Source organism: Spinacia oleracea, chromosome 6 (genome assembly GCF_020520425.1).
Source record: "Spinacia oleracea cultivar Varoflay chromosome 6, BTI_SOV_V1, whole genome shotgun sequence".
Lineage (NCBI taxonomy): Eukaryota > Viridiplantae > Streptophyta > Magnoliopsida > Caryophyllales > Amaranthaceae > Spinacia > Spinacia oleracea.
Genome location: NC_079492.1, coordinates 123,830,739 through 123,902,827, shown reverse-complemented (window position 1 = coordinate 123,902,827; position 72,089 = coordinate 123,830,739). Strand labels below are relative to the sequence as shown.

The following is a 72,089-nucleotide window of genomic DNA, read 5'->3' as shown; positions in this document are numbered from 1 at the left end:
TCGAATCCAAAACTGAATAGGATCGTTTTCTAAATTCAATCGATTTTTGTAATTCAAATTCTTTTCAACTTAAAATTCTAAAATTATTTTTGATTTCGTAAATCATTGAAAAAATTAAAAATGTAATAAATAAATATACGTTAATTATAAATTTATTTCTAAAATTCATAAATTCTTATTTAAATATATTAAATATACGTGAAAATATATAAATAAAATGTATAAAATTACGGGGGATTACAATCTACCCCTCTTAAAAGAAGTTTCGTCCCGAAATTTGACACGAAATTCACATATCTTTCCAAACTTTTCAACTTATTCTTACTCGAGAAGTACTTTATGCCACTCTTGTGCACTCTTTTGCCAACTAAAAGTTACTTGTAATATTCACGAACATATTTCCTTACGCGGAGAATCTATTTACTTGCATCAATATGTATAAAAAAGCATAAAATTCATAAAAATACCATAAAAGTAGGTAAAAAGCGCGAATTTCTATCGCATTCTACCCCCCTTAAAGAAAACGAGTTACGCCCTCGTAACTCTCCTCAGAAAATAACTCTGGATACTTGATCTTCATTTCAGCTTCGGCTTCCCACGTCGCCTCTTCGTACTCGTGGTTCGACCAAAGCACTTTCACTATGCTGACGCCTTTATTGAGTGTACTAAGCACCTTCCTATCAAGGATTTTCACAGGCCTTTCCTCGTATGTGAGGCTACTATCAATCTGGATTCTCTCAGGCTCTAAGATATGACGCTCATCGGGGATATAGCGCTTTAGTTGGGAAATGTGAAACACGTCGCGCATCTTTTCGAACTCCATTGGCAAGGCTAACTTGTATGCTACTTTCCCTATTCGTTGCATAATCTCATATGGGCCTACATACTTGGCACTTAGCTTGCCTTTTTTCCCAAATCTCATCACACCCTTGGTTGGTGATACTTTCAAGAACACTTTATCACCTACTGCAAACTCATCATCTCTTCTTTTCAAATCAGCATAACTCTTTTGCCTATCCTAGGCAGCCTGAATTCTAGCCTGAATCATTTTTACATTCCTGACAGTCTCCTCAATGAATTCTGTTCCCAAGACTATATTTTCACTGAAATCATTCCAGCAGGTGGGACTTCTACACTTTCTCCCATATAGTGCCTCAAAAGGTGCCATCTTAATGCTTGCATGGTAACTATTGTTGTATGAAAATTCAATCAAGTCTAGATGGTCTTCCCAACTACCCTTAAAGTCAATAGCACAAGCCCTCAACATATCTTCCATAGTCTGGTTGGTTCTCTCAGTCTGACCATCGGTTTTAGGGTGGAAAGCAGTGCTCATTTTCAATGTTGTCACAAGGTTCAACTGGACCTTTTGCCATAATTTCGAGAGGAATCTTGAATCACGTTCTGAAATCATATCGGTTGGGACCCCATGCAACCTCACTACATGCTTAATGTAAGTCTTTGCAAGCTGTTTCTTTTTCCATGTCTCTTTAATCGGAATAAACACGGCTGATTTTGTTAGACGATCCACAATCACCCAAATAGTATCATTTATGTTCTTTGATCTAGGCAAGGCAGTAACTGATATGTGCGTTTTATATAGTGTTTTCACCCCCGTCCCTTAGTACTTTTATGCGTCAAATGATCTCTTAGGAGCCGTTTTTAGTACTAATCTGTGTATTTGAGTGTGCCTTGAGTTTCAGGACTACTTAGTGAGAAATTGATCTTTTTAGACCCGTTTCATGATGATTTAGGCCACTACACGATCTCGAGGGGATTCGGGACGACTATTGTCGACTTACGGGAGCCCTAGATGTTCATGATCGAGCCCCGGAAGTTAGACTCGGTGTTGCGGACGAAGGGCGGAGCACTTAGCCCTCCGCCCGGTGGATTTCCCCTCGCCCACCGGGCGAGCAAGCAGAAAGGAGCAGCAGGCAGCAGGCGCCCGACGGGCGGATCTTCGCCCGGTGCCCATCGGGCGCCCATCAAAAGCAGCAGCAACAAGTTCTCCCTCCGCCCGTCGGGCGAGTGGCGCCCGACCGGGCGAGTGGCGCCCGACCGGGCGCGTGCAGATGTTTCAGAAGTTTCTCCCTCCGCCCGGCGGGCAGCCCTGCGCCCGTCGGGCGGATTTCGAGCTGGTCGCCCGTCGGGCGGTTGGCCGCCCGACCGGGCGACGACAACCCTGGGGCTACTTGTGCGCGCGTTTTGCCTTAGTTTTTCCGGTTTTCCTTAATGTTTTTGGGCAAAACTATAAATATAGCCCTTAGTTAATTGAGTTGAATATCTTATTATCTCATATTCTAGTATTAAACACTTAGTTTTATTTCCCTAAGCTTAGTGTTTTCTCTCTAATTTGTTCTAAACACTTAGTTTATTTTCAATCCAAAATTCAAGCTTTCCTTTACCATTGTTCTTCAATTAGGTTTTGCTCTTTATTTCAATCTTTTGTTTTACCTTAATTATGTTTTCAATCATGCTAATTGTTTTGTTTATGGTTAATATGCTTGAGTAGTCTAATTTCTAGGGTTTGGGGATCCATGATTAATATGAAGGGATATTGAATAATTGTGATTGTTGGCACTGTAATTAATTCCTATTGATTGGTTTATTTCACTATACAATTAGATTTGCGCAGGTTTAATTGTGGTAGTTATGCAATATCAAATTAAGATTCGAGAGATGCAATTTGATGTTTAGGCTTGTGTCAATAGGTGGAATTAGAGTTAATACGTAGCGAGAGCCCGTTAATTCTAAGTCTATGATTAGTATCGATTCGAGAGAGCATGCTAGTCTAATTAATTACTTTGTTGATTATCGTGATTGTTCATTGTCCTGGATTGTTATTTGTTGGTGAACCTATTCCCTAGATTCCTTAATATATTGATTCATACTCGTTTAATTATCGTTCGTAGTCTTAGTATACAAATCACCAACCAACTCTTGTTCCCAATAGTCTAGATTAATTAATTGATAGTAGAAAGAACGCCTGTTTCCCTGTGGATTCGATCCTGACTTCCCTTGCTACCTAGCTAGTGGACTTAGGTTATTTTTTATTAGGTGATACGACTTTAGCCTGTCAAAATTTGGCGCCGTTGCCGGGGAAACGGTTTTATTTTCTGTTGTTGATTGCTTATCCTAGATTATTGTTTGTTACTACTCAAGGAACTCACGTTCCTTGAGACCGGATCTCACATTGTTTTGTAGTCTTTGTCTATGCCCAGGACCGTAGGTACTAGTAATCTTACTTCATTCGATCCTGAGCCCGAAAGAACCTTTCGTAGACGAAGAACTTTCATTGCACAGTGTGGGAATTACTCTGATTCTGATCATAATATTGGCGATCTTTTTCCTTCAGATACAGATTCAGTTTCAGAGATAGAGATGGGTGACGAAACTCTACTACCGCCACCTACCCCACGGCTTACAGACTATTCTAAGCCAAGTCTGTCCGTGCTACCAAAGGCAATCATGCCTTCTATTGTAGCTGAGACCTTCAAGATTGAGCCTACATTGATTAACATGATTGAGAGACGCCGGTACGGTGGGGAACCAGGTGAAGATCCGAATCTTCACATACAATCCTTCATCCAATATTGTTCCACCATCAAGAAAAAGGGATTGACTCCGGAGCAGACTATGGAGATACTTTTCCCGTTCTCTTTGAGTGGGAAAGCTAAATTGTGGATTAATGGGTTGAATCAGGCGGCTTTGAAAATCACTAATTGGGAGTCCTTGGCTCTTTCTTTTTATGTTAAATATTTTCCACCTGAGAAAACAGCTCGTCTAAGGGGTCAGATATTGGGTATCTCACAACAAGCAGATGAGAGTTTGTTCGAGGTCTGGGAGAGATTCAAGGATTTGCAGAGAGAGTGCCCGCACCATGGTTTGGAAGATTGGTTCTTGATTCAGCAGTTTTATAATGGTCTGGGCAATGAGTCTAGATGTTTGTTGGATTCAGCTGCCAGTGGGAGATTCATGCAACTTGAGGTGCCTAGAGCTATGGAGGTGATTGAGGAGATAGCCATTCACAATGCCCAGTATGGGAATCCTAGAGGTTTATCTAATAGGGGTGGTAATCATGATTTAAATTCTATTGAACAATTAACTGCCCAATTGACTGCTTTACACTATAAGTTTGATAATATGCAAGCAGCCAATGCTCAATCTGCCCAACCTGTTAGCGTAGCTGCTATGAGTGCCCAACCTGCTACTGTTTGTGAAAGTTGTGGAATGTCTGGTCATTATGCACAGGAATGTAGGAGCTCTGTTGAACAATGTAACGCATTTCAATCCTACAAACAAAATAACCCATTCTCCAACTCTTACAATGAGGGCTACAAAAACAACCCTCTGTTATCCTACAGGAGCAATAATATCCAGAACCCTCACCAAGTCCAACATCCACCACAACAACCATACCAACCCCCACATCAACAACCCTACCAACCACGGAACAACTACAACCAACAGTCTAGTGGACCACCTGGGTTTCCTAGACAACACACATCACCTCCACCACCACAACCTCAAGCCACACAGCCTGACCCTATGCTAGTAGAGATGAGAAACATGATGCTACAAATGCAAAAATCTCTAAGTGAAAAGGATGCAAAGATCGATGCTCTTACTACTCACAACAAGATCATTGATACACAGTTGGCACAGATGGCTACAACTATTGCAGGGAGGCCACCAGGCCAATTTCCTTCACAGCCCGAAAATAGGGAAACTGCTAATGCAATTACATTGAGGAGTGGTAGGGATTATGATGGTCCTCCTATGCCGGTTGAGGTTGATTCTGGGGTGTCTGCTAGTGGTCTGGTCGGTGAGGAAATCCCAAAGATAGTTATGGATGGTAAGGAAACTGAAAAGGTAGTCAATGAGAATGCGGCTACAACTGAGGTTAAGAAGGGGACAGATATTCAAGTACCACCTATTGCACTCCCCTTCCCAAATCGGCAACTCAAGAATAAGCTAGACAAGCAGTTTGGCAGATTCTTGGAAGTGGTCAAAAATCTGCAGGTAATGGTTCCTTTTACAGAATTAATTTTACAGGTTCCTTCTTATGCTAAATTCATGAAAGATATTTTGACCAGGAAACATGCTTTTTGTGAGGTAGAGACTGTAGCTTTCACTGAGGAATGTAGTGCTTATTTGCAAAACAAGTCTCCACACTTAGACTTTGTTTTGACTTCGGTTGTTGTCCCTTGTTCTTTCTTTGTAGATATCCAATTTTAGAGGACTTAAATTCTATGTGCCAGCCTATATGTTAGGGTAATGTTCCCGCTCGATTGTATTGTAGTCATCGCCGGACCGGAATTCTTTATTAAGGGGAATGGAATTTGAAAAGGCGGGGGAGTTTTTCCATCCCATGTAACATTGGCACCGTATTTATTGATAAAGCTTTATGTGACTTAGGTGCTAGTGTGTCTGTCATGCCTTTGTCTGTCTGTACTAAACTGAATATGGGTGAGCTTAAGGTTACCAATATCACTCTACAAATGGCCGACCGTTCTGTCAAATACCCCTTAGGTGTTTTAGAGGATGTCCCTGTTAGAGTAGGTAAATTCTATATACCTGTAGACTTTGTGGTACTAGACATGCAAGAGGACTCTCAAATTCCCATAATCTTAGGTAGACCCTTCATTCACACGGCAGGGGCGGTAACTGATGTTAAAAGTGGGAAATTGACTTTGTCTGTTGGGGATGATAAGGTGACTTTTAATCTGAATAGTGCCTTAAAAAGTCCCATGCTAGAGGAAGAACAATTCTATCGTATTGATGTAGTTGATTTTATTACTCGTGATAACGTCTCCCAAGTTCTCGAAAGAGATCCTTTGGAGGCAGTGCTTTGTTGTGAATCTTCTGCAGGTGATAGCAGTTTTTGGAGTGCTGAAGCAGATGCTCTAGAGTTGGCTCTTAATGATGGAGAATCTGAGACGGAGAGCACCAAATTGAAGAGATTAGTCCGGTTGGTTTGTCCTGTTAAAGAGGTAAAGAAACCCGAACTTAAACCTCTTCCTGCTAACCTTAAATATGCGTTTCTAGATGATGAACAACTTTTCCCTATGATCGTCAGTACTGCACTTGATGCAGACCAGTTATCCCAACTTCTTATTGTGTTGAAAAAGCACAAAAGGGCTATTGGGTACAGTATTGATGATTTAAAGGGTATTAGCCCTGACTTTTGTATGCATAGGATACATCTAGATGAAAATCATAAACCATGCATCCACCCCCAGCGTCATTTGAACCCTGTCATGCAAGATGTTGTAAAAGCTGAAGTTATGAAATTGCTTGATGCGGGTATTGTATATGTTGTGTCTGATTCTAAGTGGGTGAGTCCTGTTCAGGTAGTGCCTAATTAAAGGGGGGACAATTGTGGTGAGAAATGAAAAAAATGAGTTGATACCAACTAGGGTAGTCACAGGTTGGCGCATGTGCATTGATTATAGGCGTCTTAATGTTGCTACTAAAAAGGACCACTTTCCCCTTCCCTTCATTGATCAAATGTTAGAAAGGCTAGCCTGTCACAAGTTTTTCTGTTATCTGGATGGTTATTCTGGTTTCTTTCAAATTCCCATACATCCAGACGACCAGGAAAAGACCACCTTCACCTGTCCCTATGGTACCTTTGCATATCGTAGGATGCCTTTTGGTCTGTGTAATGCACCCGCTACTTTCCAGCGTTGCATGATGAGTATCTTTTCTGATTTTATTGAGTCTATCATGGAAGTGTTTATGGATGATTTTAGTGTCTACGGTACTTCTTTTGATTCTTGCTTGCTAAATCTGACTAAAGTTCTGAAAAGATGTGAAGAGTGTAATTTAGTCTTAAACTGGGAAAAGTGTCATTTCATGGTTACTGAAAGGGTGGTCTTGGGACATTTGATATCTTATAAGGGCATTCAGGTGGATCGAGCTAAGGTCCAAGTGATTGAACAATTGCCCCCTCCAGTTAATGTGAAGGGTGTTAGAAGTTTTCTTGGTCATGCGGGGTTTTATCGCCGCTTTATCAAGGATTTTTCTAAAATTGTTAAACCACTTACCCAGCTCCTCCTCAAGGATGCCCCGTTTGTGTTTACTGATGCTTGTCTCGAGGCCTTTGACAGGATTAAACAGGCACTGATTTCGGCTCCCATCATTCGTTCTCCCGGATGGGATCTTCCGTTCGAGATAATGTGTGATGCAAGTGATTACGCAGTTGGGGCAGTTTTGGGTCAGAGAAAGGAAAAGGTTTTGCATGCCATCTACTATGCAAGTAAGACCTTAGATGAAGCTCAAGTTAATTATGCTACTACTGAGAAGGAGCTTCTAGCCATAGTCTATGCCTTGGACAAGTTTCGCACCTATCTGATTGGGTCCAAGGTGATAGTCTATACTGACCATGCGGCTCTTAAGTATCTGCTCTCAAAGAAAGAAGCCAAGCCCAGGCTTATTCGATGGATATTGCTGCTACAGGAGTTTGATCTGGAGATTTGCGATAAAAAAGGGGCTGAGAATGTTGTTGCATCACCTGTCTTGATTGAGATATGATGATGGTAAAGTGCCTACACTGATCGATGATTCATTTCCGGATGATCACTTACTTGCACTTGCCAGTCAGTCACCATGGTTCGCTGATTTTGCTAACTACATCATAGGGGGTATTCTTCCGGCCGATCTTACATATCAACAGAAGAAGAAATTCCTACATGACGTTCGGTTCTATTTTTGGGATGACCCTTATTTGTTTCGTGAGACTGCTGAAGGGTTGTACAAGCGTTGTGTTCCGGAGTGGGAAGTCCAAGGTATTATCAGTAGGTGTCATTCTTCACCTTATGGTGGTCACCATGGACCGGCAAAGACTAACGCTAAGTTGTCACAATGTGGTTTTTACTGGCCTACTATGTTCAAGGATGCACAAGCTTTTATTATGGCTTGTGATGCGTGCCAGAGGGCCGGCACTATTTCGAGGAGGTATGAGATGCCACAGAACGGGATCCTTGAGGTTGAGGTTTTCGATGTGTGGGGGATTGATTACATGGGACCATTCCCATCATTCAAGGGTAACTTGTATATCCTTGTAGTTGTAGATTATGTGTCTAAGTGGGTGGAAGCCGTTGCCTCACCTACTAACGATGCTAAGACAGTCATTTCCCTATTCAAGAAGGTCATCTTTCCTAGATTTGGGGTTCCGCGCGCTTTGATTAGTGATGGAGGGTCACACTTCCATGAGAAGCATCTGGATGCGCTCCTGCGCAAGTATGGGGTATATCACCGCACCGGGATAGCCTACCACCCTCAGACGAGTGGTCAAGTTGAGGTCTCCAACCGGGAGATCAAATCTATCCTTGAGAAGGTGGTGGCGAAGTCTAGGAAGGATTGGAGCGATAAGCTAGATGATACTCTATGGGCATACAGAACCGCCTTTAAGACACCTATTGGTACCTCCCCGTATCGGTTGGTGTATGGCAAGGCGTGTCACTTACCAGTAGAAATAGAGTACAAGGCTTATTGGGCAATCAAACAACTCAACATGAATGCAAAGCTAGCCGGTGAGAAGCGGTTACTTCAATTGAGTGAGCTCGATGAATTCCGACTACAAGCTTATGATAGTGCCCGGATTTATAAGGAAAAGACCAAGAATGAAGTGGCACGACAATCACATTTTGCATAGACAGTTCGCGGTGGGCGACAAGGTTCTACTCTTTAACTCTAGGCTTAAGTTATTTCCTGGAAAACTTAAGTCTAGGTGGTATGGGCCGTTCACCGTGACTATGGTAAGCAAGTTTGGGTCTGTTGAAGTAGAGAATGATAATGGTGAACGATTCAAGGTCAACGGGCAACGTCTGAAGTTGTACCATGATGGGGCTACTGTAGGAGTGGTTGAGGTCCATCACCTCAATCCCTCCGCCTCATAGACTGCATATTCAAGGTAACAAGGTCGAGCGGGACCTAGAAATAAACCAGCGCTTTGCGGGAGGCAACCCGTATTTCATTGCTTTCAATAGTTTAGTTTTATTTTTTTTATTTGTGTTTTGTAGCTTTTTCTTTGCTTTTGAGTGGTGAGGAGAGAGTATTTTTACGGCTTTTTGGTGTTTGATGATGTACAGGTTTAGCTCCTAAGTGCGAAAAAGATAGAAAAATTCGGAAGGAGAAAAATCGCTCTTGGCCCGCCAGGCGAAGGCTGCCCGACCGGGCGCGCGGAGAACCAGAGGAAATTGTCGCTCTCCGCCCCCGGGCAGACCTGCGCCCGACGGGCGGTCGGATACGGAAGGTGAAGAAAACAATTGCCAACCGCCCGACGGGCGAGGAGCGCCCGACCGGGCGCGCGCTGAAACTTTCTCCAACTTCGCCCTTCGCCCGACGGGCGGACATGTGCCCGTCGGGCGGCTTACGAGCCGCAGGCCCGTCGAGCGGGCGTTGGCCCGGCGGGCGAGGGGAGACTTAGGCTGAATAAACACGGGATTCCCCTTTCTTTTCACTTCATCTTTCACTCATCTTCTTCAATCCTCTCACATACTCCATTAAACCTCAAACCCTAAGAACTTCAAATCCCCATCTCTCCCTCATTTCTCACTCAAATTCATCAATCCACATATCAAAATCATCCTCATCACATGCTCTTCAACCTCCACCAAACAAATTTCACCCTTTCTCACTCCCCACAAAAACCCCAATTTTCACCAAAATCTCAAAAACTCAAAACTCTTCAACAATGGGTTCAAGACCAAAGAGGACTTGCACCGGAGCAACAAGGACACAAGAGGAGGCTTCCACAAGCCGTCCACCACCACGACCTCAGTTTGCACCGGACTCGGCTTTCCCGAACATGATTCTTACTAGCGAGGAGCAACAAACTCTCCTTGCACACCTCAAGCTACGGAAGGTAGTCCCTACTCGATTTATTTGTCAGAAAACTTTGCATGATATGGGTATCGAGAAGGATGTTAGGAGATTATTTCATGGGGTGGGCATGAAACATATGTTTTCCATGGTTAGGTTGACATTTAGGGATCTTACTCTTGAATTCCTTAGCTCGTTTAATGTTAGAAAGAATGGATACAAGGATGTCACTAGAGTTTCTTTTCGATTGTTGAATAATGATTATGATATGCCTATAAAGGATTTTGGTGCTATTTTTGGTTTGAATGTGGAGTATAATAGGTTCCCCGGAGAGGGACATCTCAATAGCTCTGTGTGGGGGAAGTTGACTGGGGATTTCAACCCTAGTAGCATGCAACATTTGCACGCCTCTAGCGTGCAACACCCCGTCCCTTTTGTTTGGTTCCGTTTTATGGCTTTTACTATTTTTGGGAGGGACCAAAAGGAGAATGTGAGGAGCACAGAGTTGGAGGTGCTCGGGGGGTATTTGTTGGATAACAATGATGGTTACAGGATGAATTTGGCCCATCACTTGGCCATGCAGTTGCTTACCACTGCCACCCACCGCTACTCGACCGATATTGCTTTAGGGGGATTGGTCACCCACATTGCCATAGCGGTGGCGAACTTTGCTAAGAGGGACCATGTTGCGGTCCGGGGTAATAATCTGTTAAATTTAGAGTATTTTGGGAGCCTTTACAGGGTGCACTCTGAGTACGGGGAACTTCTTCCCGGTCAGATGTCATGGATGTTCCAGAGGAACGCTCTCTTTACTCTACCGGACACTACCGGGCTCACCAGTTTTATGAGGGGTAAGTCCCATTATATATATGTAGGTGAGCAGGCACCACCCTTAGCCCAGCCCCAGCCCCAGCCACAGCCCGAGGCCGCGCCTCGCACCTACTTCCGGAGGGGAGGGCGTAGAGAGAGGGGGTCGGGACAGAGAGGTAGTCCGGCTCCACAGGAGGAACAAGGGTCTTCAGAGGAGTTGGGGGTCATTCATGAGAGGCTGGGAAGACTTGGGCTTGGTTTCCATGAGTTCGCCGCGGATCACCAGAGGACTATGTTCCCTTTCTACGATCAGTACGCCAGGCAAGGCTACATAGCCCCAGATCATCAGCACCCTTCCTGGTTTACTTACCCCGCGGAGGGGTACGGAGCCCCCGGTTCCATGGGCATCTTCACGCCTACCCACTACGGGGGGTTTGGAGCGGGCACTAGCGGCTATGGTGGCCAAGGTGGCAATGGTGATGATGGTGATGATGGCCAAGGCCATCAGTGATGTTGTTGATGATGATGATGGATCGGTACCCCTTGAGCCAATGAGGACATTGTCTGATTTGGTTTGGGGGGGGGGGTTTCACATTACCTGTACATATTAGGTATGTTTTCCTTTTATTTCAGCATTTACTTATTGTTGTGTGTTTATTTTGGTGTGTTTATTGCTTTCTAGGGTAGTTTATTGCTTTGAAAAAAAAAATACAAAAATACGTTCCGATGAATACAATATCATGCTTCCTTGTGCCCCTTGATCGAAAATTGTTTTGATTCTTGGTATTTGATGATGGGCAATGTAGATGTGTTGGCCATGATTTGATATTCGATTGCTTTGATGCCTTAGCATGAGTCAACTCTGACTAACTATTTGCGGACTTGGTGCTTGACTAGTTGACTTGGTTAGGATGTGTGATAGCTTCCTGGTGTTTCATTGATTTTGAGTATTGTTTTGCGACTGTTAGTAGTGTTTTATGACTCATATACATGCACATTGTAGAGGACGAAGGCATTCATGAAATGCCCCTGAGGTTTGTAAGAATGCACCAAATACCCTCGCGTCTTTTGAATCACATATTATACCCCTATCTTTGCCTAAGTTTGCACCAAATACCACTAATCCGACCTTCCGTTAGTCCTCCGTTAAGTCATGTTTATAATTCATCACATGCCCCTATTTATAAACTAATTGCACAATATACACCTATTTGTAAACTTATTTGCACCAAATACCCAAATTGCAATGCAAGCCGTATATAAATCATCTTTAATGATGCAATGCAAGCCTTGCTACTGTGAAAAAATATATAATTTGAAGAGTAACAAGCTTCAGACCAATTCAATCTCAGCAATCATTGACACATGGGAAGGTAGGACATTGATGGAAGCATGACATATCCGAAGTTCAAGTTCAACACCTACTTGATTTTTTAGATGCAAGCATAATTAAATGATATCAATATCACCTTACGACCTGATTTGTAACACCCACAGGCAATCAGGCATCATCATTATGTAATCAATGTGACCAATTTATAGCAAAGCAAATTGGGAAATAAGCACGAGTAACTGGAATCAATTTGATAACTAATGATTTCTTCATTAAGAAGCAGATAAAGAATAAGAATTAATCTAAAGTTCAAACATAAACAAATCTTAGGAATTACTGGTACTTTACTGAATTGATAAGGACAAATCAGGATTATAAGCGCCTGAATTACAATAGCTGGACACATATTCAATGACTTTCGATATTAGGGAGAAACAGAGCAAAAACAGAGAGAAAACACAGGGGATTATTAAAAACTGATGGCCATCCGAGTTACACCAAAGGTTTTTCATATATTTAACCAAATCACAAAGGCTTTGAGTTCTTCTCCATCTCCCTTACCCGTTTTACCTCTTACTTTCGATGAAAAACCGAAGCTGAAACCGGAACCTTGATTTTGAGGATACCCAGAAGCTCTTCTTCCATCTAAGCTTTTCTTCCTCCTCAATTCATCGAATCTCTTCTTCCTCTTCAATTCTTGATTTTGAGGATACCCAGAAGTTGTTTTCAAGTTTTCAAACACAAAATTGATAAGATCAGTGTTCAATCTAAACATGGCATCAATTGATCTTGTGGTTGATATGGGTATTTGGGTTATGCGGTCAAGATTTCTTGAGGTTTCTGGGTTGGGTTTCTCCAGGCGATTTTAGGGTCTGTTAAAGACAATTTTTATGAACAATTTGTTGCAGGAAAAGATTTGAAGGAAACCAGTACTAATCGTTTCAAACCAAGTCGATGGAGCTTGCGCAGGCCGCCGAGAAATCTTCCTCTGAATCGATCGACTCGAGGTTGATTCACCAGCATTACTACTCCGATCATCGCTGCGGTCCTCCTCTTTTGCCGATAATCGTCGATTTAAAAGTACATAAATCACCAAAAACGCTCCGACGGCCGTCGCCAATGCTTCCGTCGCCATCTCCGATCAAAACTCCAATAAAGCCCTCCCTTTTTAATCAAAATTTTCCAAATCCAATTCATGGATGAGATAGAAATCGAGGTTTCAAGGAGAGAGAAGATGCAAGGGTTTATCAGTTGGAAATTTGGAATTAATGTCAAATAACATGCATTAAGGGCAAAATGGTAAACTGCAGCTAACGGAAGACTAACGTCCGTTAACTCTAAGTGCATTTCATGAAACTTAGGCAAAAATAGGGGTATATTATGTGATTCAAAAGACGCGAGGGTATTTGGTGCATTCTTGCAAACCTCAGGGGCATTTCATGAAAAAACCGTTTTTTCTATTTAGGTAGCCTTCAGATGAATGTAGATACATTTGTTCCCTCTTTTTCTACCCATGTTGTGCTTGTGCCCTTTATTCGATGACTAACCACATTACAAACCCGTGAATTCCCCATTGGTTACTAGTCCCAAGCCTAGCTTGGGGGAGCTTATAGTAGTGAGGTGATGGAGTTGTAGTGTGGTGTATTTTTGAGCAAATTGAGTGTAGAAAAAGGAGTTCGTCTCATTATGGTTGTTGTTGAAAATGAAAGAGATGAAAGAACAAAATAAATGTGAAGGTTTCTAAAAGAAAAGAGAAAAAAAAAAGAGAGAGAGATTGAAAAAAAAAATGAAGAAAAAATTTGTTATTCTCAAAATTTTCAAAGTATTGTTTCACTCAAGTTTTGTAAGTTCATTATTCCTAGGAGTGATTGGTTTTAATTGTGAAAAAGGAAAGAAAGCATGGTGTTGTTGGTTGTTGTTTCATCATGTTTTGAGTGGGAGGTTTATGGTCATCATCTTATGGTTGATCATGGTTATTTAGGATTCATGCTCCCCAAAGCCAAGGCTTTAAAGCTCACATTATACCCAAACTTACCGCATCCTTACCTAAGCCTAACATTACAAGCTTTGAAGACCTTCCGACCTTTGTGCATAGAGTCGTACTAATATGAAAGTAGTTGTTTATCAATGCAAGTTATGACATGGCACATTCCGAGTCGACTACTAGGTTGAGTGTATGTTTTTCTAGACACACGAGTGTTGTGAGTTTGGGAGGGCATTGTTCAATTATATGTTGGGAGGGGAGCGAACGGGTACATCTTTTATCCGCCACATAAATGAGTGACGAGTGTGTGAGCACTAGTCTTGAATTCCATTGTGCATTTGTGGTTCGCTTTGCGTGACGATTGTTAAGGTGGATTAGGGATTGAATGGATTTGATTGGTTGACATTGATGCATGCTTGTTGGATTTTACCTTGGATTATGTTTTCATTTTGAAATATGTTGGGGGTGAAGTTGGTCTTGTGTTCATCGATGATTTCCTTTCTTAGGGACAAGCAAGGATCTAGCTTGGGGAGGTTTGATATGTGCGTTTTATATAGTGTTTTCACCCCCGTCACTTAGTGCTTTTATGCGTCAAATGAGCTCTTAGGAGCCGTTTTTAGTACTAATCTGTGTATCTGAGTGTGCCTTGAGTTTCAGGACTACTTAGTGAGAAATTGGTCTTTTTAGGCCCGTTTCATGATGATTTAGGCCACTACACGATCCCGAGGGGATTCGGGACGACTATTGTCGACTTACGGGAGCCCTAGATGTTCATGATCGAGCCCCGGAAGTTAGACTCGGTGTTGCGGACGAAGGGCGGATCACTTAGCCCTCCGCCCGGTGGATTTCCCCTCGCCCACCGGGCGAGCAAGCAGAAAGGAGCAGCAGGCAGCAGGCGCCCAACGGGCGGATCTTCGCCCGGTGCCCATCGGGCGCCCTTCAAAAGCAGCAGCAGCAAGTTCTCCCTCCGCCCGTCGGGCGAGTGGCGCCCGACCGGGCGCGTGCAGATGTTTCAGAAGTTTCTCCCTCCGCCCGGCGGGCAGCCCTGCGCCCGTCGGGCGGATTTCGAGCTGGTCGCCCGTAGAGCGGTTGGCCGCCCGACCGGGCGACGACAACCCTGGGGCTACTTGTGCGCGCGTTTTGCCTTAGTTTTTCCGGTTTTCCTTAATGTTTTTGGGCAAAACTATAAATATAGCCCTAAGTTAATTGAGTTGAATATCTTATTATCTCATATTCTAGTATTAAACACTTAGTTTTATTTCCCTAAGCTTAGTTTATTCTCTCTAATTTGTTCTAAACACTTAGTTTATTTTCAATCCAAAATTCAAGCTTTCCTTTACCATTGTTCTTCAATTAGGTATTGCTCTTTATTTCAATCTTTTGTTTTGCCTTAATTATGTTTTCAATCATGCTAATTGTTTTGTTTATGGTTAATATGCTTGAGTAGTCTAATTTCTAGGGTTTGGGGATCCATGATTAATATGAAGGGATATTGAATAATTGTGATTGTTGGCATTGTAATTAATTCCTATTGATTGGTTTATTTCACTATACAATTAGATTTGCGCAGGTTTAATTGTGGTAGTTATGCAATATCAAATTAAGATTCGAGAGATGCAATTTGATGTTTAGGCTTGTGTCAGTAGGTGGAATTAGAGTTAATACGTAGCGAGAGCCCGTTAATTCTAAGTCTATGATTAGTATCGATTCGAGAGAGCATGCTAGTCTAATTAATTAATTTGTTGATTATCGTGATTGTTCATTGTCCTGGATTGTTATTTGTTGGTGAACCTATTCCCTAGATTCCTTAATATATTGATTCATACTCGTTTAATTATCGTTCGTAGTCTTAGTATACAAATCACCAACCAACTCTTGTTCCCAATAGTCTAGATTAATTAATTGATAGTAGAAAGAACGCCTGTTTCCCTGTGGATTCGATCATGACTTCCCTTGCTACCTAGCTAGTGGACTTAGGTTATTTTTGATTAGGTGATACGACTTTAGCCTGTCAGTAACAAAATCCATAGAAATGGAATCCCACTTCCATCCAGGCACTTCTAAAGGTTGGACTTTCCCCATGGGTCTTTTGTGGCCTATTTTGACTTTCTGACAGGTTAGGCATCTAGACACAAACTCATCAACTTCCCGCTTCATATTAGGCTACCAATAGATCTGCTTAAGGTCTTTGTACAGTTTGTCACCCCCAGAGTGCACAGAATATGAGGTATTATGCCCCTCATCCATAAGACGTCTCTTGAGTTCTTCACACTTCTGCGGTACACACCATCTCCCTTTAAACCTCAAACTACCATCATCATGAATCTTGAAATCTACTTCCTTCCCTTGCCCCATCCTTTATTTGACCTTCTCTAAGTATTCATCCCCGGCTTGACTTTCTTTAATCTCTTCGAATATGGACAACCCCAATGATAATGCACTCAGTCTTGCTTTGGTCTCCCCAGGATTTACTATTTCCAGGCTAAGTCTCTGCATATCACGACACAACTCTTCAGGAACTACCAAGACATTCACACTATGGCTCGATTTCCTACTCCATGCATCGGCAACCACATTTGCTTTCCCCTCATGGTACTGAATGTTCAAATTATAATCCTTGATCAACTCTAACCATCTTCTTTGTCTCATGTTGAGGTATTTCTGGGTGAAAATGTATTTTAGGATTTTGTGGTCTGTAAAGATCTTACAGGTTGCCCCATAGAGGTAGTGTCTCCAAATTTTCAAAGCGAAAACAATCGCAACTAGCTCTAGATCGTGGGTAGGGTAATTAGCCTCATACGGTTTCAATTGACGCGACGCATATGCAATCACCTTCCCATTTTGCTGTAACACACACCCCAAACCATTCTTCGACGCATCACTATACACCTCAAACCCTTCATTCCCATCAGGCAGGGTCAAGACAGGTGTGGAGGTTAAACGCTCTTTTAGAATTTGGAAAGCTTCCTCACATTTTTCACTCCACTCAAATTTTGATTCTTTCTCCATCAAGTTGGTCATGGGTCTTGCTATCTTTGAGAAATCTCTCACAAATCTCCTATAATAACCAGCTAGGCCTAAGAAACTCCGAATATCAGACACATTTTTTGGAGTAGGCCACTCACTCACAGCTTGAATCTTGGCAGGATCCACAGAGACTCCTTCCTTTAACACATAGTGTCCCAAAAATGCTACCTTTTCTAGACGAAACTCACACTTAGAGAACTTTGCATACAGCTGGTTCTTCCTAAGCGTCTCCAAGATAACCCTCAAATGCTCATCATGTTCCTTTTCACTCCTCGAATAGATCAGAATAGCATCAATGAATACCACACCAAACTTATCTAAGAATTCGTGGAAAATCCTATTCATCAAATCCATAAATATAGCAGGTGCATTGGTTAACCCAAAAGGCATTACTGTAAACTCATAATGACCATAACGAGTCCTAAATGCAGTCTTAGGTATATCTTTCTCAGCTACTCTCAACTGGTGATACCCCGAACGCAAATCGATCTTTGAGAACACACTCGCCCCATTCAACTGGTCAAACAGGTCATCTATCCTAGGCAAAGGATATTTGTTTTTTATGGTTACATTGTTCAACTCTCTATAATCAATACATAACCGCATACTCCCATCTTTCTTTTTGACAAACAATACTGGAGCTCCCCATGGTGATGCACTAGGCCTAATATACCCCTTGTCGAACATCTCTTGTAATTGGGTCTTCAACTCACTCATTTCTGGAGGTGTCATTCTATAAGGTGCCTTAGATATGGGTGCAGTTCCGGGATTCAACTCTATAGTAAACTCAAGGGCTCTAGCAGGTGGCATACCTGAAATCTCATTCGGAAATACATCCATGAATTCATTTACAATGGGAACATCCTCTATCTTCACCCGAACTTCTTTACTTACATCCTGGACACTATAGAAAAATAATTCACACCCCTTCTTGACCAACTTCCTCACTTGCATCGCAGAGATTACCCCAAAGTTCTTAGACTTCTCAAAACTCCTATATGATATCGATTTCCCAGTAGAGTTCTTTAGGTTGACTTTCTGAATCTCACAGTCTATCCTGGCCTTGTATAAACTTAGCCAATCCATACCCAGAATCACATCTAGGTCCCCCAAACTAAATTCTATCAAATTAGATGGAAAAGTGCAATCTTTTATCTTCAAAGGCAAGTTCTTAAATAATTTTATACACCTTATGGTTACACCAGTAGGCATACTAACAGGTAAATCAATTGCCTCAAAATCTACTAACTTCAAACTTTTAACGATAGAGGACGAAATAAAAGAATAAGTTGCCCCTGAATCAAACAATATTTTAACAGGTAAGGAGTTAATAGAGAAAGTACCCAAAACTACATCTGCAGAACGTTCAGCTTCATTTCTGCTCATTACGAACAGCTTTCCCGGAGCCTTGTTGTTATTGTTGTTCCCATTGGCAGGTTTATTTTGGTTTCCCTGGTTATTTGGTGCCCCAGCAGGCTTCGAACCTTGTTTCCCTGAATGGTTAAACCCTGGTTTCCCTTGGTTACTACTCCCACTACCATTATGCTCTCTCTTCTGCTTTGTATAACACTCATACTCCCTGTGCCCCTTTTTCTGGCAGTAATTACAAGTCACCAATTCTCCCCTGCAGTTTCTACCAGGATGGTTTCTATTGCACACCTTACAGTGATGCACTCTCTCAGGTTGGTTTTTGTGGTTGTAATTATTCCCCTGGTTGTTTCTTCCCTGGAAGTTACCATTACCATTACCATTTCCATTCCCATTTCCGTTTCTATTCCTTTTGAAGTTCCCCTGACTTCCCCCAGCATTAAACTCTTTCCTTTTATCCCCAACAACAATATTCTTCTTGTCTCTCCTGGTCTGCAGGCCATAAATATGAGCAGCTCTCCCATACACAATGTCTAAGGATGTAAAGGTTTCCCCACCTAATCCCAGTTGGATCTCATCGGTCAACCCCTGCTCAAACCTCTGAGCGTTTAGCTCCTCAGTAGCTACCACCTCAGGTGCAAACCTCGACAAAGCTATAAACTTGCTATAGTATTCAGCAATGGTCATATTCCCCATCCTAAGGTTGATGAACTCCTGCGCTTTCTGCTTTCTCATAAAAGGAGGATAAAACTTCCCCCTCAAGGCAACAATAAATGAATCCTAATTGAACCCCTCAGCAGCACTTAGTCTATTTCCATTTTCCCTCCACCAAAGGTCGGCCTCATCTTTCAGGTAAAGGACAGCTTGGCCCACTTTCATATGCTCAGGACAGTTTATCGCCCCAAATAGTTTCTCAAACTCCCTGATCTAGTTTTCAAGGAAGGTGGGGTCTTCTTGCCCCTTAAAATATGGTGTCTTAACTTTCGCAAGCCTTTCAAACATGTCCCCTACAGAATCGGGGCGCTCAGTTCTTTCCTGGGTTAATATTTCCGCCAAGAGGCGAATAACAACAGCTAGGTCGTTATCGTTAGCCATCCTAGAGCGCGACCTGAAATTAATATACTCTAATTCAGGTTCAAGACTTTACTTATATTATCCTCTAGCAATGTAATATCACACCAACATCCAGAATTCACATAAAATGAACAATCATTTACGAATGATATTCACATGCAGAACATTCAACTGAGAAACAAAGAATAACTTCAATCATCACGAATAATAAGGTAGAATAAAGGAAGAAAACATTCCCCTTGCGTTCTCATAATAAACTTTGATCATTTGGATAATCAATAATCTAACTTTTATTCCTCAAAAGAATGTCAATAAAAATCCTAAATATTAACACACACCTGTCCTCAAAATAAAATAAAAAGGTTCTATGATATAAACATAAACTAAGGTTGGGCGAATTGTCCAACATTATTCTCAAACACAACTAAATATGTAAACAAAGCTAGAGGGAGACATCATCAGACTTGTCCTTTGATTCTCTATAACCTTCTAGGGTGAATAACTCGTATTTAAGTTCATCATCATCATCCATATCAAAATAATAAGCTTGCTTTCTTGGTCTGGAGGATCTTCGTGGACCTTGAGGTTGATGATTATCTTCCTCTGGCTCAGGCTCGGGCTCAGGCTCGGGCTCAGGTTCAGGTTCAAGCTCAAACTCAATCTCAGGCTCAGAATCACTATCAGGTCTCAAAACAGCTTGATAAATATCGACTCTAGTTTTCCCTCTAGCATGATCAAACTCACGAAGGGCTTCATCATCACTATCAAGTTCTCCTCCTCTTAAAACTTGACGCAGAATAAGTTCGTAGCTGGTGTAACTATTATTGTCAGACTCGTAATCCATTTCATTTTCATCATCGCTCAGAACAATAGGGTTAGAGTTGTTCCCTACTCTATTTTCTTCTATGTCAGACATGATTAGTGATCTGTAACAATTAAACATAGTTTCTATGTTAGTAATTAGTACTCTCACTTACCGTACGATCCCACAATACCCAATAAGTAAGAATAAATAGCAATCGCAAAGCATAGGAAGGACATAAACAGTTAGCAGGCAAAGAAAGTACAATCATTTTGACATAATGCAGACATAATGCTTCTATTCTATATGCCCTTTCCTATGCTACCCGTCTCTCAAAATTATCATAATAAGTCAAACATTGAAGCATTTAAAGAATAAAACAAGAATGATTTGTAAGAATTAATTTGATTAAACGAATAATTATTAAACGAATAAATAATTAACAAGTAAATAATTTTTTTTTTTTTTACGGTACTGTAGCAGTAGCAGTAAAAATATTTTTTTTTTAAAAAAAAAAATAATTCCGAAAATAAAAATTAATTTCAAAAAAAAAAAGAAACACACTTAATTCACCTAAACGAGAAAATATTTCAAACCACATAATCCAAGAGTTAAACTTAAAAAAAAATCGAACATTTCTAAATAATAATCTTCAATTTATTTACTAGTTGTAGTTTAATTCAACGAAATTCGTTTTACGTAAATACTTAGTTAGTTAGGCGCCTAAAAATTTAAAAGGTAGACACGAAATGTCAGTAAAACCTTTTGCTCAAAAATACCACTTTGTAATACCCCGACAATTCCCTTTTTCTAAAATAACCCTTTTTATAAATATAACTATAGAGAATTATCAAAGTATTATCGCCCGTGTGAAAAACGTAACGGCTTATTCAGAATTTTGCAGCGGAAAACATAAAACTAACTTTTAGGTTTATAAATAATCGATTACATATTAAATCCAAAAACCAATCAACGGAAATAAGGAAATATAAATAGTACGACAAGTTTCAAGTCCAAATTAACAAACCAAGTCACTTAGCAAAACAAAAATAAATACAAGCTCTCTAATCCCGATCCCAATGATGCATCATGTTCAAACCTGTAGATGGCAACGCTTATTGATCCTTAGAGACCGCTCACCAAAAATGGGTCATCACCGGATCAATAAGGCATAGCCATGATCAACACACACAAACAACGCACGTAATCAGCAAAGCTGAGTACTACATACCAAAACAATAACAATCCTAACATGATACTATTATACGAACAACCCTAACATGATACTAATAAAACATAAGCAAGGATAACCAAAACATATTGACTTGAAGACTATACTTGACTGAACTAGACCTTTGTATCATTAACATTATTTTAATTGAAATAGTCAATGGACTGAGTTGTCTACTAGAAGCCTTCACTAAGGAAGACGAGGTAAGGGCGCGACTCCGTAACTCCAATGACCTGCGATATCGAGGAACTTTTGACTAAAATAGACCGGTGATCAATCCGACCCAGAGAAAGCCATAGGCGACCCATGACCCCAACTCCTGATTGTCCGTCACTTTAGACGTGCACAGTCTAAAGCTATTGCTACTCAGTTTCACTTTACATGATTTACAAATTAAACTCTGTTGTGACTCAACAATCACATAAGGCATACAATCAACATTTAATCACAACTGTTTTTATCTTGGAATTAAGTAAGTGGTCACAGAGATGTCAATCAAGACTTATTCCAATTAAATCCAACCTTTCCTTTAATACTGATCAACCTCTCTATATGGGTATAAGGTTTCAACTTACTAAACAAGGTCCTCGGCCCTCATAAAGTAGTGAAAAGCTAAAAGGGAACAACGAACAATCAATCTGAATCAATATATATATAATAATCTAATGTTCCCAACTAACATGTTCGCATCAATCATCTACTAACATGTTATAATCCTCATAACGAAATATATATGTTCAACATGTCCATCCAACAATATTAAACATGTAATTCCAACATAATCAGTTCATCAACAAATTTGAACATGGTTTCAACAAATAACACACATTCCAAGCACACAGGTATGTACATACCTTGTGTAAACAAATTGATAGGCCACTTTAACACTTTTCAAAAGTCGCCTAAAGAGAATTCTCCGCCTAAAACAACCAGCAAATAATCCCAATCAATTTCTAATTATTGGCAACCATGAAAAAGCATTCTAAATGCATCCTAAGCATATTTAGAACCTTCCCCAATATCAAAACTTAAACATTTGATTTCCTAGCATCATAATTATTGAACTAGTGATTGAAATTCGTTGAAAACTTTTTGCAAACATCGTACTTTAAATCTTCAGCAATATAAATACACTTAAAAACTTCACCAAGGCCAATCTACGTTCCTAGTACAACGAAACAATAAATTTAATAATCCATACTCGTCCTACCATGATTTACAATCATAAAAACCTTGAATTTCATACTTTAAACAATCAAAAATCAATATTTCAATGTAATTAGATAATCTGAAAATTAATAACTTTATTATATAATTCGTATAATCTGAAATCTATAATTTAAATCATGAAAACTATAATTTTCATTTAAGAAAACATAATTCGAATTAATAAAACATGATTAAACCCCAACTTATATTTTAATCAACCAAAACCGAAAATAATTCGTTTATAATATCAACACCAAATCTGAAAATCATATTCAAACCATAAAAATTATAAATTTAATTCAAGAACATAATTTAAATTAACAAACTATAATTAAAATAATTAGTTACTTAGGGTTTAAGAAATAACCAAGAAAGAGGGAGAGAGGAGGCTGGGCGGCGGTGCACGAGGCGGCAGCGGCGGTGGCTGGTTGCTGTCGTGGGTGGTGCTGTGCGAAAATCAAACAAGAGGAGGGGAGTGAGGAAGGACGAACGGCATTGGGAACGAAAAAGAAAAGGGAGCGACCGAGCTTACATGTGGTGACTAGTGACGGTGATCCGGCGGCTGGCTAGCGACGGTGGTCCGGCGGCTGGCTAAAGCGACGGACGTGAAGGTAGGAGAGAAAACGGTTGTGAGAGGGATGAGGGTTTGTTGTTGTACGTGAGATTGAAGGAAGGAGTGGAGGGTATGGCTTGCTTTGGGTTTTACGTGAATTAGAGTAAGGGAAGGAAGGGTTGGTTTGGGCTTTGCACAATGGGCTAGAATTAGGATTTGGTTTTTAGGATTCGAATCCAAAACTGAATAGGATCGTTTTCTAAATTCAATCGATTTTTGTAATTCAAATTCTTTTCAACTTAAAATTCTAAAATTGTTTTTGATTTCGTAAATCATTGAAAATATTAAAAATGTAATAAATAAATACACGTTAATTATATATTTAGTTCTGAAATTCATAAATTCTTATTTAAATATATTAAATATACGTTAAAATATATAAATAAAATGTATAAAATTACGGGGGATTACATGGCCCCAGGAAGGAATAGTCGCGTGCTGGTGGGCTTCTGGGATCTTTTAGTGACTTGAGGGTTGTTTCAGGCCTCAACTAGGGTGGTCTGGTATACGGCCTCCTTTTGTACGAGATGAAGAACGCCTCCCGGACTGCACCAGAGAGCAAGGCGAGTGTAGCTGCCTTGTGGAGAGTGTTGGAGGTATTTGAGACTCCTTGTATTTTGTATTTCATACTTGCATGTTTGTATGTTGAATTTTGTATGCATAACACTTATTAATAGCTTGCTTGCTTTTGAAGATTTGGGCGTATGAGCACTTTCCGAGCTTGGCGCCGGATCGCCCTAGGGTTGTAGCTTACCCGTTTGCTTCCTCTTGGGAAGGAGCAGAGCGCAGGGATGATGTCTTTAGCGACCTTACACAGAGCTTTGCGGATCTTGCCTGTTAGAGAGGTAGGCCTTTGTACAATTTTGGATCTTTATCTCTGTTGTATTTGTATACTTGTCTGAGCTATCTGTCTTTTAGGTGGTCTGGCGCCCTTTTGAAAATGCTCCTACACCTGCTTCAGCCATGCGGGCCTATCACTTGTCTGGACGGCGGGTAATGTTCCCGGGAGTGTACCGTTCCATGTGGTATCTGGGTGAGCGGGTGACTCCTCAGCATAATGTGAGAGGCAGATTCGTCCCTATAGATCCTCCAGAGTTGCCCGACTTTATTCGGATGCCATGGATGCTGGGGGCGAGTCCATTTGTCTTCCATGGGAGAACTTTGTGGATGGGAGGAACCGCTATTATGGCCTCTTGGCGAGACTTGCTCCACCTATTCTCTTTGTGCCGCCGGTGAGTTTTTGGATTTGAATCTTGTATCCTTGTATTCTTGTATTCTTGTATTTTGTATAATCGAATCGCTGTATGTGTGCTTGTAGGAGGAGGCGATCGACCCTGAGGATGTCCCCTATGCTGACAGGGTTCTCCGTTATGTGGACTCAGATGGGGAGCAGGTGGAGGTTACTGTTCCAATGGCCTCTCCTCCGCATCGGATGGCGACTGATGCACTTCCTGAGTATTATGCAGTTGTAAGGTTGCAATTTTGTATTTGGTAATTGATTTTTGAATATTGTATGCAGGAGACTCCGGCGAGAGTGTGTCGCTGGATGCTTGTGATTGATTCTTTGAAGATACATTGCGTCAACCTGACCAAGAAGCTTGCTGGCCGGGACAGAGAGGTGGTTTTATTGACTATGAGGTGTTTGTATTCTTGAAACTTGTATACGGATATCTGATTCTTGAATTTTGAATCTTGTATAGGAGCGTCGTCGAGGTCGCAGGGATTCCGTTGACAGGGGTCTCCCGGTGGGTACTTCGAGAGAGCAGATCGAGCGGAGCTTAGGTCAGGACCCTAGTCCTTGTGCTGGTGCCTGTCAGAGGCATTCAGATGTCGATAGGGAGTTTTCCCCTATACTTATGCTGAGCCTACCAGGCATTCGTACTCTGTTGGAGGTATGGGCAGCCATATGTTTTTCACGCCTCCCCCTGACGTTCATTTATGAACGAGCAGTTCCGAGCCTTGGAGTGCAGAATCTTGGGCTTACTAGCATGAGATAGAGCGGAGGCGCCAGGTCTATGACTTCGAGGTGCATCGCCGGTTTATGACGACCCCGCAGGATTATCAGTATCCTCCCTATCAGCAAGGAACTCGGCGCCCTTCAAAGCAGGGGCCTGCTACCCCCTGGACAGAGATAGACCATGATCTGGAGCGGTACATGAGCCGGAGTAGGAACAAGGAGCCTGTGATTGATATTGCGGCTGATGATTACTCGGATTGACCCTGCATGGTAGCGAGTTCCAGCTTTGCCTTGGTTGGATGTTTGTATAGGGATGTTTGTATGGATATTTGTGGTTTGTATTTGGATTTGGATTTGGTTTTGGTTTTGGTTTTGGATTTGGATTTGGATGGTTGGATTTTGTATGATTCGAATTTGGATTTTGTATGTTTTGAGTTGGTATGATTTGAATTGGTATTCTCATATAAGCCAACAACTAGGTTTATAATGTTTGAAAGTTAGAGTCTTCACCCTACTTTATCCGATAGGGACGTAGTTTTTTTGTTTCATTATTTTCAAAGGAAAAGATACTTAACGAAAATAAATTTTCAAAAGATAACAGTTCCATAAAATAAAAGGCATTTAAAATACAAAAATTTGTCTTTTAAAATCAAAGATTAAAGTCAGAGTTACTTTTTCTAATCACTTGTTACACGAAAACTGGTCTTGTAAAATTTAATAAACGTTTTTTTTTTGTTTAGGTAATTTTGTCAAAGTTGATCTCTCCAATTTTTGCGAGAATGGACTTTATATAATTTTTTTTGTAAAATAACATCTTAATTTATTTTATTTTATTTGCAAAATCACACTTTAATGTTTTTTTTTTGCGAAAGACAACTAAAGGCAAGTTTCCGCCATTGACTGGGTTTTTCTGGTCATTGACTTACACGTGAGCAGGACGTGTGGCTTTATTTTGTTATAAAAAGACTTTTTATAACCTAAATTTTGCGAGAAATGACCAAATTTTAATAAGGTCCTTTCTCGCAAAATTTGGGTTATAAAAGGTCTTTTATAACAAAATAAAGCGACAGTTGCTGCTCATGTGCAAGTCAATGCCCGAAAAAGCTCAGTCAATGTCGGAAACTTGCCTTTGGTTGTCTTTCGCAAAAAAAAAATCACATTAAGGTGTAATTTCACAAAAAATATTATATAACGTCCTTTCTCGCAAAATTGGGTTATAAAATGTCCTTTTTGACAAATTTGTCTTTTGTTTATTTACAAAATTTCACTACCTGCCACCAAGCTGTGACATTATAGGACTGATTTGATCAATACTATATATACTAAAAGACACATCAGGAATGACACGTGTAATCTCCTGGTGTATCCTTACATTTTTTTTAAAAATAAAATTTTAATTAAAGAATATTTTAAAATATCCAATTTCCTGATTTATTATTATTATTTTTCAAAATTACGATTTCATGTGTATTATAACAAAAATTTGACAAATATATTAATACTAATTTGAAAATCACAATTTTATGATATTATTATTTTTATAGTATACGTAGTAAGTTGCTACTTCGTAATAGCAAGATAGTATTTTGATTTTCATAACCCTTTTTCAAAATAAAATAAAAATATACTCTTAGCCTACATGCAATAATTTTTAAAAAATAATGTGTAATTATATGTCCATAACCAAACAGACATTGTTTTTATTATTATTTTCTTCAATTTTATGTAGCGGGTACGACTATGGTTACAGTTATTTATATCATTCAATTTTAAAAGAAAACGGTTACCTGATAAAAAAAAAATTTGCTCAACTTAAGTATTTTTGTCGAAACCCTAAACACCTAAGATTGCACTAATCAGTTTATAATCGAATAAATAATAATTTTCTCTATTTTTCAACAACCCATGATATATAATTTTGTTTTAAATAAATTAGTCAGAATAGAGCAAATTTATTTAGCATCATCCGTGCGTTGCACGAGACCTAACCTAGTTATATTATATAATAATAAACCCATTTGATCTCTAAATAAATACTCTCAGGATCACATTTACTTTTTAGGAATAATTGACAGGAAAAATCCCAACTTTGAACGTTTCACTTTTATTAATCCCAACTATGGTTTTTTTTTTAATAATCCAAACGTTTACCCCTAATGACTTTTAACAATCCCAAAAACCGGTAACCTGTTAAAATGGTAAACACTTGCAAACTTGGACTTGGGCTTTTAGTTTCTCTCTAAAAAATTTGGTACACGTCATTCATTCAATATCCATTCACCCAAAGTTAAACCCTTTTTGTTTTTCATCTGCTGTAAAATAAAATAAAAACAAAAATCAAACACCTTCCATGCTCGTATGTTTAACCTTAGATTGTAATTTGACAATTTTTTTATTGTAAAAGGAGGTTCATTTTGACATTTTTGTTTTTACTTTGTGTTATTTGTTTAATTTGGCAGGTAAATAAACTTAAATCATACTACATCATCTTCATCGTGCTTCATTTGGTAACCACCATTTCTGCTATGGTTGTATCCCTTTCAAATAACTGAAATCAAAGGTCATCAACCTTGTTACTACTAGTAAGTTACTGGTAGTAACCCATTTAAATAAATTGAACTCTGTATCCTTTAAAAAAAAAACCCAAAGGAATACACCCCCTTGAACCCGAAAATGACCCGGTGGATCTAACATATGAGGTTTACTTCGTTCAGCTATTAAATGTTACATTAAAATATGAGGTTTGAAAACATTTAAAATTTTGGGTGGAGAATCAAAGAAAATGACGAAATGAGAAACAAGGGTTATAAGGAGATTTATTAAGGAAAATAAATAAGGGGAAATAAATGCATTTAAAGAAAAAAAAAAACTAACTCTCTATTGTCATGTCAGCGCCACGCCATACATTACCTGCTACAGTAAGTAACTTACCTGCTAGGCCCGTTAAAAGTCAATAGGTGTAAAAGTTCGGATTATTAAAAAAAAACTTATAGTTGGGATTATTAAAAGCAAACCACCTAAAGTTGGGATTATTCTGGTCAATTAATCCTACTTTTTATTGGATTATTAAATAATCACAATAGCAATACTCATTATGTTCTTGTTTATTAGTTCTCTTTTCATGTTGGATGTTATTTTTATTAGTTCCTTTTATGATCTTTCCTTTTTTGTTCAACAATTATTCTCATTTTACCCTTACATTATAATTGTAATTTCCTTTTTGTCCAAATAAATATGCAATTGGTCTATTTATTTCCTAATTTAACAACACTAGACACTCAACCTACCCATTTTTTTTTCTCTCCTGCCCACATGGGTGGGATTCTTTATAGATTTACATACAAGTTGTCATTTTAGTGGATTGTTCAATATTTCATAAAGAACTAATAAACAAGAACGGGGGAGTGTGACATTTGGTTTCGCAATAATTTTCAATTTAAACATACACACATCTAGGGGGTGTGCAAAAATTGTTCTGGAACGAAAAAATGGATCGGACCGGATCGTCCCAGACCGGATCGGAGGCAATCAGTCCGGTCTCCTGGTCGAGAATAACAATTTCTGGTCGATCTGATCCGATCCAAAACCCGATTTTTGGCTGGACTGATTTTTTAATAAAATATAATATAAACTATTTAAAACTTCATTATCTCCTCTAATATGTTGTAAATATTAATACATTGTGATATATTTTATTTTAGCTTCCAAAAAAGACCTTAAACAATTGATTTTTTTATATATATTTTTTCTTTTTTACCATAAATTTTAGAAAAATAAAAAACATATAGGAATAGGTCTACAACCGGTCCGAAGCGGTCCGGTCAGAATTTTGGACCGATTTTTCCAGTCTGGTCCGGGTTTTGGGCCGAATTTTCCAGTACGTCCGGGTCCGATCCAAGCATATTTAGTGTCGTCGAATCGGGTCATCGGTCGGTTACCGGTCGGGTATACTCGAAATCCAGTATAACCGGATAACGTAGTTGTGCGAGATCATTGTGTTATGCAGATTGAATATGTTAATTTTTTTTCCGGTTACAAAGATTTTTGTCAGAAATCGATTAGATCGGGTCAGTTTTTGACAGCCCTCTGCATAATCGGTCCGGTCTTCTGATCTTGGATTATCAAAGTTCCGGTGCGATTCGGGTTTGGACCGATGAACACCCCTACACACATCTTTGCTTGTGAAAGTAACAAGTATAAACATTTCATTACCTCCTATCACTGTATCAAGATAACATTTCATAATTAAACAACTTATATGACAAACGGAGTAGGATTTTTTTTTTTCCCTTTGACTTGCAATATCAAGTATTACCAAATTGCACATACAAGTAAATAACAAAAAGTTGGCTCCTACTCCAGTTTTATGCATCACTGAGACTCGAAAAAGTAATGAAAACTACGCTATAAAAGTTAGAATCACTTTTTTGGAAAAGATACATCGCTATTTTGAAATAACAATAGACTGGTGATGACAACGGCATAACAAGGAACACGATGACCCATTTCAAATAATTAATAACCATTTCACCAAAGAAGGGTGTGCTTTATTTGGCTATCACCCACACCAACTTTGAACTCCCATCGGCAGCTGGGAAGTAACGGTACGGATAGCACGCAACTAGAATCAGAACATGGAAAGTGTTGTATTTCATAATTTACATCAATCAGAAGCAACACTCAGTAAACAAGTACAAAGAAAGGCGGCATCCTTTTCGCCAATTACATAACTGGATTTCTATATGACCTGTAACTCTCATATAGATAGAAAAATCAAGTAATTAAATTGCACTACTTTTAAGTAGCCTCAGTATATCTAAGTACATAATTTACACTTCATACGATTGATTACAAGTGCAACTGAACCGCAATTTACCGCACAGCAACACTAATAATAATATCATGATGAGAACTAGTTATGCCGTTACTGTACATACAAAATGCAAGATTTGCTTATTAAAATTTCTCAGGATTAGTATATACAGCAAATAGGTGTGGCTTTAGAAGCCAAAAAATCGCTGGGGAAAGAGAAGGAACCTATAAGTTGTAATTGCTATACATTGGGCCGGAAAGAAGGGTGTGAGGGGAAACCTGGCTAAATATGATACAAAGAGGATACAAGAGGCTTTGGAATGAGGACCTTTTGGGATGAGAGTTGCCACCATGTCAATCTCATTTGAACAGGGAACAAATGACGGGGAAAATTTGAGCGGCTTCTTAATCAAATTAACGATCTCCATCTTACTATATAAGATAAGTACCTCTTCTACATGAAATAGCTGAGCGAGTTTCTCTTCCTTGATCCACCTTCACCATATAATTCATTCCATTGCGTCAGCTCATTCATGTTGGTGGACTCTGCTGAGAAACTAGCACACACCTACATTCCATCAAGATAGTTATCAGCAATATTATCCCATCACAGTAGTTATCAGCAATATTTTCATAAATAAAAAAATACGATGTATAAGAGCATGCAAATTTGGTGTATGGCTCTCCAAAAGACACTCCTATCTCTCTTCCATTCACTAAATTCAAGAGTGACCCTACTATTGACGCTCTAAGCTCTCCAATTTCTCAGTTCTTTGGAGATACTTGGAGCTCCTTCTGGACACCAATTGAACGCACACTATGCCAACAGAGCACACCAACATTCCATTGCTATTATTATCAGCAACAATCCCAACAAATTATTAAGCATAGTTTCACGGGTTTTATTACGACATCACGTACGGACACAACATACATGCCATGATTAGTATTAAACCGCGTTGTAGAAGCTGCTAACTTGCTCAGTTCGCATTTAACTGAATCAAAGAAGTGGACAGAGTACCTGTTCTTGAGCGTACTTAAAGTCACTCATGTTTAAAGGACGAATATCATCCCCACTGTATAATACAGCTGATCTGTTCTCAGCTAACGCTAAAGTTTTCTCCTGCAAAGAGGGCAACAATAAATATTAAACAAAAGTTGCATCATACTAATGTAATAATTAAAAACTAAATAGAATTCTCTCCAGATGTGATTCGTCTCGACAATTATAATAAAAAGTTGCATATGTTGAGCACTATAAGTTAAAACGTAGACTAAATCTAAGCATGCCAACAGATTTGTAGTGCTGATCATATTAGTAGAATACGGAAAAATGTCGGTCTAACATTCAATTGAATAATAAAAAATACAGAGACTAAATAATAATATTCCCTTCAGATTCATTTGTCTCAAAAATACACAAGCCAAAACTTAGACTTCTTTATTCCCCTTGCCAAAAACAAAGTAGTTTCAAATGATACTGGGTCCAAGATTATCATAATGAGAGACAATAATGTTGACACATGTAAAACCAGTACAACACAGAGGTTAGTGATCTATTTCAGTTTTAGCATACCTGAGCCAAATAGACAACTTGTACTAATAAGAGTTTTTTAGCTGATGCAACTAATTAACAACTGACATGACTATTTGTACTTCAGATCACAGGTTCTGCAGAGAGTCAACAAGAATACCATAGAGAAACTGTCAATACCTTCTTCTCTGTCTCCAATATTTCTCGGATGGGACAATAGGCCGCAGTTACACAAAGATTCTGCACACAACAATAACGAACCAAGTCACAAAAAGTATCACACAAAAGGCCTAACAAAAAGAAAACAAAGGTATTTATTAAAACCTTCAAGTCACTTCCAGAGTATCCCTCCGCCATATTTGCAACCGTAGCCAGATCAACATCAGGTGCCAGCTCTTCTTTAGCCAAAATTACACTCAGGATCTTTTGCCGGTTAGTTGCATCTGGCAAACCGATCATCAATCTGCCACACGTAAAAAAAAAACCAGAAACATCAATAAATGAACCATTAAAATTACTGAATGGAAAAAAAAAATCAGGAGATGACCTCCGAGGCAGCCTCCTGATAACAGCTTCATCCAGGTCAAAAGGCCTGTTTGTCGCTGCAAGCACCAACACACGTTCCCTATCCTTAGTACGCAAACCATCCCAGTTCACCATAAACTCATTCTTCATCTTTCTCATAGCTTCGTGTTCACCAGGATTTTCGCGTCTTCCCAACATACTGTCAACCTAAAACGAGCATTTAATCAAATAAGCAAATTGGACATCAGGGATAACATGAAGGGGAAACCTCCCCTCCTCACCCACACAACACAACACAAGGAACATCTTAACCAACCTCGTCCACAAAAATAACGCTGGGTGCTATCTTACTAGCCAGTGAGAACACTGCTTTGACATATTTTTCTCCTTCACCGAACCACTGTCAGCAAATTATATAAAAATATCAGTAAGAAAAAAGGCAAATGGGCATAGAAAGTGCAAGCAGATAAAAAATTAAAAAATAAAACCAAACACCACCTTAGATGTGATGCTCGACATTGATATGTTGATGAAATTTGCACCAGCCTCTGTAGCAACGGCTTTTGCAAGCATAGTTTTCCCAGTACCAGGGGGGCCAAACAAAAGTATACCCTTGCAAGGCTGAAATAACACAGTTACTCTACTAGGAGGATGAAATAAAGAAAATGGAAACACAGATCCATGAAGTACATCAAATGTATCAAGTACCTTTGTCAATTGTCCTTTTGAGAATAACTCTGGCCTCTGAAGAGGTAACATTACTAATTCCTTCAATGTATCTTTAACATTTTCCAAAGCCCCGATGTCATCAAAAGTTACTCCAATCTCAGTAGCTGGAATAACATCACCCAGAAGCTTCTTTTCAAACTCATTCTCAGTAACTACGTCCTGAGAAACAAACAAGCTGGTTTAAGTCTAACTAAATGAAAAGGGCAAAAGAATGTAAAAGCCCACTTCTCCATAAACACATGCAGGTAAGCTTATTCGCACAAATCTCAGCACATAAAGCAAAAAGGGGAGAAAGTAAGATGCACATTTGATACCTTCAGCGATTTCTTGGTACTCTTGGTTTCATTTTGGACACCATGCAATATATCAAGCCCGTGCCTTATACTGTAAAAAGGAATTCAATGTTTCACTGAGAGAGGATTATGCATATAATTCTAGACAAGCAGAACAAGGGTTTTACTCTCCCCTTCATAAGCAAGAAGCAATCAAAACTAGGAAACAGTTATATAAATACCTTTCACTAGAGATAATGAGTTTTGACTCACTAACAGAAGCTTCGGCACAATGCATGAAGTGACGAGTTAACGCCCAACCAATTACTTTGTCTGCGTCTGGAAATTCAGAAGAACAAATGTCAGGCAGAGGTTGTCATCTAAACAGAAGACATACTTGTAAATCTAGAAGATCAGGTGACTAACTTTCACTAGAAAGTGCTTGATCCTTAATTGAAAGTGTCTCAATGTCATGACAGTCTATTCCAACGCGGCTGAGTACCTTCAAAACACAACACCAAACTTATTAGTAAAATCCATATTATAAGTAAAATAAGTCCAGCCGTTTTAAGCAATTACTTTTCCCTTTACATATAGACTGCTAAGCCTACTAGCACAAGAAACAATCACCCACGGGGAGTAGGTTTGGATGTGGTAATGGGGGCAATCAGCTTAATTCCAAATTTTAAAATTTGCATTGGTTACTAGTACTACAAACTAACACACTGGACATGACTTACAGATCGTATGCTAACAATGTTTGACTGTGCTTTCAGAGTTTCCATGTCACGCTCCAACTTCTGCTTCCAATCTAATAGCACATTCTCATCCTGTCACAAAGCAAGCAATTATGATCACATGAACCAAGGAAATATCCGGAGAAGCAATTAAAAGAGAATATGGTCAGCACCTGAGGCATCTGTACAGTGACTCTGTTCGTGAATAGACGAGTAAGCTGCTTCATTATCTTGGATGTGTCCTTGTTAGTTCTATCAGTTAACCGACCAAAATTGTCCTGAACAAGAAGATATACTTACCCTTAGTAACTCTGTCATTTTTACAGAAAAAAGCTTCAGATAGGAACTTTAGAGGAAGAAGTTGTTAGAGCGAAAAAATTTCCCCAAAGAATATTTCATAGAGGTAAGCTTAGAACTTTTGATTAAGTCCTGTATCCTAAACAATACTTCTATATCACTAAGAAGTAAGAAAACTACAACTTTGAATGAAAACATGTCGTGGAGGGTCACGTAAAGCAGAACAACAAAAAATTGTTTTCTTAAAACAATTCTTCGGCTTTTCTCCAGACGAAAAAACCCGAGAATCAAGCATTAACAAATACTTCTCTAATAACAAATGCATGCACTCATATTAGCTTTATAATTTTACACTCCCTCTTGTACACAAATAATCTTCCTGTTACGCTTGGATACGCATATTACGGGATTTAGTAGGGTGAGGGGGATGTTTTGGTGACAATGGGGAAATAAGAATAAATAAATTGATTAAAAGATAGTTGGTGAAAAGGACCACATGGGTTGAGTAGGTAAATTTTCTATTTTAAGTAACAAGAAGATGCAATAATTCTTCTCTTGCATGTTCAGTAGTTTGTGTAAAAGAAGGTATCAATATGATTTTCTTCAAAAGTTCAAGTTCACAAGAATATATGACCACATAAGTACATCTGTAACTGAGGGACACAGACAAGACAAACGGAAAACTTAGGATGATGATCTGGAGTTTCCCCAATTAAAGGAATCAATTTGAAATTTACCAAAAAGATACAACCAGAAGATTTTCTTGCACTACCCCAGCTCCAATGAAGAAACAAAAGGTAAACGAAAGTACAGAGAGAGTGCTATCTCACTAGAATCGACTCTGAAAGGGTTTCAGTAAGCATACCGGAAAAGCAAGATCAAGCAAAGCTGTGTGATTGCTGCCAAATTTTGTAAATAATAAACCACCTGGATGAGACTGCAATTTTTTGATTTTAGAAAATGTCAAAAACATCAATAAAACTATTAGAGACTAAAAATATCAGCAACATGTCTAGTGCAGAACAAAAAATGTCAACTGTCAGGATACCTTCTCTTTCCGGCCATCTGCTTGAGTAAGGGAGGCAATCACAACCAAGTTATCAGGCAGATTTTCAAGCTTGCTTTTAAGTTCCACATATGCCTCAGGATTCCCTGCCATACACTTCTCCATATCTTTCAAAAACAAAATCACAGGGCCATCTTTACATTCATCTTTTGCAACCTATTAAGAGAAACATCAGAAACAAATGTAAGACTGGGAAAAAAAATGCTGGTCTTCCAAAAATTATAAAATTATGTTCACCTCAAAGATTTCGTTCACCACAAGTCTGTCAGCATCATCACCACCCGAATTTTCCAAGCATATCAAATCAGCTACAAGGATGACCATCAAAAGCCATTAAGCCAACGAAAAAGAAAAGCAAACAATGTCAATGCAAATGTGAAACACAAGGGTAGAAGCCTTAAGCAGCAGATGAGCTAGACAACAACGAAAGGAAATCACCTCACCTGCACAAAAGAAACCATGATCAGTTTCACAACGGCCCCCAAGATCGTTACCTTCAGGAACAGATTCGTCAAATCTGACACCAATCTTTGATGACTGATTTTCCTTGAAAACAAGGACAACCTTTCCTCGGTTACCATAGGCAGGACCCCTGCAAATGCAACCCAACATCTTTATTATGAATTTACCAACACGATAAACCTTCTTTAACAACATCTTTGTTATGAAATCAACTTTTGCCCCTAAAGTACCTTTCTAGGAAAGTATTCCTCCTCACAGTACTGTTGTTTTAGAATCATTTTCCTCTCAAAATAAATCTTGTTCCACAATACAACAGTACACCTTTGACAAGATATTCCTACCATAGCCCTCCTCCCTTACCAATAACTGGATTTACTAATTGCTAACACACATCATCTTCCAGCTAAATTTAAAAGTATATACAAATGCGTTACCTATCCTCAATATAAGTTCAGTACCCTTAAAACATACAAATCAGAGGGGGGGTAAAAAAAATTAGAAGTAAAGTAATCACATTTGAGGCAAACACCTTTAAACACAATGCATAATTGTCGTTGCAGTCCTCCAAAAACACTCAAAAAAATGACTACACTTCCAACACCGTCAAGAAGAAAGCACAAAACATTTTATCATGGTTCAAATAGGAACTCATATAAAAGCACCAAAACTAATTTTAGAAGTTGGGGAATAAGAGATCGGATTCAAATTTACTTCCTCATTGGCAAAAGGGATGGTAACATCCTGGAAGTGAACCAAAAATCATACTGGAGCGAAAAACGGTCTCAACAACTAATGAAAGTGTGGCAAATGCACTTTGGAAACCTTTTTTCACCAATTCTTTTTTAATAAGAACTGAACAACAAACTATAAGCACATTGCCAAGAAAAGAATAAAACGATGGCGTCTAAAGTTAGTTAGGAAAACATATCAAATTGGATATGGGAAAGCTTCCAGATTATAAGGGAAATCATAAGGGAAATCCAATGGGAAAAAGGAGCTTCACTGGCTAACTATTCAATATTAGTTCTTGAAATGACAGAATCTGTGAAATTATTGCCGCTCTAGAAGAAATCCAGCGAGTCCCTATGAAAATTTTAGAAATGAGTCACTTTAATAGACTTCAATATCATGTTTAAAATGATTTTGACGTTGACCAATTGATAACAAGTTATCTCCTACGTCAGAATTGTAGAAGAAGAACTCTATGTAAAGTGAAAACCCAAAAGGAGAGTAAGGGAAATTCGACACCGAGTTTTATCGATTAGCATATTCTTCCTCGTTTAAAAAAAGTAAAAAAGAAAAAGAAAAAAGTAAGTTCAACTATTCTTCCATCAAAATGAATCCAACATTTCGTAAAAATAGTACCATTACGGGTTTGCCTTTGATTCCTTGGAGAAAAGCAACTGAACTCTAAAACAAAGAATGCCATTTTTCTAAACCTTCTACAGATTTCTCATGATAAAATTGTCACAACTGGAGCATAAATCCCCTTTAAACGCCTTCTTCCATTAGAAGCAAAAACGTAACATTTTTAGGGAAAACGAACCAATGTACATTTTGTTTCAAAGAAAATTGCCTACAATCTCCAAAGATAAGGGAAAATGTTCGCTTGAAATTAAAATTGCCAATCAAGAGAATAAATATGAAGAGGTTTATTCATCTATGTTTCATGAAGGATATTAATGGAAAATATCATCACAGCCAGAATGCTTGAAAACAAAACAAAGCAACATTGAAAACAAATTTGATATTGAACATCGAAGTATAACCAAAACCCTGCCCTCATACTCCAAAATTAGTGGCTAATAATGAGATAAATGGAAAATCAAGAAGAAATCGAGTTCTCTCAAGTCTCAACCATGAAATAATGCAGATTCAAATTTCAAAATTGAAGGGTTAAATGACTTAAATCTTATTCTCCTAGGACCGAGTTCTTATTCTGGCTAATAATAAGATAAATGGAAAATCAAGAAGAAATCGAGTTCTCTCAAGTCTCAACCATGAAATAATGCAGATGCAAATTTCAGGGTCAAATCTTATTCTCCTAGGATCGAGTTCTTATTCTCCTGGGAAAAGACCGAGTTCTCTCAACATTAAAGGGCCAGGATTTTAAATATATAATAAAGGGTCAAATCTTATTCTCCTAGGAACAAATCGAGTTCTCTGAAGTCTCAATCATGAAATAATGCAGATGCAAAATTCATAATTTGTCCTCAAAATGACATATACTGTAAGCAACTTGATAATGAAGGGGAAACTAACATAAAGGAGCTACTAATAATCCACTGGACAACACTAATAGTATCAACCCACCACACAATCCAGAAACCTATTCAGACATCTTAAATACTGTTCAAACTTGATTTATACCTGCCACTTCAATTTTTGCTCAAAATATGATCAGCAGCCACAAACACACATCACACACACATCGTGGAGATTTGAAAGGCTTTGACACTCGTGTTCTTATTTGGGTAACAAGATTTATGTTACTACATGGTTTTTAGTTGTTCAATACTTCAATATGACTTTAGGCACTATTCACATATTTCTCTTTGACCTTCGTTTGATTTTTATACATAAGTAAAATAAACATAGTCAACATGGATCTTGTTACAACCGTTCCGATATATAGTTTTTCAAATATAGATTTTTATAATGTTTACTAGTAGTAATAGTTAATTAGAGTGACAACTGACAAATGACCAAAGTTGTGCATTGGCAAACATACCCAATCAAAGTGAAACAACTAAAAGAAAACAGACGAAGTATTATTTTATGCATTGTGGATTTTAGTGAGAACTGATCAAACATTTAGCATGGACCAGAACAACTTTAAAGGGCAATATAAAGATAAGCAGGTCTAGCGACTCTAGTGTAATAAGAAATGAAGTACAGAAAGCCATTGACGAAGTTACTCAATATGAAGGTTAACTACTTAATAGACATTGTAACCAGTGACGAAAGATTAAGTAATGAAGGAATAGATACTTCGGTGACTTCATATACAAGGACCATAAGGCATAGCGCAGCAATAAAAATAAACGAAGAGGGCCACGATGATGTTAGTATGCTACTACAAGGATCAGTTAATGATGTCGCTAAACCCAAAATGATACATTTTTTGAAGGACAAGAAAAGTCACAGAAAACCGAACAAGAGCAAGTTTATATACTTTAAGCAATGCACTTGAAGATTGAAGGGCAGAAACTGTAATCATGCCTCAACATAGCCATGATATTATTTATGTTCTCAGACTCCGGTATATCGTATATTGTTTGAAACAAATATTATTGAATTCCTCTAAACTTAAAGCACTTGCTAAGTTGGTCATAGGTAGTTAACTCTGTCTCTCATTGTTTCGTTGATTTTTGTACAAGCATATGTTGGATTTTCGTTGGTCACAGGATAAGCAATTTAAGATCATGGCTTTTACCATTAGATCACTATAGAAAGACATAATGCCAACACTATAAGAACATTGACAAGAGCAATATGATTGGAAAGATACCAACATAGTACATGGCTGAAATAACAATACTGCAGTTCTTTGAACATACCTCAAGGGCAGTAATGGCAGAACCCCAGAAGGCATTGCACCTAAATATTTTACTCTGTCGCCTGCACAGAGTTTGATAAAGTAAAGTTTACTTAAACTTCAGGCCAGGAAAGAAGATAAAGGATTCACATGAGGAAGGTGATTCATTTCTTCAATTAAAGTTGCATGACATAAAGAACATTTAGTTGCACAACTTAGGCCATGTAAATATCAGTCTTAATAAGTAAAATACTAGTAAATCCATTCAAGCATCCAACTACAACAGTAAAAATCAATTTCAATTGTATATGAATTACTCAAAATCAGTTTCAATGACTAAAGCTGTGTTCAATTTATTTTAAGGGTACAACAAATGATTGGAAAAAGAACATAATTACCTACACAAATGTCAGTACTATAAGCATGAATCTACAGGCGTCATTAGTCACTTGACAGATGCCCCTATCCAATTTAAATAGGGAAAAGAAACTTTTGCTTACCCCATTTGTCTTGTCAATTAAAAATTTCACAGACAAAATATATTGCTTGTGACTATGTCATATGGAGGCTAATTGTGCAAATAAATGTCATTTGCATCTTAATTCTATTCAATCCTGTATTTCATAATACAAAGGACAGGTATGTAAAACTTACATGCAACCACGGATAGGAGTGAGAAAAAAAATATAAAATTCAGTAGTTGTAAAGGATCAGCTAGGCAGAATGAAATATGCCTTCAACCCCATTCCTTTCCATTTTCAGTCATCACTAACCCTACTATCCACCATACCCACGGAGATGCCAGCTTCCCCCTCATTGGTTCATCCACTCATCACACAACTCATAGATTACCACAAAAGGCTTAGACATTGGTGCACTTAGGAACAATTCACAATTTATTATTTAACATAATCCATTATCAATGAAGTACACCAGCCGTCCAGCCCCAAGTACATTGTTGGCACTTTGCAGGAAGTGGAAAAATTCAGCCACACCACAACGTGAATGGCATCCCTCCAGCCTCAACCCCTCAACACTTGATACTAATGAAAGCCAACCTCAGAGTCAGACGGGTCGTAGAGTTAAAGCCTACAAACTGGAGTTGCTTTGTGGGGTCAGGTAGGTGTTCTTACCTATCCGCCCTCCGCAAGGGAAGCTCCTCCAGACCTCCTAAATATTGAATCAAACAATTTACTTGCAACACTATTCCAAGAGGAAAAATCCTTACAGTGAGCTCAAAAGAGACAGATTTTCAATAGAAAAATATGGGGAATCTGAGGGCAAAATATCATTTTTACTATTTCATAAAATAAAAAAAGCATCGTTGTGTAAGAACGAACCTAAAGCCTGGTGGTGTACTGGTAAATAGAGAAATATTAACAAATCAAGACAAAAAAAATGACAGGATAAAAAGCAAAAGCACAGACCTTCTTTAAAAGTGCACTTTCTAGAAGATGCAGTTGATGCTTCTTGCTTTGGGAGACGCGGAGCTGCAACAGCAGATCCCGTTATCTCCGCCTCAACACTCGATGCTTGTTTTTTATGTCGTAGAGAAGCCACAAATGATGAACGCTTTGCATGAACACTAGATTTTTCTGGTCTTGAGTGTTCTTTGTGAGGATCAGCTTCCTTAGCTGTAGATCCCTGTAATTGTGAAAACATTAACAGTCAATTCCTACCCTGGCCAACCCACCACAGTACTAAATCCTTAAATTAACAAATAAAATAAAACAAACAGCAGCCAAAGGAGCTCACCGGCAAAAGAAGACTATCAACTACAAGAAGTTTTGCACTAAAATGCTTAGCCAGTGCCTTAGCCAACGTTTCCTGATATATCTCTGAACCTGTAATTTATAACGTGTCAATTAATGATTAGAGAGTAAATATGACAATATCAAGTTCACTTCCAAAAAAGCTATAAATGCGTCTGAGGGATGGTTCAGATTTATTTTTTCAATTAAAGAGAGTATATAATCTTAAAAACCACTTCGAAAAATAAATACATATTACGTACTTCTTCCGTTCTTATTTATATGACACAATTATTTAGGCACGTTTGTCAATGCGCAATTTCAAACATTAATATCTTCAATTATGGATACAAAAAATTATAAAAAGTTGGTATTTAAAGTACATTTATTGAGACGAATCTAACAAGACCCCACACGACTATGTTTTTTCTTAAATATAAATCACAAAAGGAAGTCAAAGAAACTTGTGTGAATAGTGTCTAAAACCCAATTGTGTCATGTAAATAAGAATGGAGGAAGTATATTCAAATATGAATTTTGTGAAATAATATACGAAGTATAATATATTCATTATAAACTATAAAGTGAAATACTCCCTCCTTTATTACCCAATTATTGTAGACTCTTTTTTCAAGGAGAAGTGAGTGGATACAAGAAAAAGGTGAAAAAACTCCGAAAGAGTAAGGGAGTGGTAGTAAAATGGTGGGTGAGTGTAAGAAAGAGGTATGTAAAGTAGGAGAGAGATAGTGGAAAGGTGTAATTATTTTGGGGAAAAGGGTTAAGATGGTAATATATGTTTGAAAAAAATGGAATAAAGTAGAAGTGGGTAGAACAACAGAAACACCTTTCTGGAAAGCTAGGTTGCACGAAAACGAGTACGGGAACGGGTACCGGGACGGAAAACGGCAAAATTAAAATTGCAAAAAACGGGTACGGCATGGATTCGGGAAAAAACGAAAAAAAAAAAAAAAAATTACCCGTGCGTAGCTTGTGTGTTAATTGAAAGTTTAGACGTAACAATAGAAATTAATAAAGAAAATAATATTAATAATAATTAACACAATCACGTAAATATGGAAGATAAAGGACAATGATAGAGTGACCCCAAGGGTTGGTAACCCTTTCAATATTGAATTTTTATTGGTTACAAATGCATTAAAATTTTACATACAACACTCTCTCTCTTCAATTAATTATGCATATATATTATTTTATGTTATATGTATCTTGGGGGTTGCCAACCCTTAGGGTCAACCAAACATTTTCCGAAGATAAAGACTCACATTTTTTAATTCTATAGTGGGTCAGAGATTAAAAATTCAAAAAAATAAAAATAAAAGAATATACAGCTGTCTTACTTATATTTTAAATTTAAAAGAGTCCAATAGGCAGCTGTCAAGTACTGATAAAAAAAGAGTCCTATAGGCTACAGCTGTCCACCTAACCTGCTAACCCATTTGCCCTACTCCAGTACTCCCCCGGTTCCCCCTTCTTTCTCTCTCCTCATTTGCTCTCATTTGCTTTACTCCAGTACACACTTCCCCCTTCTTTCTCTTCTTCCTCAACTCGACTTTCGTGGAGGACTCTATGTCGACTTCCATGGAGAACTCGGAAGCCCTCGCCGAAAACTCGAAGAGAACGGTGCGGTATTCAGAACCGCCGTGCGAGTGTATAGTAGTAGTAAGAGGAGCCATTGTTACACTCTACATTGTACAGAAGCTTGCCCAGTTGGTGCTGAATTAGGGTTCAAGTCGTGGCCAATTAAAATACGTACCCAAGCCGTCCCCGAATTTATCTAAACCGTACCCAAAAATGACCTGCGTACCCGCCCGGTTGGATTCGCCATGGGTACGTATCCTGGGCGTACCCGTACCGTACCCGTACCCGGTACGGGAAACGGCACCTCCCAGGCGTATATATAAAATGTCCCATGGTTTAAAATGTCTTATTTAAAATGACTGATATTTGTAAACCAACCAATTTCTTTTCAGTAGTCCCATTTTATATCAGTTTCTTTCCGAGCCCCATTTTATATCAGTTTCTATACCAGTGACCAGTGTGACTACCAAGTACATAATCTTTTGTCTTTACTTGAAAGAAGCTTGTGCACTCACGGTTGAAATTTCTAATCTGAATTTGAATTTCCTACTAAATTGAAAAGCTATATTACCTGCAGGTCCCGATAAGAGAATCCTAGGGCAAACAGTAGGAAGCTCTGACGCGTACTTCAGCATTTTGCTACATTTCAAGGGTATATATGCAGCAGCAACCAAAACATTCTTCGTAGTCTCACTGTTTCAGCAAAAATTTCTGTTTTTAAGAACTCATCACTTGGGTCAAATTCATACGAGGACATGTAAAAAAATTCTCAAGCTCACAAATATTTGTCAATTGGCTAAGCATAGAGAGGAAAAACATCACGCTTGGACACAGGGAATGCATGAAAAAGAAAGTAATAAAAATGAGGAAACAGTATAATAGATATACAAGCAAAGAACAGTACGAGTTCCCAGCTTACATCATCTCTTACCTAACTCCCCATGCAAATACATACTAGACGATTTAAGACCAAGTCGATTAACTGACAATGAAAGGAAGGCAGCACAAGTTGTAGGCAGGCTATATGACACAAGTACATTGCATAAAAGACTGCTTAACAAGAGTTAAACACATGCTAAAAAACAGCATTTAAGCCATCCAATCCCGGAGCTATTGCTCACGAAATGCGCATACCAATTACATAGGTATTGTATATTAGCCAATGGATAAATCACAAAAGAACATAGCAAGGATTACAGCGTATCATTTCACCCTATGCTGAACGCAGAACATGTTTAAAAAAAAGGGGGGAAAAAAACTTAATCAACCCCCACACATTCACTTCCTCTTTGATTCACTGTTACTGTCCTACATTGCCAGCGTCTCAATAGTCAACACACCCCCCTGCCTAGTAAACAACTCAATTTTCTTCTCCTCAACAAACAAGAACGTCATGTGGAGCACTGACTGATGATCGACAATGAAATTTGGAGTATCGATCAAATACATTGGTCAAAAAAAAAACGATAGCACTAGTAAGTCATAATCAAGATATTGTCAGCAAGTGAACCACTTCATCTCATTGGTCAAAGCCATCATGGGGATAAAGAAGAAAAATACCCTTTTAATTGAGTCGCTAAACCACAGACCAGTTGTGAAGAGGAGATGGTAAAATAAATTTAAGTACTCCAGTATAGCTATCAATTTCAATGACAGAGCAGAACCATATTGCATTTGTCTAGGATAGAGACGCATAGGCTCCATCCTCCTATGTGGCGTACGATAGGTGATTATAGGTCGAAGCCAGCTTGTCCTCTGACCATTGATTTTTTTTGGCTAAATCTTAGTGTTTATGTTAGGTGGATTTGGTAGTGAACATGGAATGAGGCAAAATATTGTGGGGGTGTGTGTGGGGAGAACCAAAGTGAAAGGTCGATAAAAGGGTGGAAGAATGTAGAAAGAGAGAAGAGAGTAGGAAAAAGATAAATATATAAATATGGAGTACATTTTTTTTTTAAAACTATACAGAGTACATATATATATGTAGACAAGAGATAAACCCAATATATATTTACAACTTGGCTCTTCAGGAGTCCAGGACGTTATTACAATAAAAACCATCAGATCTAGCTAATTTGGCAGAATACAATCCTTTTCACACTTGTCACTTTAACCACTCTTCTCATTAAAACTTGTCCTCTTATAAAAATATGAATGTGTGTCTGTCAGATTTGGTCTGTGCCTGTGTGTAACACTTCACATTACTGAATTTATTAACAAAGTTGCACATACTCATCTCATGGATGTATTCTCCCATCTCTCTACTCATCCATGGGTCTTCTTAATATTTGTGCCATGACTCTACCCAGTAATTATTTGAAAACGGTGAAGTACAGGAACAAACATCATCAAATGTAAATGTGAATGTTTACTGACTTAAACAATACCACACAGGCATTTACATGTTTTTATATACTTCCTCCACCGACACACACATGTATATAAGTGCACACTACATACACACACATGTATCCACTTTCCATTGATTTTTTTTGTTCTACTCACTTATAATTCACCTTTTCACCTTAGTTTTAGAAAGGGTGTCCAAGGCTACCCTTTCGAGTGCAGGCGTCGGGCATCCCCAAAGGAGTCTAGAGTCGTGCACCTCATCACACCACTCCGCTTTGTGGTTTGAGGTGTGCAGCTGACTGACGGTGCATTTGAATTCCCTTTTATTAATCTCGCGTGACTTATTGCCTACCCAACAATCAGAAATAAAACAAATTCAGAGAAAATCCCAAATCCCCCAAGTTCCAAATTCAATTTCCATTTTAATTCTTTTGCCGACACCTAGTGGATAGCCTACAAAAGGCGCAGTGGTTTGGGCGAGGCGATTTAATGAGGCGCACCCCTTGAGGCGCAAAAAAAAAATCCCAACTACTTTTTACTGTTTAGGTGTGCCTAACTTCAATAGGCGCATAAGGACAGGAAATTCAAATCGCTTAGTGCTCCTTGAATCATTTTATACATTGGCGACACAAGAACATTCCCACTGTTGCTCTCTGATGATATGAGGTATGTAACCTTTCCTTCTCTCTTCTTCTTCTTTCTTCTCTCTCCTCTTCTCTTCTTCCCTCGTCTTTCTTCATCTCTCTTAGGTCTGTCTTTATCTCTCTACTCTTTTTTATTACCTTTCTATTTGGAAGCATTCGCTAGGAAATAAATAATACTTGTTACACTTTCTTTTTTCATTTGTCCCAAAATACTTGTTACACTTCCATATTAAGATGGCCCTACCAATATTTTAATGTCTATGTCTTTCAACTAATAAAAAGTTTAGTCCACACACTACAACAACAAAGCCTTTGTCACATAAGAAACCTTTTGCGATATGCGAAGCAAGAAAAACAAAAGGTTATAGTATAGAGAGTAAACACGCAAAATTAAGAAAGTGGAAGTGAGAGTAATGAGGCACGAAAAATAGGAAACAAGAAAACATGATCGGTTTAAAGAAGAGGCAAAAAGATGTTTTAAAGAAAAAAAATGAAGAAAAATGAGAGAACTTTGCAATCTCCCTCCACTCGACCCTATCTAACGTCATATTTTCATCAATCCATAATAAACTTATACCACTCTAAATCACCTTTTCGGAGTTTATACTCTCTCGTTTAATTAAAAAAAACTCACATATTATCTCCTTTTCCGTCTACTTTGTCAATAAAATAATTATTAATAATTAAACAACCACTTACCATCGAAATATTTGTGCAAATGTGAGTACAACATATAGTCTGTGACGAAGAGAGTACAGGCTGATTTTTTATTTTTGTGTGTTCTTTCCTTCATTTTCTGTTTCTAGTCACATGAACCCCTCCCAGTCTCCCCCCACCCCTCTGGTTTTCCCAAAAAGGCTACTAAACTTAGTGTAATATAATTGTACCCAGAGAAGTAATTATTTCACAGAAAAAAAATAACATGAAAAAAAAAAAAAAAAAAAAAAAAGGTGTGTGCCTTTTCCCTGGGCTACATTAAAACTAGAGTTCCATTCACTTTCTTTTACTTTATCCACCTTTTACTTGCATCCACCTTTTTACTCAATCTACATTATTTTATCCTCTTTTTTCTTACACTCATCTAATCTTTTTCAAATTCTCCTACAACGAAGAGTCTGTAGTAATAGGGTAGAAAGAAACAGAGTAATATGTATATAGAGATATACGTAGTATATATGTTTCAAGACAGTGTATACCTTAATTCATTGGTGTACGTAAGCAACAAAAAATTACCACACCAACAGTATAACAACAATAACAAACTGGGAGAAATAACCACTGACCAGTACAATATGTTACCCCAGACACAAGTATAAGGACCGGGTATAGTATCTGCTTGCCAACCACGCCATGGCTCAAAATTTTGGACATAACTTTTTACAGAAACTTGGAAGTTGGTGTGAGTACACAGCATTCATAAAATATGTTGCCAATTCTGAAAGAATTTTGCAGGGGTTTCCTAATTATTTTGTTGCAAAATTGGACACATTTCAAATATGATCCAAACGTCGAGGCTAATATTTTGGGGGATAAATAACTTTGTCCAAAGAATTGGACAATTGTGCAAGTGCACAGCATTCATAAATTGTTTTGCTGATACTCAAAATTTTGCCTGGGGCTTACCAATTAATTTGTTTGCACATTACACATACTTCGAGTATTACTGATCCAAACTCATATATCAGCATATATCACGCAAATTCCTCTCCTTTTCTATTCTCATTTACACTCATTTACCGACAAACACACAAATATATAAATGAGATGGTCCAGCTGAAAATGGAAGAGTCAAGTACTGGTATATGCACATGACAGAGCTAAGTGTATCGCATGGGTACGTAAAATAAAGGGTTGGCATAACATAGCTGGTATGAAGCAATCCAACAACAAAACAAACTATGAGAAAAGGAAGAGCACCCTCACTTTTCTCAATTGATGAAACAGTGCATATGATCTACCAATGGAAAAGAGGAATCCAACCAGGGAAAATGCCTAAGTAAAGCAGGAGCGCATGACAATAACCACTGACCTATGGCTTGCTGCCCAAAGAGAACATTTTCATTTATAATTCATGCCAAGGACAGATGCACAGGTCACAAACTATAGAGGGAGAAAAATTGCAGAGTAGCAAATGAGGAGACTAAAAAGGAACTTTCTACACAAATCATAGACACAGCTGAAGATGCATCAAGGTTGGAAGAGTAAATGGAAAATGTCAACATGAAGCAAAAGGGTAAAGTCACTAACCTTAGATAATATGGGAAACTCTCCATGGATACATCAATATCACCATCTGTAAGAATAGCCTTCCGTAAAGTGTCTTTAAAAGCTTGGCGCCTGGTTGACACAAAAGTTGGGCGATCAAGATCCTTGAGTAAATCCCTAATTTGCCTTTGCTCATCCAATAATTTCGATAGGTTGCCACTAAAATCAAAATCAGAGGTAGACGACCTTGAAAGCAGCTGCAAGAGCGGCCTCAGTTCATTATTTGAGCCAGGAACTGCTCCTTCTTCAGTGTCCACGACAGTATCCTTTGGTACATCAACAGCATTTATATTCTCATCAGACACAGGACCCAATTCCTTCTGATTCAGGGAGGGACCAGGATAGTCTTGAAGTTCCATGCTATCATTCATGTCAACATCACATATACCATTATCTGATTCCCCAGAAAGTGATCCCACAGCTGAGTCCTCATCATTTCCTTTTGAAGGAGAAAGTTGTGAAAGACGTTTGCTAAAGGTTGTCAGCGAAGCCAATATTGATGCTCCGGCAACAGCAGACAAAGACGAATCTCTTCCTCTTGCTTTGGTGTCTTTTCCTGTAACTGGGGCGCTCTGGGCTTCTAATATGGCCATTGACGATGGTACACCAGGAGCAGCAATGGTGTCCTTTGAAAGTTGCTGGAAAATCTGTAAATTTGTTAAGGAAAGTGCTGTGCAACAAACACTCAACCTACAGACACAGCAGCAGGAAATCCACTACTGACACCAAAATAAACACACAAATAAAATGGGAAATCAGCAAGTCAGAGTACTGAAACATAAAATCATTGTGTGCAGTTATGGAAAATCGCATCAGCTGCACAAACAATCACAATAACATTAATAATGAATATCAATACTCCCTCCGTTCTTGAATGTTAGTCCCTTTTGGAATCTAAGACAATCCAACATAAGTACACAGGTTATATGAATCTCAATGGAATATAACCCATGTGGGTAAGAGGGAGAAATAAGTAAGGAGTTTAATGGGGATAAAGGTTTATTTGTGAATAAACAAGTGGGACATTTATTTGGTTATATAGCTGTCAAAAAAAAAAGTGGGACATTTAGATGTTCATAAGGGTATAATGGGGATAAATGTTGGACAAATAAGGAAAAGTCCAAAAGGGACTAACAAAAAAGAACAACCCAATACGGCAAGGGAACTAACATTCAAGAACTGAGGGAGTATCTAAAACCACCAAAAAAAAAGGCTGCCATATATATAAACTAAAGATGAGAAATTATTATTCCAGAAGGATACATAAGCATATCTCCCAGTCCCAGCAGAGGAAAAGATCAACTCATCACCGCCGGTTACAATCAGAGGAGGGGAACCCCTGCTTTGGACCTTTCCATTTACTTGCACGGTACCTTTTCCTCCGACGATTTCTAGTCTGATGACAGATGAACTCCCTCGCTAAAATTTGAGAAAAATAATGGGTTAGCTTTGTATACAAGAATCAACCATTTCCCCCTGTTGCTCCTCCACTCATTCACTTGCAAATACAATGACGAAAATTTGGTCAGAATGCACATACCTCTATGCGCAGAAGTTTGCATAATACTTTACTAACAGAAGGATCTTTTAACCAGAGGTCACATTGACGGCTATGACCAACAGTGAATTGAAAACCACAAATTAACTTGTGAGGATTCTGAAAACAGGGGTCAAAAAGACAAATCAATTCAACTGCTTCTGGATGAGCAGGCGATATTAAGATTAGAAACATATTAGACAAATTAACATTCTTGTATTGGAGTGGGAGGCTTGTTTTAAAGCTTGCATAAAACTATAACAGCTATGAGCCAATATGGAATTCTCAGTTGGTTGGATATTCGGATAGGTACAGGAAAGAAGAGCTATGATACACTCATGCACACCTATTCAGTTGTTCCAAAAGATTAAGAGAACATTTCCCAAAAAGTAGTCACAAATTACTGAAAATGGCTAGAGATGTGAATCACACTTGCTTAAGTCATAAAAACAAGGGAAGGGGAGATAAGATTAAGTCAACATCCTAGGTCAAAACCAATATTAATACACATGTTCTCAATTCTACTTAGTTTCCAGTTTACAGTCTACAGGACAGAAACTTAATAGCTTTCACAAATGGAGATGTAGACAACAGAAAACATACATGGTCCTGGATCTTGTAGCATAAAATTATTGTTACTTGGATTCTTTAATTGACAACAAATAGCCATGTTGGTCATTTAACATTGCAACATGGTATCTTGGAACATAAATCTTCAGAATTTTTACAAGAAAGACAAGTTTGACACATTCCTGTGTCCTATTAACATAGGCAAGAAACCCAAGAACTTAGAGGTGAATGTATCAAGTAACAAATACAACTACTGTACAAAATCAGCTTCAACAAAGCCACAAAGAATGTTACAAAGAGGAAAATAAACAAGTCAAGATGAACCACAACCACTCTCTTCTCACTGTTCCCAAACTCATTTTGCAGGACCTAAAACCAACCACACCAGTTCCTTCAATCGATAAATCAAAAGGTTAGAAACACAGCGTAAACTACACTAACTCCACTACAGATCATGGACAAAATGACACATGACCAAGAACTTTACATAAATCACGTGTAGAAATGATAAGTGACTAGATATCAAACTCGGCCATAATTAATTTTACAAGAAGTCAGATAAATGGAGAGCCATGTCCCCAAACCCAGATTGTATCACCATTGCAATTGCTAACATAGATGTGAATTGAACATTTGGATTCATAGACAATAACATCATTGATATTGCTATAATAATGGCCACAATGCTAGAGGCATTTCACAGGTTTCTCATTGCCCTCCACAGCCATCGAGGTATGAATTAAAAAAGATTTCAACTATAACATATTATTAGCATCTATGGTGTGATGTTTATTAAATAAACCTACGGGAACTTTAGAAAGGAGTTTAAACTTTTTGTGTGCACAAGTCTCAAGAGCATAAGCATAATTGAATAAAATAATGATTTAAAAAAATAATGCAGTAGCATATAATTTAATTAATATATGTTGGCATGTGATTTTAAACATGCATTTGTTGAAAAGCTTTTTGTGGCACAGCAAGTGGAAAATCCTTTACTCGGAAACCTTGTACTTGACAGAACAGACTTCATTACATTTGATGGTCCCACTTCAATGACTATACAACAAATGGAAGTGGTGGATATACTGGATAACAAAAGGGAGGACTAAGCGTTCTAGTTCTATTGTTCTATATTTACCAACCTTTCTGGACTTTTTTAAGCTTTTATTTCATGTTTTTTAGACTTATATTTTGGCTTTTTATTTACCATCATAATGTTAAGGGCTAACCGGCTAATAATGAAACCAGGAAGGCCAATTACCAAAATTAAATCTTGTCAAGTCAACACCATATCCTTGCTCACCACTTACCAATCAATATGCAAAAGCTATGTACAATTTTATGATGAAATATAAAGCACGTTGAGTTTAATGGGACATTACCACTTGCTTTGAACTTACTGGAAAAGAACGCACAACCAAGGAAGCACTTAACCATAAATGTTATATCAGTTATATAGTTAAGTTAACCCCTTCCCGTCAACAACCAATGTGAAATAATACATGTCAGTCACAAGAATATTACGGAGTAAGACATTTTTTGTCATTGCCTTGCATTAATTTGAAATAAATTTGCTTTCTTGTGATACAAGCTCCGAATTTTTTTGAAGCAAAGGGTGGAAAGCAAAAAATATCAATTCACAACCATTCAAATATTTCAAAGATAGGTCCAACCATTTTGGAGCAGCCAAAAATTGAAGGTTTCCAGACTTTTACATCTTTAAGTAGCTTAAATAATACTTCAGGAGTTAGAAAAATGCTACACATTGAAGAAAGGTTAGATTCCCAACTCAATTTAGCCCAATGACTATTAACGTGAGAGAGTCGATGGGAAAAAAATATGACGTAATTGTTTAGATCAAGCAACAGCATATCACATTAACGGTAATCATCGATTCCCAAGAGGTATCCTAATGAGTTCTCCTAACCCTATTACTTTACTTTATCAGTAATCTACTGCTAGGAAATGCTAATTTCCTTCAACCGAAAAGAAACACCGAACATAACCCTTTGAGGTAAGGGAACACAACCATGTTCCAACTGCAAATAATTTACTATAAATAAAAAAAATCTGCGGGTACTGGGAGGTTAACTATTTCTCCTAGAAAGGTTCATTATGCAACTTTAGGTATCTAGTATAATACTTATCCAGAGCAGTAAACCAAGTTGCGTATTGCCCTATTCTACCAAGCAGTTCGAGATTTTGACAACAAGTAAAATGAACTTGCAGTTTAGCATTAAAATATATTCGGTAATTTGATATGACTTATATCTTCAATAACAAAGATGCCTTCAAAATTTTGAAGCTTCAGCCAATTCTCCTAGTTTCCAACACCAAGTCATGAATTCGGCATACTCGACAAAATCACATGATTCTTAAATGTTTTTATTGGCAAATCAAAAAAGAAAACAATACAAATACAAACCCCGGAACTTAATTCACAAAGAGTAAATCAAACCTTTAATTTGCCACCGCAAAACCCCAACACAGGGAAGAAAAAAAAAAATCTTCTACGTAAAAACCCCAGTAAAAGAGCAATTTCTTACGATACTAACCTCGGAGAACTGTGAAATGAGCTGCGCCCATGCCGGGAGATCAATTCGATGATTCTTCTTCAGGCGTTGCCGCTTCACGGTCGGCTTGGTTTCTTTCTCATCTACCACCGCATCCTCAATACCTACTAAAGAAGACCCGCAAATTTTAAAATCAGCGAATTAAACCTCAAGAAACCCAAAATGACGAACATGCAAAAAGGAAAGCACTTGCCTTCGACTTGAACAGCAGGAGATTTCTCAGGAAAGTTCAAATCTGAGGGTTTATCAGAACCGGTGGGGGGCAGATCAGCGGATCCAACCTCAGGTGGGTCCACAGATTGATTACCCGCAGCCACAACCTCCTCCTCGACTGGCAGCTGCGAAACAGACTTATCTTCCGTCGACGATGATGCTGCCTCCGATTCCTTCAATTAATCAACAATCAAACCAATCAATTAATCAAATCTTGAATCATAATCATATCTTGAATCATAATCAAAATCCAAAAGGCCCTAATTCCAAAAAAATGAATTAATAAAGGGGAAAAGAAAAAGATTGAACCTTTGAACGTTTCGAAGCAGGGAGCGGGGAATCAAGAGGACGTTTGGATGAAGAAGAACTTCGGCGAGTTTCCACCATGGTTAGGATTGCGAAGCTTTCTTTCTCTTCCAATTCGTCGTCTTCTTCCTCTGATCTGAAAGGTTGGTTTTAGAGAGAGAAAGAGATGGCGATTTAAGAGAGAGAAAGAGAGAAATGTAAATAGTTGCGGAAGATCAGTTGAAGAGCTTCTTCTGCGTTCTTTTTAGGTGAGCCTTTTTATATTGCGTTTATATTTTAATTATAGGAAGTTTATATTTATATAAGTACATATAAAATCAGTATATCTGTGGGATGTTTATTTTATTTTTATTTTTATTTTTATTTTTATTATGTCAAAATAAAAAGGACAAATTGTTTTTTACCATCTAAAAAAATTCAAAAATTGTTTTGTACAACCTAAAAAAACAAAAAATGTATTTTACCACCTAAAAAAGTAGTAAAAATTGTATTTTACCACCTAATAACGGGAAATTAAAGAAACCGTTACATGAATTCACAATAACGGTAATATTTCAGATTTTTTTTCACTTTTTATGCGATTTCCCGTATTTACTCCGTTGCCTTCTGTTCCCCATCTTTGTGTTCTTCCCTACTGCTAAATTTTTTACCCAAATTTCCTCCATTAATTCACGAAAATAAAATTTCTCAAATTCAATTACTTCTTCTGATCTTTGCAAAGGAGATACAAGATATTATTTAAAGTATTGTTTATTTGTGTCAAAAATAATATCTTATCAATTCGTAATGAGTAATTGAAACGATGTTAATTGTGTTCATAGACCAATTCGTAATGAGTATTGAAACGATGTTAATTGTGTTTATAAACCAATTCGTGTGTGTAATTGATTCCGAAACATGATGTATGTTAAGAAATTTTCCGAATTTATGATTCCATGACTTAAATTGACCCCTAAAATTGAAAATAAAATTTAGGGTTCATAACAATTTTGAATTAGGGATTTATTGAATGTGAATTGTTTTTTTCAAATTAATGTCAAAAAATGCTAATTGAATTTATTATGAACTAATTAGTATCATTTTTATATGTCAATTATAGGGAATAATGTCTGCAAATACGCAGTAGCAAATAGCAAAGCAAAGCATAGCAGATAAGCAAGCAACATTCGTACAACAGAAAGTAAAAATTAAACTAGGAAAACTAATGAACTTGTGCTTGAACTATCAAAATGACAATTATCATGGGATAAAAAGGAGATAACAACCTGTTTGTTTCTCTTATCAACGGAAAATTACTTTGCCTAATAAAACCAATGTTTTCTCTTATTAACAGAAAATTCAGTTTGTCTCTAATAAATAAACTTGTGGAAGCAAAACAAAAGCAAATTAAGCAGAATAGCATAGCATAGCATAGAAAAGCAACAGATAGCAAAGCAAAATCTAAGCTAAGAAGCAGCAGATAGCAGATTCAACATAGCAGATGCAAAGCAGTAGCATAATAGCATATCAACAAGCAGTAGAAATAGCAGATGTTAAGTCAAAAAAACTCACATGAGTAGTTGGTAAAACGGTTTATTTAATTTTCCCCTTTTTAGGTGGTAAAACACAACTTTTAAATTTTTTTCAGGTGGTAAATTACAATTTTTAGATTTTTAGGTGGTAAAAAATAATTTTTGGATCTTTTTAGGTGGTAAAAAACAATTTGTCCAAATAAAAATAAAAATAAAAATAAAATTCAAACGAATCAGGCTCTCTAATAAAAATAAAATTCAAACGAATCAGGCCCTCTAATAAAAATATTTTGAGAAAATTTATTTTGAATAGCATTCCTTGTACGATCATGCGCCTTCTGCACCTGTTCTCGATTAATTTTATGGATAACGAACCTGTAGAAAAACCTACCCAGTTGTCGAATCCTGTCTATCGTCCACTGCTGATGAATGTCTTGTGTTTGATGCTTATGTAAAGACGAGATCAAGATAGAAGAGTCAGTTAAAATTATGACTGAGTCAATAGAGCAAGAGATAGCCCATTGCATTCCATTTAGACATGATCTAGCTTCGGCCTTAGCCGCAGAATGTGACATGCCCCAGGCACAAGATCCAGTGTGAGCTATTGTATACTCTGTAGCTGATGCCAAAGACCACTTTGTTCCAGTACGGTGATTGTCTTCATTCCAAGCTGCATCCACCTGTAAATGAAAAGGGGTATGACCATTCCTTGTCGCCCTATTTCAACATTCCAAAAACCCGGTGGGTGAACTGGGGTTACTTCAATAAGACCGGAATGCAGACCCTATCATTGTCTAAACTTGAGAAGGGTTCCCAGCTGTTGCAGACCATCATGAATATGGGTGATCACAATGTCAATACTTCCTCTCTGATTCCGAAACACTCTATTAATCTGAGTAATCCAAAGGGCCCATAAAGTGCAAATAAAGTAGGACACTCTTTAACCATTCTTCCCATCCGAGCTGGAAAACAACGGGATATAATAGAGAATTCATTCCTGAAATGAAATATTCTTATCATAATAGAGTGAATACCTCAATATCCACTCATCCAAATTTGTTGTGCTAACGGACACAAACGAAACACGTGTTGCACATCTTCCTCGTGTAAACCAGTCGTCTGTCGCGCCGCCGCCGACCACCGCAGCTTCCTCCTCCACCGCTCGCACCTACTACCCCCGCCGACTCCCTATTCTCTCCTCTTTTTGTTATTTCTTTAAACCTTAAAATAATTAATGTTTTAATTATGTTTTAACAATTTAATTTATGTTTTCTTGATTTAAATTTAGTTTTATGATTTAATTACAGATTTCAGATTATATGTTTTACATAATAAAGTTATTAAATTTCAGATTCTATAATGTTGTTCAAATAAGGGTTTTAAATTATTAAAGCATGATTTTTTAGGGTTTTAATAATCTATACTATATATTAAAAGGCGTTTCTAAAGATGTTTATGTGACACGTGGCGCTCTGCCTATGAATCATTCATTCCAAGTGGTCTTCACATACATAAAAAATTTTCAAATATGATTTGCATAAGGCTTGAACCTCCAACCTTGTGTTTAAACAATAAAGCTTTTACCATTAAGACATGGTATGTTTCATGTCATCATTGTGAAAATAAAAATTAATAAGTACTCTGTAAATGCAAATATTTTAATGTAGTAACCCGAGGCATCGCCCGGGCCCAAAAACTAGTTAGAAAATCATAGTAGGATGATTATGAATGATGAAAGTTATTGTTTTTATGATTTTAAGCATGTTAAATATGTTTTGGAGAAGTTTTAAATTATTTTACATTGTTGGAAATTTTAAAGGGCATGTTTTATGGAGTTTATGGTGATTTATGGTCATTAGAGTAGTAAGTACTATGCTAGGAAATCTAGTAATTAAGTTTTAATAATGGGGAAGGTTCTAAACATGTTTAGGAAGGGTTTGAAGTACTTTAATGTTACTGTAAATTCATGGAGGATTGATATGAATTTATATTGGTTGTTTTTAGGTGGAGAATTCTTTGTAGGCGACTTTTGAGATTGTTAAAGTGGTCTCTCAATTTGTTTACACAAGGTACATACATACCTATGTGTTGATGGATGTGGTACTATGAATCGAAACCATGTTGAATTTATTTATGAGCTTGATTATGTTGGAATTTGCATGTTTGATGTCGTTGTATAAACATGTTGAGCATGAGAATTATATTATGAGGTTTATGTTATGTTGGCATGATTGATTAATGCAAGCATGTTGGTTCATAACTTTATATTATTTATATATTGGCATGATCATGATTGATCGTTGTTCCCTTTTTAGTATTTCACTACTTTATGAGGACGTGGACCTTGTTTAGTAAGTTGATATTTACGTACACCTATGGAAAGTAGTTGATCATAGGTAAAGGAAGGATTGAATTAATTGGAATTAATTCTAGATTGAAAGTTGCGTGATCATTTATTTAATCCCAAGATAAAAGGAAGTTGTAATTGTAGTTGATTGTGCTATTGATGTTGTTGATGAGTCATAACTATAATAATTGGTAAATCATGTAAAGTGAAACCGGATAGCAATAGCTTTAGACTGTGCACGTCTGAAGTGCCGGACAATTAGGAGTTGGAGTTCATGGTGGTAGTGTAACACCCTAATAATTCCTTGCTTTTTATAAAACATTTTCCAACTTAAAACCTAGGAATTACCAAGATATTACCGCCACCGTGATAACGGCTAAGGCTATTTACCATAATTACGCAGCGGAATTAACTAACTTTCAAAACATATTAAATAAATAGTTAATGGTCATTAAAACAAGTTGGAACCGTCGAGGCCCAAATCCAAAGTATTAAATCATTTCAAAATCCATTAACTGTAGATAGTATTAGTCATGACTATAAATAAAAATAGAGTTTATAAAATACGGAAGAATTAAACTCTCAACTCGAATCCCATGATAACTTCTCCCGCAAGTTATCTCTACAAACCTGCTTTATTAAAAATCTACTCCCCAACAACGCAAATGGAATTGGTGGATCATCATAGGGTCATTAAGGCAAAGGCTATGACCAGAAGACATGAAGCACGAAGTCAGCAAAAGTTGAGTACGAACAAGCTAGAATAACATTCTATCCTAACATGCTTCACTCGACAAATTAGATAATCCACATGCAAGAGCCATGTAATAAACAAACAAACATGGAGACAAGACTCGACACTTGACACGACTCTTGACTCACAGTTTAATAAAAAGTAGCTTCGAACGGGTAAAGTAAAGTATCCTCAAAAGGAAAGAAAAGGGTGATGGGAGCCAACCATACACCAAAATAAGTCGGGCTACTACCGACAGTCGGACCATACCGACAGGAATTCCAATGCACAACGGCATAAAAGAAGAATGAAACAACGTCTTGTATCATTCTAGGAGTACAAGTTTTCCGGCAAGACTCTCCCCCATTGTTCATACTCAAGGTATATACGTTCCAAGAGTTTTGAAGCTCTTTTGGGTTGCACTTTACGTTAATTAATATATTATGTTCAAGGCGACTCAAGACTCTACTCAAGACACATCATACAAACAATTGAACAATTAAACAATTCAACTATGACACTTCATTATTTTAATTATTTAGGACTTGTGATCAAACATAGACTCAAGTGAAATTACTCCCATTGTTCCTTCTCAAAACACTGTTTGAGATAACCCGACATTGCCTATTAACAAGCGGGGTGTGCCCTTAGCACGAATTGTCCTTAATTCAATTCACATAGACTCTCTAACTTATTCTACCCCTTGGTAGCTAGAATATACATTGCTCACTGGCAATATTCGACTGGCTCAATAATTATGCTAGACATCCTGTACTATAGCATAATAATAATAAATAACAACTTGCATGCTCACTACTCATACATGCAAACCAACTTGAACAACATGCTTGACATAATTCAACGATGATAAAAGTCCATAACATGATAGTTCAATAGAATCTACAAAGCATAATTCAATTAATAACATGCTCGTTCACATAGATTCAACAATAATAATAACATACTCGTTCTCAATATCAAACATGAATTCATAATAACATATTCATTCTCAATCATCAATCATGAGTTCACAACAACATATAAGTTCACATGATTCGCATTCAATATACTCCATAAAGTCCACAAGGGATGGGTGGTCACCCTACTCTTGTGCGTACCTGGAATACCTAAGTACGGGGGCCACTGTGCGAATCACGACTTACTAGAAATCAACTCCTATAAACACAAAAGGAGAACTAAATTATTATCCATGTTTACTAAATTTCCAGTAACTATTTAAGATTCTAAAACTCTTAGTTTAATTAGAAATCATTCATTAGTTGTTAATTTAATAGTCTCAAATAGTCAACTCAAGCCCTAACATAAAAACATTGACTTTTTAGCTTTAAAACCATTAAAAACCAACTTTTTAAAGCTTATAACAATCTGAAAATTTAAGTTGATTCCCATAATTTAAATTGTCATTAAATTATGTGAATCAATCGCTTAATCAATTGGAATTAAAATCCTAATAATAGTCTATCATAAAAACATGTTTTGACTTCAAAAATCAACACTTTATAAACTCAATAAATATGAAAATAATAATTTCAATCATCAAAACTAATCTCTTTAATTAAAATACAACACTAACCCAATACGGTGTTCATAACCGTTCTAATCAATTTAAATAACCCAAATATTTAAAATAATCACAACAATTTAAACAATTTAAAACTGAAAATTAATGTTTTTGAAAATATAATTTGATTATCCCAATTCAACAACACACACACACACACACAACAATTAACTGTGTTGTGTGTGTGTGCGTCGAGCAAACAACGCAACAACAACGACAACACACGCACGCACCGCAGTAGGCAGCACGCACGAGCACGCAGAAAAGGGCGAGAGGCGAGGGCGTTGGGCGCGCGACACAACAGCAAGCGAGCACGAGGCTCTGCGCTGCAGGGCGGGACGAAGGGGCACGTGACACAGCACAACAGCAAGGGTGTTGCGCTGCAGGGCTGCGGGACGAGGAAACGACGCGTGAGGATGGGCGAGCACACACGGCACGACAGCGTACCTTGGGCTGCAAGCAAAGGGATCGGACGAGAGGAGAGGAGAGAGTGCCGCAAGGAGAGAGAAAGAGAGGAGAGAGAGAGAGAGTGCTGAAATTTTTGTGAGGGTTTAATGAGAGGGTCTATTTATAGTTTTTCTCTCCCATGTGGGCTAGGTTATGGTAGTTTGAGTTGGGCTTATTACCGGGCTCAATTAAGTTTACTCCTTGCAAGCTTTGTTGGGTTTGATCATGGAAAAACAACTGGGCTTTAATTAAATTAAATTCGTTTTCGAAATACGACCCAACAAGTCCCGATTAAATAAATTCATTGAATCTATTTAATAAAAATACGGTTTTCGTAATTAATTAATAATAAAATTAATTAAAAATAAAATGCATTTAAATCCCATTAAATGGAATAAATTTATAAAAATACTTTATAAATACAACGAAATTCTTTATAAATATAATAAAATATATTTATAATTATAGAAAAATACGAGGTATTACAGGTAGCCCATGGCTTTTTCTGGTACCGGATTGATCACCATGTTCTATTTTAAAATTAAAAGGTTCCTTGATATCGTAGGTAGGAATACGGAGTCGCGCCCGTATTCTGTCTTCCAAAAGGAAGGCTATTTCAGTTAGACAACTCATTCCATTGACTAATACATTTCAATAAATTGTTATTCAAAGTTATTCTAGTAAAAGTTATCTGCGAGTCTTTATGTTGTTACTTATTATTGTTTATTATTTATTAGTATCATGTTATGATTGTTCATTTATTAGTGTCATGTTTGGATTGTTTATTATTTATTATGTAGTACTCAGCTTTGTTGAGTACGTGCTTTTATTTGTGTATGTTGATCATGGCTATGCCTTATTGATCCTGTGATGACCCATTTTTGTGAGCAGTCTCTAGGGATCAATAAGTAATATTCATCCACAGGTTTGAAGATGATGCATCATTGGGTTCGGGATAGGAGAGCATGTGTAGTTTATTAATAATATTTTAAGTTTGACTTTGGTTTTGATTGGCCTATTCTAAGTAAACTTTGACCTTGTCGATATGATTTTGTTCACTTGTTTTCATTGGTTGGTTTTGGAGATGACTCTGTAATTGACTAATTTCAACTTAAAGTTATTTATTATATTTTCCGCTGTAAAATTCAGAATAAGCCGATACGTTTTCACACGGGCGATAATGCCTTAATGATTCTCTATGTTTTATATTAAGGTATTTTAGAAAAGAGAGAATTGTTAGGGTGTTATAGAGAACCCCAAATGGCAATGCTTCTGAAAATTCTTTAAGTCTCTAGGTTCACTTGCACTGTCGAGAATGAAAAGCTTAGCCTTCACTTGTCGAGAGGCTGCTAACCAGACTCACTCTTTATCTACTTTTTTCACATAACGATTGACATGTTGTCCTACCGAGAAGTTAAAATCCTCAGTTATTTGAATCTTCTCCATTACACTAGAACCTGAACACAATATTAAAAAGAAACCTTAGGAGGGTTGTGAGGGGGTCGAAAAAGCACGAGGCTAATGTGTGACCTCGTCCCTCATGGGCGTGACGTTTCTTTTTGTCAAATCAAGTGTAATTGGATTTCCTGTGAGTTTACACCCAATTGACTAGTAATATAGGAGTCGCCATTCAGTTTTTAACGACAATGAGAAAAAATGACAAAACCCGGTTATCATGACATAAAGGGAGTGCAATTATGTTTGACCACGACGGCCATAGGTTCCCTTGTGATCCCTGGTGTGGGGATCTCTCAACGTACACCCGCAAGGTAGAGATTGAGGGTTCGGGGGACTGTAACTACCGAGAGGATTACTCGCTTTTCGATAACTCCAGAGGCAGGATATCCTTACTAGCTCAGCATAAATAATTGAAGGGACATGCGTTAACTATTAAACTAATCTGAATTGATTTTAACAATATGCAACACATAATACTAGATCGGTCGTGATTATCTTGTTTAGATTGATTTAAGGGACCTAGCATGATAGTTCAATTTCCCAAGATATTATCTTTGTTAGGCGTGATAGAATAATCAGATTAATATTTTAACAATTTTATAAAAGGGCGAGGAAAGCGATTAAATCATACGAAGGGACACATTACGACGCACCCTTGAGAGGTGCGTCACGGTTCTCAGAAAACTAACCACTTTGGCTTTGCTATTTCTCCTTTTATTTAACGAATCTCAAGTTTCCGGGCTTAATTCTTCAGCTACAAGGGACAGGATACGTTCTGTTCGATTTTTGGATCGATTGCGACAGAACGCGGGATTAATTTCGCAGCATGAGGCTTAGGCTTAGGGGTTGGAGTCAATACTCAGAATATGAATTGTGTGTTGTTTTTACGTCGAATTTGGGGCTGTATTTATAGAAAAGAGTTCGTGGAAAGATAGAATTTTTGAGCACTAATCCAAGAAGAATTAGGAGAGAACACGTTCCCAGGTACTTTCAGCGCCCAGGGCTGGGCGTTAAAGATTTCGGCTCCCAGCTCTGGGCGTTGAAAATGGGATCCAGGCAATTTCAGCGCCCAGGGATGGGCGTTGAAAATGATGTTTGGGCCGAGTTCTTTGTCAGATTTGGACTCTTAGAATCCGGAGTGTTTGAGACTTATCCGAGTCTTTTAGTGCGTATTAACTTTATAACGGAATGCGTCTGGGCCCGTTACAAACTCTAGGTTCGTTAGGATTTTAATCAATACGTAACTCTTATTTTCGAATTATACTAGGAATAGGATTCCTCTTGCAAATTCTATCTCTTTTAGGATTTATGTTGGAGTGCAACACCTAATTCTGACAGGTTTCTATCTTTTATGACTTGCCACTTTTAACAACTACCCGTTACGGAAGTTACTATTTTTAGCAGGTTTCTATAAATAGCAGGTTCGGGTGAAATGAAAAGGGTGATCGAGATTCGTTATTTTATAGGAGATGCGTTGCTAAGTGGAGATTTATGTTCTCATCATCGAACCTTCCCTTTCGGGAATGGGGACAAAAGTAGGTGTCTACAGTTAGCCCCCACTTTGACTGAGTCTCGGGATGAGACGATGGTCAAAGTACTGGATGGAGTGCGTCACACAAGCCATGGTGCATGTGACCTGTTTTGCGAGTGTCGACATATCCCTCACGTGTCATTGGGATTTGTCAATGGATAGTATAGAAACTCCCTCACTTTGTCATTGGAAGTATCTAAAGATGTGTAGAAATTCCCTCACTTTGTCATTGGAAGTAGCTACAGATGTTTTTGAAATCAAAGCTATAAAGTGTAATTGGGCCTGGCCAAGCCCAATCACGAGGTAAAATGTTTTTAAAGATTCTCATTTTCAGGGTTAGCTAAACGAGAAAAAAACCTCTTGTTTTTATAGGACGTAAAACGAAGGAAAATCCAGCACATCGCTCTTTTTTGGAAAAACGGAAAACCAATCCTTTTAATTTTTGGAAAAAGGGAAAATCAGTCCTTTAATTTTTGGAAAAAGGGAAAACCAGACAAAGTTATCGCTGCAGCGACTAAGGACCTGCGCGGTTAGTGGCGCAGACCCCGCCGGCTAAAGATGGCTAGCCTGTCCGCTAAGGGTGGACACCCCGTCCGATAGAAGTGGACGAATCTAATTTGAAATTTATTTGTGTTTTTCTTGAAAATAAGGACCTACGCGGTTTGTGACGTAGACCCCACTGGCTAAAGATGGCGAGCTTGTCCGCTAAGGGTGGACACCCCGTCCGATAGAAGTGGACGAATCTGTTTTGATGTTTTGAAAATAAGGACCTACGCGGTTTGTGACGTAGACCCCGCCGGCTGAAGATGGCGAGCCTGTTTTTTTGTTTTTGAAGATTTTATTTTTCGAAAAACTGAGGACTTGCGCGGTTAGTGACGCAGACCCCGCCGGCTGAAGATGGCGAGCCAGTTTTTGTTTTGAAGATTTTATTTTCTTTTCATTTTCGAAAACTGAGGACCTGCGCGGTTAGTGGCGCAGACCCCGCCCGCTGAAGGTGAGCGAGCCTTGTCCGCTAAGGGTGGACGCCCTGCCCGCTGGAGGTGAGCGAACCTGAATTCGTCTTTTTGATTTGGGACTCGCGGGGTAAATGCCGCGATCTTGCCCGATTGAGGTGGGCAAGTCCCTATTTCATTTGTTCTTGGGATTTCTTTTGAGAATTTCTTTTTGTTCATTCTTGTAAGAGCGAATTCTTTCGAGGGATGCTCGGATTTAGTTGCAACCTGAATGTGGGTTGACAACGGGCTTAGACGGACCATTGTCTTGTGGTCATCATCTTTCATGGTTTTGAGCTAGTCTTTACGGCTCAATTTTTCCACTACATGGGTCCTTGATTAAGGGACTATGTATAAGTATCAACGGCGACCTTTGTCTTGAGGTCGTAATCCGGTTTTATATTTTGAGATTATCCAAACACGGGACTTCGTACAGCGTAGTCTGGGAATATTGTTTTAACTTTGCACACTCTTTTTGAAATATATATTTTCTTTCGAGCCCCCAAGCACTCGTGCTTGACGGTCATTTCTTGTCAAAGAGGTTTCCTTGGGGATACGCATTCTGTAATGTCCTTGACCATGTTTGGGATTGTGCTCGTAAGTCGAGCGATCTTTGTAGTGGTATGCTACTTTGAACAAAGCCGTGAGGTGCGACTTTCAGTAAAGAAATCGGTAATTTTCGAGTCGAATGGATACGGCAAGGCCCTATAGCAGTCAGGGCTTCTTTCGGGCCTGGGCTCATTTTCGGCGCCCAGGAGGGGCGTGGAAAATGTTGTTTGGCCTCTTGTTCGTTCGTTTATTACACTTGGAAATTCTACGTATTCTCTTCTTTTTTGTTTTTTTCTTTTCTTTTTGGAACGTAGAATTTTATTAGAGATCACAATGAGTTGAGTGATCGTGATGATTTCTCGAAAAGCCGTAGCCGATTGGTGGACTACGGTGTTTGTCTCTTTTGGGCGATTATTTAAAGGGACTGTCACTCTTAAGGCGTGCAGTTATTGCAATAGTTGGGCGAGTCTATATGGCCCGAGGAACATACCTTGAGGCGTAAGATTTTGATCGCTCTTGTATATATTTTTTCTTTTGAACGCGTTCGTGAATGTTCGATACTTAGAACAACATGTATGTGCGAACGAGCGTTCATAGAATGGCCGTTGCGTGCGGTCCATTAATCAGTTTGCTTGAATCATTTTTTTTTTGTGGTTTTTTTTAGCAATGACTGATTTTGAATAGTTTGCTTAGAAGCTTGATAGGGTTCAGGCCCATTCATGGAGTGGGCTCAAGCATCGTGCCCTTTCGATCGTTCAAACATTTGTTTCGAGATTTTTTATTTTGCTATGGTCGTTTCGTAGCTTGGAGCCCCCAAGTATGCATGTTGGGATGCTTCCGTTTGGCGTACGATTTTTGTAGGTTCTTTCGAGAAAGATGCCTTAGGGTTCCGCTCGTGTAGGTGCGAGCTATCCCTTATGTGGTAGGTAATATTTTGCTACCTTTAATCCTTAATGTAGAAGTCGTGTGGCTTGCATTTTGAATTTGGGCGATAAGTAGTCTTTTCCTCTTTTACACATGCTCTTGGTCGTGCCCGCATTAGTGCAATATGCCTTACTCTTTTTTTTAGACTTGTACCGTGGGACGGTTGAACTTATGGTGCGACGTAGGCTAGTGTGGCCTAACGACGTGTCTTAGAACATTCCTCCAGGTGTTGGGATATCATTATTATTTTTTGCATTGGAGTACCTCATCACGCCTCGTTCAGGTGCTCGAACAAGTGTAGCACCTTCTGCGTGGGTGTGCACGGCTCATTACTTTGTTCGATGCGAGGATTCATAGATGTTTCTTTCTTGTTTTTATATCTGGGCAAAATTTCGCAAGCAGAGAGATTCAGCGCCCAGGCTGGGGCGTTAAAGATATCGGCGCCCAGCTCTGGGCGTTGAAAATGATTTCTGGGCAGAATTTGACAGTTTTTATCTTTGATTTTTCTTTCTCTTTTGCTTTGGAACGACGTAGACTGTATAACAGGCGCTTGTAGGGCGAGCGTTATGTGCAGTAGTTTGATCGGAGTTTTGGTGACTCGCAATTTTCAGTTACTCTTGTTAGTGGGGTGACTTTATATATTCTACGTAGTGCTTAGAATTTGGGAGGGGTTGTAGCCATTCTAAGATTCGTTTTACACGATTAAAGCTTAGGATTGTGCCCCTAGGACGTGTGTATAGCATTAGCGTCGAGAATTTGCGATAAAATCGTCATTTCGAGCATTTTTAGAGTGTTTTTCTCAAGCCCCCAATTGTAGCTACGGGATTGGCTTGGTGCTATAATGCTTGGCATACGTTTTTATGCATTCATGGTGACATGGATCATGAATAGTTTGAACCAGACTCGTTTAGTGCGAGGTACGTTCGAGTAGTGATTTGCTGCTTCTCTTGTAAATGTCGTATTGTGCGATATTGCCATTTTCAAGGTAGTCACATGTTGAAGTGTGCCTTGGCCAAAAGCTAGGTGCCTTTCTTTACCCATAATCATATTTAGAAATCTCTTTGACTCACTTGCAACATCGAGATAAACGCATATTTAGCTTAAACCAACGACACTTTATTATGTTCGAAGAAATTATTTGAAATCCGAGTCCTACTGTGTACAATCCGAGATGTCCCAAGTAAGTTGACTTATAGAAGGGTTCGTACAGGATTACATGAGTGAATCAAAATACTGTTACGATTTTTGGAATGCTGTATAAGGATTTGCTGGAAGCCAGGGTGCAGGCGTCAAGATATACTTGTGCCCGTTTGGCATATGCTTTAGGCTTTTAGGGCCATCTTTTCCAGAATTGCTGGAATATAAACCATTTTCAAATTGACTTAGATTTACTTGGTGTATGTCTGCACAAAAGGTCGAGGTATACTTACTTCTTTCCCTAGCTCTTTCATTTCAATTTTTAGCCCCCAGTTGCTATTATGTCTTCCCATTAATGATGCTTTCAGATTTCGATTTTAGATGCCCGTGTCATATGTCTGAGTAGGGTGAGCCTTGGTTAAGTGCCAAGTCCTATTGACAATGTCTGATTTTTTTTCAAAGGGGATTCGCAAGCATTTTAGTTACCATGAACGGGTGCCCTGAGTTCGAAGGAACGATGGGGCGAAGCCGTAGAACAATCCTCTTTATTGCGAGCTTACTGCACTTTACTACTTGTTGGCGATTATGACTGTGTCTAGTGGTGAAAGAAGGTCTTTAAGTGAGTTACTTTGCTTTAGGGAGGGTCAAGTCGAGTACTTTAGAGGTCATGGACGCTCGCGCTAGCCCCCATTCAATTGAGGGAAGGCGATCTTTTGAGTATTGGCTAAGTGCCTAGGAGTGTGAGTGCTCCTTCTGGCAAGGGTACGTGCCCTTATTATTTTTTCGATGTGTGCTCATTTTGGCATCTTGATGACTCGGATTCTTCCTTTGACTTAAATTTTTCTTTCGACTTGGATTGCAAGTAATTAAATTTCAATAAGGGACTTTATTTTTTATTCTTGTTATTCTATAGGCTTTAATATTTTTGCAAATTGGTTGGACCGAATCATGGATTGCCTACGTATCCGCCTTAAATAGATTTAATTTGGAATCAGGTCTTGCGTAGTTCTTAGAAAATGGTTTCTTAGAATGCCGATTTTAAACAAGTACGTTAGAGTGGAACCGTAATGTTTGAAATAGGGTGAAATAAGTGTACGAAAATTTTGGAACGCGCGTATTTTGCGTATTTTATACGATCTTCTACCCCCCAAGTGTTCGTTTGTAATCCCCCGTAATTTTATATATTTTGTTTATATATTTTAACGTATATTAATACATTTAAATATAATTTACGGATTTCAGAAATGAACATGTAATTAAAATATAATTATTTTATTTCATTTTGAATAATTTTAATGATTTATGAAATCAAAATGTATTTTTGAATTTTACGTTAAAACGAATTCGAATTTCGAAATCACGTTCGATTGAAATTAGCAAGCAATCCTAACCATTTTGGATTCAATAACCTAAATCCTACTCCTAGCCCAATTGGGTAAAGCCCAAACCAATAAAACCCAAAACAAATACTCCCTCCCCTTTTCTAACGCACGTGAACCCAAAGAAACAAAAAAACAAGAAGAGAAAACCTCATCCTGCTTCTTCACTGTTCATGTAACAAAGTACCAAACCCTCAACACCCTCCTCCTTGCTGCCGCTGCTCACGCCGCCGGACCCACCGGCATCCCGTCGCCGCTGGTAACGCTCACCTCCCCTCTTGTCGTTCTCTTTTTCATTATTTCTTTTTCTCTTGTTTGTTTTTCTTGATCTCCTCCTCAACCGGTTCTTGTTCTCGCACAGCACCACCACCACGCTGAGCGCTCGTGGCCCTGCAATAACCGCCGTCCTCGCCGTCCACCCTTGCACGGTAGATTCCTCCTCCTTATTTCCGTTCTCCCGTCGTGCTTTTCCTTTTCTTTCGTTTCCTTTTCATGGCTCTCAAACCATGCTTTGATTGTTTTGCCAGCAACACCACCTCGCCGCACCGCCGTGTGCCGCCCAGCCCTCCTTGTCGCCGGCAGTTCTCTCCCTTCCCTTATTCGGTTAAACCCTTAAACCCTAGACTAATTGAATGTCTTAATTATATATATTTTTTAGCTTAAATTATGATTCTTGAATTTAGATTATAAGTTTCATGATTTAATTTGCAAATTTCAGATTTTTACACTTGCGTAATTGAATTATTAATTTTCAGATTTGTATATTATAATTTAAACAATATTATTTTATTTTCAGATTATATAAATGCATTGAAATATTAATTTTTGATTGTTTAAAGTATGAAATTCAAGGTTTTTATGATTGTAAATCATGGTAGGTTGAGTATGGATTATTAAACTTATTGTTTCAATGTACTAGGGACGTAGATTGACCATGGTGAAGCTTTTAAATGAATTTATATTGCTGAAAATTTAAAGTACGATGTTTGCAAAAGTTTTCAACGAATTTCAATCACTAATTCAATAATTATGATTCTAGGAAATCAAATGTTTAAGTTTTGATATTGGGAAAAGTTCTAAATATGCTTAGGATGCATTTAGAATGCTTTATTATGGTTGTCAATGATCAGAAATTGATTGAGATTATTTATTGGTTGTTTTAGGCGGAGAATTCTCTTTAGGCGACTTTTGAAAGTGTTAAAGTGGCCTATCAGTTTGTTTACACAAGGTACGTACATACCTGTGTGCTTGGAATGTGTGCTAATTGTTGAAACCATGTTGAATTGTTGATGAACTTGGTTATGTTGATATCGTTGATGAATTTAGTCAGGTTGAATATTGCATGTTTAATACTGTTGGTTAGACATATTGAACCTATATTGCATTTTGAGGATTATAGCATGTTAGTATGGATGGTTGATACAAACATGTTTGATTGGGAACACTAGATTACTTTGTATATAATTCAGATCAGTGGATTGTTGTTCCCTTTTAGCTTTTCACTACTTTATGAGGGCCGAGGACCTCATTTAGTAAGTTGAAACCTTATACCCATATACGGGGTTGATCAGTATTAAAGGAAGGATTGGAGTTAATTGGAATGAGTCTTATTTGATGCCTTTGTGATCACTTACTTAATTCCAAGATAAAAACAGTTGTAAATAAATGTGGATTGTATGCCTTATGTGATTGTTGAGTCATAACAGGGTGTCAATTTGTAAATCATGTAAAGTGAAACTGAGTAGCAATAGCTTTAGACTGTGCACGTCTAAAGTGACGGACAAACATGAGTTGGGGTTCATGGTGGTAGCCCATGGCCTTTAATTCGGACCGGATTGATCACCGTGTCCTATTTTTATTCAAACGTTCCTCGATATCGCAGGTCACTGAGGTTACGGAGTCGCGCCCGCACCTCGTCTTCCTTAGTGAAGCATCTAGCTAGAAAACTCGGTCCATTGTCTATTTCAACTAAAATAATATTATTGTTATAAAAGTTCAGTCCAGTCTAGCCTAGTCTAGATAAGTATGGTCGTCAAACTATCATGTTTGGTCTGCCCTTGTTTATGTTCATTAGTATCATGTTAGGGTTGTTTGTTAATAGTATCATGTTAGGATTATTATTGTTTTAGTATGTAGTACTCAGCTTTGCTGATTACGTGCTTTGTTTGTGTGTGTTGATCATGGCTATGTCTTATTGATCCTGTGATGACCCATCTTTGGTGAGCAGTCTCTAAGGATCAATAAGCGTTGCCCATCTACAGGTTTGAAGATGATGCATCATTGGGATCGCGATTAGAGAGCTTGTAGTTATATTTGCTTTATTAAGTGATTTGGTTTGTTAACTTAAATTTGAAATTTGTCGTACTATTCGTATTTCCTTATTTCAGTTAATTGGTTTTGGACCTAATATGTAATAAGATTATTTATGAACCTAAAAGTTAGTTTTATGTTTTCCGCTGCAAAATTCTGAATAAGCCGTTACGTTTTCACACGGGCGATAATTGTAACAGCCCACACTTAAGGAGATGCTATTTAGAATAACTTATTAGACATTAATAAAACTTAAATCTTAATCCACAAGGAATTAAAATAGTCTCGTCATCAACTCTCATAATTAACTACAAAATACTCGAAATAAAACTATCACAACCTTATTCATACAACCCCGCTAGCACTTCTCTTTTCCATTCACGATCCTTGATTCAACTTTATGTTTACTAAACCTGCAAAATCACTAAATAGGACTCTGCCCCACCAGGACAGGTTCAAAGAACAAAGTCAGGAAAACTGAGTACATATTGTCCAACCTGAAACTCAATTTAGCAGCTAAAAACATAATATCATGATTTACTTATTTCAAACTTAAAATTAGTGCGATACGAATAAAATTGTACTTTAAGTTAAGCTCGGTAACCAAAGTGCAATAACTTTAAGAATTTCACATGAAAACTTTGAATAAAAACTTACAAATTTGATCAACAAACAAGGCAAGACTATTGACTTATGCTCACATATTTTGAAGATTGTATTACTCATAACATCCACCAATTCATATAACACTTACGAAGATTGGTACCTATTATACACCTTACAGAATATCCAACTTAGTTTCTTAACCCAATTCTCATGATTCTCATATAATCTAACATAAATTCTAGTATTGCTCCAAGAGTAATATTCATCATAATGTATATTCACGTCCTCTATGTCTTACTTCTCACACCAAGATGTGATTCTCTTGAATATATGTCTTTTAAAAAAAAAAGTACTAGGACTCCATCTTTGATTCATCACGACAAATTTCCAAATTCAATCTCTATAATTATACTACTTCCATAAACTGTTTTTATGAAAAATAGATAACATATCAAAAGCATACATAGAATTCTGCATACAATATAAGTTTGATATTTCAAAACACACACACATTTCAATTCTTCCACAATATTTGTTTATTCTAGCAAAATCGAACATATTTTGTCTTTAAAACTCATATACTAAATGGGGGAAGAGAACACGAATAGAGAGGGGTTGTTCAACCACAACCTCTATACTTTTAGGGGTCGTCACCCCACACACATACACATACACATGCTTGCAAGACTTTTAGGACATGTCCCCACACAGATGTACATATGTACATTTACACAGATGCACAGATGTGCATTTACACAGATCACACACAAATACACAAGTGTTGTTCATGGCCGTTGTTAACGCCTTCTTCCCCACTAAAACAATTTGAAAGCTAATTTAACAAATTTAAGCAATATAATAATATAATTCTTCAAAGGCTTGTATCAAAAACCAAATTACATCTGAAGTAAACACAATTAAAAATCTTGGCACAAACCATACTTATACAAAATTCAATATATTCGCTTAAAGATCAAATTGAATTACTCATAACTTTTCACAAATTCCGTATACGTGATGCTTTGAAAAACAATTTTAAACATAGTATTATATAAGTTTCTGCACTCTTAACCGCACCCGAGTACAAATTAAACTTTAGGGAAAATTCAAATTCCTTAAGCTTATCACAAATCATACTCTTCAGCTCAAATTTCCAAACTCACTGTTAATCCATAGAAACCCTTAATTTGAAGTACACAATTGCTCAATCAATTTGGTTTATAACACAAAGATCACACCCCTAAACCATTAGCTTATAATCGCAATAGCATAATAAGCTCATATCCTTTAATTGCATAATCTTCATAAAGTCTGATCACTTGTAAGTAGTCCTAAATGAATCTGGCTTCTCAATAAAATACTATACCCCAAAGCTCAATCCGTTCTAGTCAAACTTGACTTCATGCTCAATCGCACATGGTTACGTTCTCAACATTGTAACATAGATCTTATAAGTAATTCTCATTAGGGTTAAAGTATAAAACGATATATAAATCCACAATTTAATCGTATTGAAATATAAATTATTTATATTATTTTATCTTTTTCAAGAATAATCTTGGTCTTTCAAT

General features: G+C 37.9%; 1 protein-coding gene and 1 non-coding gene across 4 annotated transcripts; both read right to left on the bottom strand.

Annotated features, from left to right (window-relative positions):
• Positions 1–3,777: 3,777 nt before the first annotated feature.
• On the bottom strand, positions 3,778–3,884 carry LOC130464520 (small nucleolar RNA R71). Its single transcript, XR_008924924.1, has one exon. It is a non-coding gene; the product is annotated as a small nucleolar RNA R71 (small nucleolar RNA).
• Positions 3,885–29,994: 26,110 nt separating this feature from the next.
• On the bottom strand, positions 29,995–53,254 carry LOC110788611 (uncharacterized). 3 transcript variants are annotated; one of them, XM_021993234.2, is made up of 28 exons: positions 53,016–53,254; positions 52,687–52,879; positions 52,476–52,600; positions 49,354–49,470; positions 49,077–49,232; positions 48,000–48,460; positions 47,796–47,885; positions 43,127–43,248; positions 40,961–41,049; positions 40,633–40,849; positions 39,228–39,288; positions 35,649–35,797; positions 35,443–35,513; positions 35,188–35,361; positions 35,005–35,076; positions 34,016–34,120; positions 33,846–33,935; positions 33,532–33,607; positions 33,348–33,444; positions 33,148–33,217; positions 32,813–32,992; positions 32,603–32,725; positions 32,421–32,504; positions 32,127–32,311; positions 31,904–32,042; positions 31,760–31,819; positions 31,067–31,168; positions 29,995–30,613 (listed from the first exon to the last, which is right to left on the bottom strand). In XM_021993234.2, exons 1-28 carry the CDS (start codon positions 53,091–53,093, stop codon positions 30,500–30,502), a joined length of 3,600 nt encoding a protein of 1,199 aa, XP_021848926.1. In that variant the 5' UTR covers positions 53,094–53,254; the 3' UTR covers positions 29,995–30,499. The 3 variants fall into 3 exon arrangements, with proteins under 3 accessions (XP_021848926.1, XP_021848924.1, XP_021848925.1); XM_021993232.2 differs by having other exon boundaries at positions 47,796–48,460; XM_021993233.2 differs by having other exon boundaries at positions 47,796–48,460; positions 52,476–52,597.
• Between the last annotated feature and the right edge of the window lie 18,835 nt (positions 53,255–72,089).

Bases quoted from the DNA above. Each gene is read 5' to 3' on its own strand.
- LOC110788611 (XM_021993232.2), bottom strand. From the start codon at position 53,093: ATGGTGGAAACTCGCCGAAGTTCTTCTTCATCCAAACGTCCTCTTGAT. The intron at 52,880-53,015 runs GTTCAATCTTTT...GATTAATTGAAG, and splicing joins CTGCTTCGAAACGTTCAAAG to GAATCGGAGGCAGCATCATC. The intron at 32,505-32,602 runs GTGGTGTTTGGT...ATTTGCTGACAG, and splicing joins TGTCGAGCATCACATCTAAG to TGGTTCGGTGAAGGAGAAAA.